The sequence below is a fragment of the Vitis vinifera genome, chromosome 10 (assembly GCF_030704535.1).
Source record: "Vitis vinifera cultivar Pinot Noir 40024 chromosome 10, ASM3070453v1".
Lineage (NCBI taxonomy): Eukaryota > Viridiplantae > Streptophyta > Magnoliopsida > Vitales > Vitaceae > Vitis > Vitis vinifera.
The window spans coordinates 9,481,568-9,553,656 of NC_081814.1; the positions used below are offsets into that span (position 1 = coordinate 9,481,568).

The window sequence follows — 72,089 nt, forward strand, 5'->3', positions numbered from 1 at the left end:
TTTAGCACATGTCTTTAAAATTCGTTTTCAGTGCTTCAAAATAGTTCCTTGGTGGCCCATTACTACTCGTATAACTTACCTTTTTCTGAATCACCTCGGAGACTTTGGTTGAGGGATTATCTGACCCCTTATTGTGACCCCTTGGCAGCCCTAATTTAGACTTAGGCTTTTCATGTTTTTTTGGGATAGCCCTTAGATACACTTGGCCCATTAGGCACCACCCTAGGCCCGCTTAGTCTCATCATAGGCCCGTTTAGGCACACTTGGCCCATTTGGACATTTTTAGCGTGACTTGTATGACTTGCATGGTTACATGGCTTTTGGGCTCGGCTTTTGTTTATTGGTTTATTTTTATTTTATTTTTTTATTTTTTTTATTTTTTAGGTGCGTGATTTAAATTTCTCTTGATTTTCAATTTCATGATATTTATTAATATTAATCTTTATTTTATTTTTATTTTATTTTATCTTTTTTTTTTTTTTTTTTTGAATGAGGAAACGGTTGCCATCTATTTGGAGGGAAGATCACCAAAATTTTAGAGAAAGGAAAGTGACAGCTGCATTATTTTATAAAGTTACCTCCACCATGCATATATGGAAGACACAGCCATAAGGAAAAGGAAGGTTGCTGCCCATAGAAGAATATATGGAAACTTCCATACAAAAAGGATTTTTTTTAGAGAGATGCAATCTTCATGGAAGGAGATACATGGAAAGCAAGGGAGATTTTGAAGATTTTTTTTTCGAATTGGAGGCACGGATAGCAAGGGGGGATTCTTTGGATGGTCAGAGAAAAAGGTGCACAGGAGGGAGAAAAGGGGGACTGGCAGACGCACTGGAGGAGGGGGAGAAAGGAAAGATTTTTCATGGCTTTCGATGAGAAGAAAAAGAATTGGTGTCCACCGGTCTTTGGGGGGTTTTGGAGAAAGGGAACCGATCTCACTTGAAGCCGAGCAATACTTCTCAAAAGCAGGTTCTTCCAGGTATAGTTACATGAAACTCACATCTTCTCATCTCTATTTGATTCTACATTGTTTTTCTCTTTTTTTTGCAAATCCCGGTATTATCTTGTTGATTGGTGTGGACGGAAAGGGCCACAGATTGTTTTATTGATATTGGTTGCTTACTTGTTTGCCCAGAATCTGTTTGTGATATTTTCCACTAGCCTGAGCCCATTGAAAGATCATGAGATGTGGCTCTATTTGATTTCTATTATGCCTGTTTGTTATCTTCTTGTCTTCTCTGTTCTCCACTATACGTTTTTTTCATCCTTCCTCCTAGTTTTCTGGTGACTGTTTACAAACGTTTCATAAGAGTTATAATTTTTGGGAGGATAAAGATAGAGAGGCCCTGTGTCAGAAGAAGTTCAAAGAAGCCATCAATGAGAAGGAAGTTGATGTCCATCCAGTCATAGTATGGAGCTCTCCGTTTCCCCTGTTGTTCATGCTACAGTGGCAGGGTTGCACTTGACCTTCCTAAACCTATTGAAGATTTGAAGCATTCAGCTAAGTCAGATTCTGTGGTGCTCTATATTATTGAAGAATCTGGCGGTGACATCTGCTGCTCTTTTGGTTGAGTTGTTGAGACAATTATTCCTGGAATGAGATGGTTCTCTTAAGCCATTCGTTTGATCCAACCTCATGTTCATTCAATCATTCTGGACATTAAAGCTTCTGATGTTGAATTCTGAACCTTACTTTCTGAACTGAGAAACGATGTTGTGGAATATCTACTTTTAGTTCATGCGTGCACCATGCAAGGCGATCATTTTGGTCTCAGTTTCGAGAGTAGATGGACGTAGTAGTCTCAGTACCTCCAATGGTGATTCGGGCTCTTCATCAAGTGATTCAGATCCAGGCACTTCTTCAGATGGTGAATCAGAAGGTGTTTCCTCAATTTTGGCAATGGCCCTGCTGAAGATAGTTAATATGGTCTTATAACGAGGACTCCCTGCTCCATATAGGAGGAAGGTCTCGATTTGAAGTAGAAGAAGGCATGGTTTAATTAGTGACCAAGAGGTATCTGGTTTTCGAAACGGCTTGGTCCAGACTTTGCAGCTGTTAGTGGAGATGTCTGGCCAAAATTGCGTATTCTAAATTATTTGACTGAATTGTGGGCAAGACAATTTATTCCTCTTATGACAGATAGATTGCATTAGAAGATGGGTGATCCTTTAAAAGTCGTGAATTCTGCCATTGACCTCCACAAGAAGATGATTGAGATGTGCTACTGATGTTAAAACAGAACGGATATCAGAAGTCCTGTCACCAAGACTTTTGGCTTATCACTTGTTGGTGAACTTGTCGGGACTTTCTGCCACCTCTCCCATCTCCACGTCTGCATGGCATTCATTATTGCCAACAATTCCATGTACTCAAATTCTGGAAGAAGACAGACCAACAATTTGTGGAAAGAAAAAGATCACTTCGAGTAACATTAATCGTTTATGTCGTTAATGATCTGTGGTGTTCGAATGATGGAAATGATGGAATTCCACGGGTTTATAGTCTTAGCTGGCTATGGAAAATTAATGGGTCACCCAGATGTTGGGATATTTGAAGAGGCTTTCCAATCCCTAGTGCTGGAGGAATTACTGATACAAGGCCCGGGTCAAAGAATAGATGGACTCGAGAAAATCGATAGCAGATCAATTCTCCAAGCTACGTCTATCCCTACCTGCGAGTGAATAGTTCATTGAGTAGCCTCAATATAATCTAGGACTTTATGAAGGTTGTTTTCCAGTAACAGTCTTCTGAACCATCATGGCACAGAGTCGATTTGGTCATCAAAGACGAAGTGTTGCACTCACTAGCTTGGTCGATTGGCACCAATGCTGGCAAGTTTTGGAGCATTCGTATAAGCTTTAAAGAGCTTATGAAATGATCTCTTCCTTGTTAGAAGAAACACCGAGAAAATAGCAGACCGAAGTTTCATCAATGCCAAAAGCTTTGTTATGTTATGTGAGGAGATCTTTGTCCAGAAATGCAGTTTTTGCAGGAGCAAATAAAATTGCTTCCTATATGGGGCCCATCTTAATAACACACTTTGTGAATTTCTTATCCGGAAAGGGTGATGATTCAAGCTACTATTATGGGCTGGTTCTTACATTGATCTTGTTCTGGGCTGGTTCTTGCATTGATCTTGTTCATGGTGAAGACTATGGAATCTCTATTACAAAGACAATGGTACTTAGGTAGGCAGCAGATTGGCATCAAAGTGCGGGCAACTCTCATGGTATTGGTTTACAAGAAGTCTCTACCGATCCAGTATGTTGGTTCCAATAGTAGGAACCAATTGAAAGTGAGGTTCCAACTAGTCATTTGAATGCTTCTCTATTATCCGAGGAAATCAACGAACTATCTGACGGCAATTGTGATAGAAGTGGAAGCCATCACGAGGGAGATATTTCTAGTAAGCTTGGGGTATCTTCTTTAGCTGAATTACATGGGGAATCACATACAACTGAAAATATAAAATGTGCAATTGGAGTTCATGGGAAAGATATAAATGCTGGAGTCCCTGTTCCAATTTCCACTCCATCTAAGTCCACTCAAATTTGCATTGGAAACGTCGTCTCCAGGCAGAGTGACATTCATAACTTTGATTCAGATGTTCTTGTCGTTGAGGTGTGGAATGTGAAGTTGAGTACTGATTTGAATAATATGGAACATGAGATTGATGGGTCCTTGCCTATTGGTGAATGAAGCAGAGAAAATGAAGATGATAGTGCTAGCTTTGGATTAATTGCTGTGGCAGCGGATTTTTCTTCTGGACATGATACAGTGGCTATTGTATTAAATGAAGACAAGGTGGAACAATGCTCAGCGGGCAAGAGAAATGAATGATTCTGGTGATGAAACCATGATTTTCAACAGTGATTCTGCTCCACCAGCCTCTCAAGTGCATACTTTGAGTGATGACACGAAGATTGAACATGGGGTGTTTGCTTTGATGGATGAAGTATGTGAAGACGCATTTAACTATGATGGACATGCTGCCTCCCAATTGGGTTCTTGTGACTCACAAATTCACATATCACTTGATGGAAGTTTTATTGGAGAGGCATGTAACCTTAATATTAGAATTCCTGAATTTTTCTCTCGTAATCTATCCTTCAATGGGACAATTCCAATCAAGGGACTGGATGGTCATCAATCGTCAGCTTCACCAAAAAGTTGCTCTTCAGAATTCATGGAAAGTTATTGCATGTTGGAGTCAAGCCATCTGGTTACTTGATGAAGAAGGAACCTGACTCCACTCTTGAGAAAATATTAGACAAATCTACTGGTTACTTAATGATTGAAGAGTCGTAGGGTACTATTAGTTACCTATGAATTGTTAAAACAGCAAGTTACCGTAGTGGTCATGCAGGCTGGTCTACAACTGTGTGCCCACCTAATAAAAGCACATCCTCTAGCCTTGGAGTTCCTTGAAAACGGGTATACGGTAGGGGTCTCTCGGATGTTCATCAGCGGCCTCATCGACACCATGTTCAGGCTAATAATGCAGTCTAAGGGTATAGTTCTCAGATGCTGGTTGTTCAAGTCAATAGCAGTAAAGACTGCTTTGTAAAAATCTGGAAAGAAAGAATTTATGTTCAAAGAATAGAACATTTTGGTCGTGTTTGGGATGCAAAACTGGGGATTAAAGAGGGCTGCAGAAATGGTAAACAGCTTGACTTTCTGGTGAAGTTAATGGTCATCTCGCTGTCGATAACAAATCCTTCATGCTAGAACAAATCCAAATATTTGCTCACGAGGACAAAAGCCCTAGGAAACTACTTCATCACTAATCCAATGTATGTGTATGATTCAAATTGGGACGGGTCAGATTGGGCCACTGATGGAGAATGACTTCAACATGGTGATAGCTCTGTCCAGCTTCTTGTTGCTGCACCTGCTGTTAACGATGCTCAAGCCATCATTATAGCTCTTATGGAGGAGTATGAGAACGTTCTTAATGGTGACAATCTGCACAGATACTTTATTTCGACAGATTCATGGATTGAAAATAGCGGGAATGAAGATTCAGCAGATGATGAAAACATAGATATGCATGAGCAGAAGTGACCTATTGAGATTGCTTGTTTCGGTATCAAGAACCGACTTCCATCAGGAACAATGCATGCTATCCTACAGCTGCATTTTATTCTTACCAGAACTCATTCCATCCTTTTTAATTTTCTTGATGAAGGAGGACTGCCCACGCTTCCACCTTTGCCAACAAGTAGTCCATTTTCTGCATTTGACAATGTCGCTGCTACTATAATCCGCTATATCCCAGAAGTTCCTCACTTGGTACAAAGATCACCAAAGAAGCTGATCTTGGTCTGAAGATTGGTCACAGCAAAGCGCTCTTGAAGTCAGAGGATGTAGGTCAGACTCTTGATTTGCCAATGCGTGGGCTATGGAGAGAACTTTATAAAGAGTTGGCCAACGTATTTGATATGGAGAGAGAGTTAAGATGCTGAACAATGCATTCTATAAAGATGACAAGTTGGCATTATTCAGAAGGTAGTGGACTTTGTATGTGCTCACACACAGCGTGTCCCATTTTTGCATTCCAGTTTGTCCCACATCAGCATGCTCGCCCAACCACTCTTCACATCCTCATTTTGAACACACCCTTTACTAAAATCATCATCAACTCATCCACCAAATTCAGCATCTAGCATACTTCTCTCGGTTATCAATGTGGGTTGCTATCAAAGTACCCGAAATTGTTTACATTTGCTAGTCGCCAATCATTCCGCAATAGCTGATTTGCCATCCAGATCACGAAGGTCCAGAATTCCAGTTCTTCTGGCTGAAGCTAAGCGACAGTTCAGTTTGCGTTACGGCAAAGGCATAGAAACCGAAGTTGAAAGGATATATGTTTTGCATGGTATCTTCAGGGAAGACCCGTCTAGAAACACTGATACTTCTGTGGTTTCTAATGGCTGTTAGATGTGAATTGATGTATTCGGATGACGGGAATGCAACATTGATGGGCATGTCAATTTCAAACCTTCTGAGGAGATAGTTGGAAGTCAGGGATTTCTAGTTCCAACTTTAGAGACTATTGAATGCAAATCGCCTCTAACTGAACTTAGAGAAGAGAAGGATGAGGGGCAAAATAATATAGAATCAATACCATAAGTCAGAGAAAACCAGATTCAGGTGACTGTTTGCTTCTAGATCCAATTTCATATTGCTGATTTGTAACTGATGAGTTCTAAGCCCGCAAAGAAAGTAAAATCTACAGTCAAAGAATGAATTTGAAACTGAAGATGAGATGATTGGTGATAGAGCAGTAGGAGATCAAAACCATGAGCTTGGAGTCACTAAAGAGTTGAAATAATCAGTTTTTGTCCATTATACTTATGCTTTTGATGATCTTCTTCAAATCCTGCAGAACCATTGGAATGGTTCCGTTAACTTTCACAGAGGATGGAGATCAGCTTCCAGATAGCAATTCAAATCTGGATGAGGGGAGCTACTCAGGTGTAGATAACTCAGTCAGCTTGTCTATTTCAAGAGAGCTTCAAGATGGAATAGGCCAAATTGTCACTCAACCATTAACTACTCAAGAAAATCTTGACAGCTCCAAAAGACATCAGTAATGAGCAGATCATCCAACTTTGCGCCTTTCATGTAATGGTTCTGGTTCATAGAACAGAGAAGAAGCCTTCAGGAGGAACAAGAGGATGATGAAGCTAGGTATCTTCTTGGCAGCCACACTCGAAAGTCCCGAATACAGGATCCATCAGAAAGTCTCTAGCTCCCTGCCCATTTGCCTTCACACACGTACTAAGTTGCTGAATCCTTTTGACCGAGGGTTAATTTCTGATTATGGGCAATTTGATATACCTGAAGGATGAGGATTTATCCAAGAACTGGACATCTGAAAATCAATTAAGACGCGAGTATGCAGTTGAAGAAAATTGTTTGTGAGCAAGCTGACAATAGAAACAGAATTCAGATGTTAATATAAGGGAATTTAATTCTACACATTCTCAAACCAGATGTGGACCCAGAATTCATAGAAGGTTATTACATGTTAGAGTCAAGCCATCTGTCAGAAATATTTACAGTCCATGAATCTTCGCATGAGATTCTAGAATTTAAATTCAGAAATATCGGGAAGGAAGATCTTAAAAGAGGAAACAGTGGCTGGTACAAAGATGTCTCCTTAAGAATTGTTGAAAGCCATATTCCAGAAATGAGTAGGCAGGTTGGCTTGAGACAGTCTGTAAAAAGGCAAGCATCCTTCTTCTGACCAAAAAGCTCCAGCTTCAACTCTCCTATGTTAAAATCAGTTTGCGAAATGGTGGTCACCTTGGCAGCGTCAACCATTCTAAAAATGCTTCAATGCTCCTGCCCTTTTATTTCGACCCTGAACTAAGGAAAATGATGCAAAACCCAGAATTTCATTGCTTGCTAACTCCACCAATGAAGACAGGGACTTAACTACAATGAGCAACGAGAAGCTTAAATGTTCAGGAAAATGGCCCTGAGAAATCAGATATGGAGATTCCAGAAGTGAAGAGAATTCATAAGGGTGCAGTAGGCTGAAAATATTAAAGAGGCAGGCAATGTGTCAATCATTTTTCGAAAAAAGTAATGGAAGTTTGCTTCAGCAAAAGAAATTCAAGAGTTGGGATATCAGACTACAGTTAAATTAAATATTGTGAAACCAGATTGGTTCATGGCAACAACGAGGGTATGTATTCCAACGGAGCTATTGATTCAAGCCTTGATGGTGAGTAAATAACACCGGATGCAGAAATACAACAGTGCAGAAAAGTAGGAATTTTGAGCTTTATGTTCGGTGTTTGACCAATGTTGGGGAGAATCCATTTGAGCTTACGGATCAAGTTACCTTATACATGGAAATGTTTCTGACCACTGAATATCCTGACGACGAATTGGGTCCTTCTATACCGAATTCTGAGACTCCATTCCATCATGGCAACCTTGCTATACACACCTTCTCCTCTATTTGCTTCTTTGATTGAGAACTTACTGTTTTAAATTGAATTTTTGAACCATTGTTCAATTAAACACTCCTAGCTTTGAAAATTTCATCTTAGATCCTTTCTAGGTATAAAATCCATATTCTAACACACTTTTGCTGCCATTTTCCTCTAGGCATGCACTTTCATTGTTTTATCCGATTTTTAACTATTTTCATGATTTTCACGATTTTCAACAAGCATGAATAAACTTCATAATTCCAAATCATGGAATTTATGGAATCAACTCATGCGAAATTAATTAGGGCTTTGGTGGGGGCCCGACATTCATGATATTCTCATCAATATTGTTTGCTTGATATGTTGATTCTTTTTCTTCTTGATGATATTCATGAATTCGTTTTATATCTATTATTGAGATATCCTTGCTTCCCATAGAGATGTGGATGCTTGCTAATCAGGTACGCCATTTCTACCCCACAACCCTAAAATTCTATGAATATGTACGATATCATGAGCCATGACCATGTTCGATACCATATTTGATTGTCTTGATGTTTGTTTGATCATCTTTGATAAAATACATGTAATGTGTCATATTTCCAAACTAATCTCTTATGTTTTATGATAGCGCTTGAGAAGCTGTTCAGGTACGCACTTCGACTCTCTCTTATGGTTTGTTTTCTTGTTAGGCATGCAATATTTGAAATCACCTAGCCTACTTAGGTATCCATAATTAACTGACTAATGGCCACACTTCCCTTAATTTTGTCAGTAGAGACCTTTATAGGGCTTAGAGGGGTGCTACCTCCTAGAGGTACCTTCCCAATAAGTAACCTGATCCCCGAACCAAGACTTGGGTTTTCAAAGACACGTTTTTCCAAAAATTATGGAGTCATTTTTTTTAGGGTTTTATTTCTTGTTTTATTTTCCCTTCAAAAATAAAAATAAAATAAGTGGCGACTCCAACTTTTTTTAAAATCAATTTTTCACAATAAAAAGCGAGTCTCGCCGATCGAGTGGGGACGCACGTGAAAGATGCGGATCCACACAATGCATAAATCAAATATAAAATAAATGAGAACTTCCGTAACCAAACCCTCTTTTAATAATCTAGTCACGTTTTTCACATTATGAAACAAAGTAACATATGAGTTTCATTAAACCAATGATTACATGCACGCCATCTACTACATTTCTTTGCATGTCATAATCCCTTCCTCAATTGCGTCATATATTTCCAAAAAAAGCTGTCATTGCAGCTTTTTTTTTTTATCTAATTTTCCTACCTCTTTTGTTTTTATTACACCAATTCAATTTGTGTATGATGAAAATATCAAAAGAAAACTATGTTTCCATACACTGTGTATGAAAAAAAAACCATAAAATAGGAACTCAAGTTTATAAAATACAAATTTCAAGTCGTTATCTAAAAATACTTAGCATTTATGTATTTTTTTTTATCAAATATATTATCTTTGACCATTCAGGTACTCCTTTTAGTGATATAAGTACTACCTTCAACCATTCTAAATACACTACATTTGATCGGTGAACATATGAAACTTGAATTATTTTTACAGAGTTTCTATTTTGTAATTATTTTTATATGAGTGTATGGAACTCACTTTTTCCAAATATCAATCTTGAAAAAAAATAGTAGTAGTTAGCTAGCTTCACAAAAATTATGGATGAAAATTTTGCTAAAAATAAAAAATCACAAAAATTGATCAAATAATATAAAAATTTTAATAAAAAACTTTGAAAATGAAAGAGGAATTATTAATACTTATATTAAGGTTGTTTTTTTTTAAAATAATATAAGTATAATAAAATTATTCATGTGGGTCTATGAGAAGTATGGTAATTGATCAAAATATATGTATAAACCTCAAAATTTGTCCAAATTTTTTATTTTTACATTAATTTTGAACTCAATTTTATCCTTAAATTTTAAATCTTGATTATAAATGATATTTTTTACCCACTCACCATTTAATTCTTAATTTTTATTATTTTATATATTGTTTTATTTTATTATTATTATTATTATTATTATTATATTATATTTTTATTTTATTTTATTTTTTTCTTCTTTTTATTTTCTTTTTTTTCTCTCTCTCCTCTCTTCTCTCCCTTCCTACCTTCCCCAACCACCCCAAACCATACCCCTTCCCCACTTTCTCTCATCTCTTCCCTCTTCTCTCTTTTCTCCTCTCTTTTCTCATTTCTCTTTTTTTCTTTTAGCTTTTTTTTCCACCTCTGACCATACCCCTTCCCCACTTTCTCTCATCCCTTCCATCTTCTCTCTTTTCTCCTCTCTCTTCTCATTTTTTTTTTTCTTTTAGTTTTTTTTTCTTCCATTTTTTTATTCTCTTTGCAGCCCTTCCCAAACATTGCCACACCACACCTCGTCACCCACATGTCCTCTTCTCCTCTCTTCATTTTTCTACCCTATTATTTCTCCCATTCTTCTCTATCTTCTTCCTCCCCCCAACACCTACATCTCCACCCGAACAACCACTTCCCATCTTCAGTGGTCTCCATCGCCATTGTCGGTGGCATGACGCCGGCGTCATTTCAAATCCCTTCCATCCCTCATTTTCTCCCATTTTCTTAATATCTTCATTTTTTTTTTTACTTTATTATTATTATTATTATTTTGTTTCCTAAAAATCTATCACCCCTCATCGTCGTCGGTAAGACCACCAACCAGTTGCCGCCAACGAGCCATTACCGACCGGCGACCCCTTCCTCTTTTCTCTCATTCTCTCATTCCCTCACTTTTCCATCACACCCATTCTCTCATTCCCTCACTTTTCCATCACACCCATTTTTCATTATTATTATTATTATTATTCATTTTTCTTGATTTGATTTTAATAGTAATGGTTGTTTGTGAGATTTGAATTATTAAATAAATATGAAATTTGAGTTTTGTTTATTATTATGGAATTTGGTTTAATGTGTTATTGGATAATTAATATGAAATTTGGACTAATTTATTGTTGGTGAATTAATTTGGAATTTGTTAATTTGGGCTAGATTACTTGATAATTTATGTGGTTTTGTTCATTTGAATTATTTAATTTAAATATGATATAATATTATGGTATATTTTGGAAGTGGGTTTGCATATTAAATTGGGTTGATTTTGGTTGTGGATTTAGCTTTGCATATTAAATTAGGCTTGGATTATGGGATATTAAATTTAGGCCTAATGAGATTTATTTTAATTTATCATGTTTTGGATTTAATTAATCGAGCTTATATTTTTGTTATTAATTTGAAAATTTTATATTAGAGCCTATGAGATGTGAGATATTTTTGTTGGGTTATATTTACTAATTTAGGCCTATTTGATTGACAAAATTTATCGGACTAATTTGAAGTTTGGATTTGGGCTCGAATATTTGTTTTGAACTTTGTACATTTCTAGATATTTACATTTTGACTATTTTTGTTTTTGTATGGACCCATTTTGCAATTTTGTTGGCTAAGTATGTATTTATGACATGTGGAACATAGAATTTCATGGAAGAAAGTGAGAATTAAAAAAAATGTAGGAAGACATTAAGCTTGTTATCAGCTTATTTGGGTATATGTTTTATTTCTCACTTCTATTTGATTTTATTTCTATTGGTTTTTGCAAATATTTGTTTGTATATATTTATTTATTATATACAGAATTAGATATTAAACAAATAAGAAATTTTGTTTAAATAAAAGGAATAATTTAGTAAATATGTTTTAATAAAATAATAATTTTAAAATATTCTTCTTAATAAAAGAAAGTTTTTTTATTAATAAAAATTTAGAAAAATGTTTTTAGAAAAATCCAAAAAAAAATTGTTTTTAATAGAATTTGAAAAATTATTTTTATAATAATTGTCCAAAAAATTCTTTGTTTAATAAAAAAAATGTCCAAAAATTGTTTTATAAATAAAGTTGTCCCAAAAATTAATTTTTAATTAAATTATTTTTGAAAATAAAGTTATATTTTTTTTTAATAATTTGTATAAGTCACTTTTCTTAAATGAAAACAAATTGAAATATTCATGTAAATAAAATTGTAAAAATTCATTCATTTTTTTGTAAAAACAAGTAAAAATAATTTTTGTTATCAAATTGAAATTTTGTAATAAATTATTTTGATACAATATGTGTAAATAACTTCTTTTTTTAAAAAAAAAAATTAAATACAAATGAAATTGAATCAAATCACTTAAAGAAAATATTTTGTAAATCAATAAATTGAAATCACTCATTCAAAATTGTTTTTAATAAAATCATTTCACATTTTCAGAAAACTAATTTTTTCAAATATTTTTTTAAATTAGTTCAATAAATCAATTTGCATAATTATATTGTCATTTATTTTGTACATTCTTATAATTTTATTTTGTCATCATCTTTGTATATATTGTTTCATTCATTTAATTTTGGTATTCATAATTAATTAATTAATTATCACAATTTCCTTAATTCTTTTAGTAGAGATCGTATGTATATGAGTTTAGAGAAGTGCTACGATTCACCACCGTATCTTCCCAATAGGTAACTTGACCCCTGAAACCAGATTCGGTTTTTACAAACATGTCTTTTTCAAATAAGGAGTCACACAGGGTTTTCTTTCTTATTTTGTTTTCCCTTTAAAAAAATAAAACAAAAATAAGTGGCGACTCCAAATATTTTTCAAAAAAATCAAATTTTCACCAAATAAATGAAAAGTGAATCTCGTTGTCGAGTGGGGACGCACGTTAAAAACACAGGTCCACAATATGCTTTGAACGTAAATACCCCATTTAAATATTAAGATAAAATTGTGATGTTTTTTTAATTTTAATATTTAAAAACATATTTATTATATTTAATACAAAAATCCTAGAAAAATCATAATTTTTCTTTTTTTTTAATATTTATAATTTTCTTTGGAAGTTTGTATTTAATTTGACCTTAACTACAAAGACAAAAAAAAAATTGTATGTCATCTTGGTGAATTTTATATCTACAACATATAATTGGATGAAATCTAATAGAAGTAGTTGATATTTACTTCTTTATTATTTTTGGTAAAAAATCATTTATTATCTATTTAAATGTTTTTTTTATTTTTTTATTTTTTAAAAATAAAAAATTTTAATAAATTATTTATAAAAAGTAGAACATCTTGTGTAAAAAGAAAAAAAATTACCTTATATATATATTTAAAAATCACTTTCAAAGTTTTTAAATATTGAAATAATAACCTCAATTTTTTGGAACAATTTTTAAAACTATTACCTTTTTATTATAAATCTTTAAAAATTCTTATACTTTAACTTTATATAAAAAGCAATTCTTACACTTTATATATATATATATATATATATTGTGAGGGAAAAATAATGCATAAATGAAAGTTTAGGTCATGAAAAAAGTTATTTCATTTCTTGATATGATAAGTTTATGATAAAGATAAATAAATTTTTAATGAGTTAAAAAAAAATTATGTAAACTGAGTCAAGTTCTTGTGAGTATTTTTGTTAGTACATTATATTGAGTAGTTTAAGTTTAAAATTTTGCTTCATTGGAACTTATTTTGTTTATTGTATCTTACTTTCCTTTGAAGTCTCAAAGGTTGTATGATCAATGGATCAAAATTGTATAGATAAATATAGAAAGGTTTTCGAAAAAAAGACTAATTTGATTAAAATGTTGCATAAAGTGGAATTTAGGATTTCTAATTGAGCAGAAATGCTTTTAATTATTTAAAATTAAAAACTAATCAAACTTTTAAGCACTTAAACAATTGGAGCCCGAGTGCTAAGGGTGCTCAAGCTGTAGGGCGTTCAAGCGCTTCTTCAAATAACTCAAGAGTTGCGCTCATGCACTATTAAGAGTTGTTCAATTGCTAGAAGCACTTAATCACTTCCTCCAAGCACTTGAAGGTTTGAAGAGAATTTTTTTTTGTATCCTGATTTGTTTTAGTTCTTTCTAATTTTTAAAAAGTCATTTTTGGAAACTTTAAAATTTTGTCCACTAAACTTTCATCCTATGTATGAAAATCTTTTTGTTTTGAGGCAAATTTTACGAAAAGTTATTGGCTTGTGGACGTCTGACCCTTCTCTCATCTCTTCCAAATTCTCTCCTCTCACTTTCCTTTTTCTTTTTCATTTTTTTGCTTTCCATTGAAGATGGCCGAGTAAATTTTTTTTTTCTGCCTCCCTTTCTCTGGTGGCCCTGCCCCCATTTTTTTCTTCCATCTTTTTTCTCCGCCCCAACACCTATTCCCAACGGCCACACGCCCTCCTACCCTTATCACTTCTTCCCCCATTTTTTATTTATTTTTACTTTTTTCTTCTTCTCCCACCCATTTTTTTTCCAATCTTTTTTCATTTCTCTTCCTCCATCATACCCAACTTCCAGAGAGATCTGAACCTGACTTCCTTTCCTTATTCCCTTTTATCTCATCTTCTTCCTCTCATTCTCCTTTTTTTTTTTCACATTATTTTATTATTATTATTATTTTTCAAAAAATCCATCAACTCTCATTGTCATCGATAAGATCATCGGCCAGTTGTCACCAACGAGCCACTGCTGGTCAGCAACCCTTTCTTCTTTTCTCTCATTCCCTCACTGTCTCATCACTCCTGTTTCCCATTATTATTATTATTATTATTATTATTATTATTATTATTATTATTTATTTTTCTTGATTTAATTTTAATAGCAATTGTTATTTGTAATATTTGAATTATTAAATTAATATGATATTTGAGTTTTGTTAATTAATATGGAATTTGGGTTAATTTGTTATTGGAGAATTAATATGAAATTTGGGCTAAATTATTGTTGGTGAATTAATTTGAAATTTGTTAATTTGAGTTAGATTAGTTGATAATTTATATGGTTGTATTCATTTGATTTATTTAATTTAGATATGATATAATATTGTGGTATGTTTTGGATGTGAGTTTGCACATTAAATTGGGTTAATTTTTGTTGTGAATTTAGGTTTGCATATTGAATTAGACTTGGATTATGAGATATTAATTAAATTTAGCCTAATAAGATTTATTTTGATTTATCATGTTTTGGGTTTGATTAATTGAGCTTGTATTTTGACTATTAATTTGAAAATTTTATATTAAGAGGTCTATGACATGTGAGATATTTTTGTTGGGTTATATTTGCTAATTTGGGCCAATTTTGATTGATTTGAAGTTTGAATTTGAGTCTGAATATTTATTTTGAGATTTTGTATATTTTTGTATATTTACAGTTAGACATTTTTTGTTTTTGCATGAGCTTATTCTACAATTCTATTGGCTGAGTAAGGATTTATGACACGTGGAACACGGAATTTCATGGAAGAAAGTAAAAATCAAAAAGCTGTAGGAAGACATTAAACTTGTTGTAAACTTATTTGGGTACAAGTTTTATTACCTACTTTTATTTAGTTTTAATTTTATTGGTTTTTATAAATATTTATTTATATATATTTATTAAGTGTGTATAGAATTAAATATCGAACAAATCAGAAATTTTGTTTAAATAAGAGGGATAATTCAGTAAATATATTTTAATAAAATAATAATTTTAAAATATTCTTCTTAATAAAAGAAAGTTTTTTATTAATAAAAATTCAGAAAAAATGCTTTTAAAAAAATCCAAAAAAAAATTATTTTTAATAAAATTTGAAAAATTGTATTTAATAATAATTGTCCAAAAATTTCTTTGTTTAATAAAAATTGTCCAAAAATTGTTTTGTAAATAAAGTTGCCCCAAAAACTAATTTTTAATTAAATATTCTTTTGCAAATAAAGTTATATTTTTTTAATAATTTGTATAAGTCACTTTTTCTTAAATGAAAACAAATTGAAATACTTTTGTAAATAAAATTGTAAAAAATCTTTTTTTTTCTAGTAAAAGCAAATAAAAATAATTTTTGTGTCCAAATTAAAATTTTGTAATAAATTCTTTTGATACAATAAGTGTCAATAACTTTTTTGAAAATTAAATACAAATGAAATTGAGAAAATAAATTGACTATTTTTTGTAAATAAATAAACTGAAATCATTAATTCAAAATCATTTTTAATAAAATCCTTTAAGATTTCTTGAAAACTTTTTTTTAATATATTTTTTATTTAGTTCAATAAATCATTTTTCATAATTCTCTTGTTTTTTATTCTGTGTATTTTTATAATTAGATTTCATCATTATTTTTGTGTATATTGATTTTCACCATGACTTGTACATACTCATTTGTATGATTATTTTTCTAGGTAATTAATTGTTACAATTTTCTTAATTCGTTTAGTAAAGGTTATACGTATACGGGTTTAGATGGGTATTACGGTTCATCATCTTACCTTCCCAATAGGTAACTTGACTCTCGAATTTAGATTATGTTTTTATAAACATGTCTTTTTCAAATAAAGAGTCACATAGAATTTTCTTTCTTATTTTGTTTTATCTTTAAAAGAAAATTAAAATAAGTGACGACTCCATGTCTTTTTCTAAAAATCAATTTTTTACAAATAAATGAAAAATAAGTTGCCATGCGAGTGGAACACATGTAAAAAATGCGAGTCCACGGTGGTTTTCACATAAATAATTATAAAAATATGTTTTAATTTAAATTTTCACATTCCTCGTTTCTAACGGATCCAAAAAAATTATTTTTCATAAAAATGATTGTGATATTTATTTATGAAATATATTTATTTTTAATATTCTTTCAAAAATTAAAATAAATAAATAAATAATGGGGCAAGGGCAGTGGGCACGTTCATCTAATTGTCTTTTACGATTTAAATAATGGGGACGAGATTGGTGGCCTGTCATAGTCATCACCTGCCCTGCCTGTCCTCCAAATCCCTTCCCCATTTACAAGCTAACCACAACTAGTGTTTCAATTTGCTCCCTTTTTTTATCATCCGCTTCAATATTCAATTATGTGTCCACCGCAGATGCGTTGTCAGTCTTCCGCCAAATCCGTGTCATAGCCCCGGATTTCCATATACATATTTATCACACCAAGGTCATGGTCCTCGTGGATCTGAGCTTCAAGCGGAAGGTGAAAAACATTTGAGGCCAGACCTATCAGTCTAAGGTTCTCTCTTCACAGGTCTCACTCTCAGCTATACATGGAGGAACCAGGGGAAGCAGCAAGCCTTGGTAGCTCTCTGTTGGTCCCTTCTGTTCAGGAGCTGGCAAAGGACTCACTCACCACTGTCCCACCACGATACCTGCGTCCTGAACAAGACCCTCCATTCTCATCCCAGAGTACTTCTCAAACTCCTTTACCTCATATCCCCATCATCGACTTCCACTGCTTTGCTTTCCGGAGATGGCATGGAGTCAGAACTGGAGAAGTTGCACCATGCCTGCAAGGAATGGGGTTTCTTCCAGGTACGGATGCATAGTACTTACTTGCATAAAGGATTATTAGCAAACTGGACTCTTCAAATCAAAACTCATACCAAGAAAACCGAAGTTTCAAGATCCAAAAAAATTCATGAAACACCCTGCAAAGATTTGTTTTGTTTTGTTTTTCGATTTAGCATTCACCCAATAATTGAATTCTCAAGATTATGGGTGATTTTAGATAAGCCCAGATGACCTGTTTCTCCCTTTGATTATCACAAGAAAGATTTCAAATCAAATAAATCAAAAAAAAATATTTGAAGACAAATAGGGTCTTGGACCATGTCAAGAGGGAAATTAAAGAACAAATAAATAAGTTGATTTAAAAGAAACATTTTTAAATAACAAGATATCACCTGGATTATATCCGCATATATCTCTTCCTTGTCTGTCGTCTTCAAATAATAATAACCATTAACTTCTTTCCATTAAAAAAGAATTAATAGTAATACTATAGGTGACGAATCATATAAATTGCAGTTGAAAAATCATAGAGTCAGCAGTAGTTTGATGGAGAAAGTAAAGGCAGAAATACAAGAATTCTTCAATCTCCCAATGGAAGAGAAGAGAAAGTTCTGGCAACAACCGGGACAAATAGAGGGATTTGGACAGGCATTTGTTGTCTATATCTGAGGAGCAGAAACTTGACTGGGCAGACCTCTTCTTCATGGTCACTCTTCCACCCCATTTGAGGAAACCACACTTATTCCCTAAGTTACCTCTCCCATTCAGGTACTGGAGAAGGATCTCTCTCTCTCTCTCTCTCTCTCTCTCTCTCAAATATATTTCTAGTAATAAAATTTTGGAAGCATCTTCAATAGATTACACCGCTTGGGCATATATAACTCAATTAGTTCAATGTATAGCTTTGTTAAAGGCTTGTTCGAGAACATATTTGACTTTTATATTACCATCTTTGTACCAATTATGTTTTAAAAATGGTTTTATAAAGGGAATGATAATTTTGATATATTTAAATTTTTAATTAAATAAAAATTTACTTTCTATATCACGTTTGGAGAAAAACATGGATGTGCCTACTTATCCGAACAAGAATAAATTATGTTAAAAGATAAAAACTCCATTGACCTTCATATGTACGTTTAAGCATCTTTCCTTTTCATGTAGGGATACCTTGGAAGTTTACGCAGTTGAACTGAGAAATCTTGCCATGGCAATACTTGGCTTCATGGCAAAAGCTCTAAAAATGGAAGCTAAGGCTATGAAAGCACTTTTTGAAGAAGGGCTTCAGTCCATGAGGATGAATTATTATCCCCCATGTCCACAACCTGACCAAGTCATTGGCCTAACCCCTCATTCGGATTCGGTGGGTTTCACCCTACTTCTACAAGTCAATGAAATGCAAGGCCTCCAGGTAAGGAAGAATGGGATCTGGATTCCTATTAAGGCCCTTCCTGATGCTTTTGTTGTCAACATCGGAGACATTTTGGAGGTAACAACAGCTTCTCATTCTTTAACCATTAGTATATTTTGATTGGCCAGGCTGCGGATTCTGTAATAGCTTCACCAAGTTCCAGCTCAATTGAAGAACCAATCCTAGGCTATAGCCTGACATGGGTCTAGGCCCATTTTGATCCCAATAACGACAAGTACCCTAAATTCTAAACTCTAAACCCTTGTGCCATGGAACAATTTTTTCAGAATTTGTTTCGAAAACACTTATATTATAAAGAATAGGTCACGAAAACTGTTTCTCATATATGAGTACTAAACATAATTTCATTTTGTTTTCGAAAACGTTTCCAAACAAGTTTGGAAACTTCTCCAAAAAGTCTCTGATTTGTTTCCCCCCATGGTTTGATAGATTGTGACCATCGAGCATCGTGCGGTTGTCAACTCCGTCAAGGAGAGGCTCTCGATCGCCACATTTTACAGCCCAAAACTCGAAGGGGATATTGGTCCGGCGCCTAGCCTTGTCACTCCACATTCTCCGGCTCTCTTCAAAAATGTGAGTGTTGCAGATTACATAAAGGGACTATTTTCACGCGAACTCCATGGAAGATCATACCTTGACGTCCTGAAGATTGACAGTGAAGCAGAAAGCAATTGAGATCATACCTCGAAGGTATTTGTATGCTATGTAAAAGAAAATAAACTTGGACGTAGAATTAAGACCTTTAATTCATATATAAAGTTTGAGAATGAAATAAGAGTATTAGTAAAGGATAACGGCAAGATTTCGATCAAATTGAAGGATGGATAACAAAGTTTTATCTCTAATGTATCATATGTTCCAAGTCTTTACCAAAATCAATTGAGTGTAAGCCAATTTTGAGACAAAGGGTATGATATGCAAATTTATAAAGGTGTCTATACTATTAATGTAAGGTAAAAATGACACGAGATTGTTTAATTCTATTAATTATTAATTATGAAAATTATCTTACTTTAGTTTTATAATTGACAATAAGAATGAGTTATGATACTTATGTTTTGAGCATTTAAATTTTGAAAGTCTAAAATTACTTATTGCTAAGAATATCTATTGTGAAATATGCATTTTAGGACGGAAGCATAAAAATCCTTTTTCAAGCCATAGCCACCTTATATGCCTTTTTAGCTAATAATTGTATAAGTATAAATGTTTCAAATCTAATGGTTTCACCATGTAGGAGTAGGACCCATTGGGATATAATGTTAAGGAAAATTGAGCACAGAGGTGCTTTTCCACATATACTTTTTTTTCTCTCATAAAATACGATGCCGTTTATTTTCAACAATCTTAAGTTTGAACCCTGTATGTCTATATATATATATATATATATATATAAGAAAAATATTGCAAATACTTGTGAAATCAACCAATTCAGAATCCTAACAAACCGCCATTGACAAGTGCAAAATGCGTATGAGTGGCGCTTTGGGAAGAAGAGTGAAATGAATACTAGTAAAGTAAGTGTTAAAAGGGTATGACACAAAATCGAATGCTACCTTCCACTTTTGCGAGGGAGTGCCGACTGAAATGAATAGGAGAAAGCATCTTTAATTATCTTAAATTCTTAATTGATATGATTCATTTTGATAAAACAACATTGCATTTGATATTTATATTTATTAATTCCACGAGAAGAGGTTTTCTTACAAAATAATGAGAATTGTCAAGTATATTTTATATTCTAAATTACTGGAAGAAAATGCTATGAAATGGGATGGATTTATAAAATTTATGCTTAATTAGAAATCACAATGAAATAGGCTAACCCTATTTATTAATTCCAGGAGCCCATTATTTGTCCTCAACCCTATTTGATAAAACTATATATCTCCGTGTATGTTGATGACATTATTATCACAAGTGAGGATGCTTCCATAGGCTAACGCTTTGTGAACCTTCTTGCCTAATGGCTTTTACTCAAGGACTTTGCCTCTCTTGCTTACTTCTTGGGTGTTGAAGTAATTTTAAACCAAAATGGGCTACTTTTATCTCAATGACCATACATTATGGATTTTCTTGTCTGCATTAAGATGACTAACACAAAACTTGTCTCCACACAACTTCTTAGAAGTCTGTCACTCTCCCTTCACATTGACTCCACTCTTTCTGATCCAACTGAATATCATGTTGTTGTTAGAAGTTTGTAGTACTTGTGTCTTACACGACTTAACATAGCATTTACGGTAAACGAACTATCTCAATGCATGCATCAACCCACTATCGAACATTGGACTCATGCCAAGCACCTATTGTGCTATCTATGTGGTACTTCTGATCATGGCATGTTACTTTACTAGGACTCTCCATGTGCTCTACATGCTTTCTCCAATGTTGATTGGGTAAGCAATAAAGATGATTTCTTATCCACTAATGCTTACATCATGTATCTTGGACACAATCTAATCTCTTGGAGCCTCAAGAAACAATGCATAGTTGCCCATTTTTTCATAGAAGTCGAATATCTATTTTTTGTCGCTACTGCTCCCCAACTTAATTAAGTATGCTCTCCATTAATTAAACTACATGTTTGGATTCCTCACACACCTATGATTTTTTGCCACAATGTTTGTACAATGCAACTATGTTCTAGCCTTGTGTTTCACTCTCATATGAGGCATCTGGCCATTGATTTTCATTTCATTCATTATCATATTTAAAATGGTGTTCTTTGTGTTGCTTGTGTGTTGTTAGAAAATCAACCACCAGATGCTGTAACAAAACTACTACATCATAGTTGCTTTCTTTCTTTTAAGACCAAGACTGGAATCTTCGATCAAAACTCCATCTAGTAAGGGCATGTTAGTAAAAAATAATATTTATTTTTAATCTAAATATTAATATTTATTTATTATTAGTTTAAATTAGAGCAAAAGATAGACATGTGCTTGAATTAGAATACAAGATAGAGCTTGAATTAGAGTAGGATATAGACTTGCATAAAATTTAGAATACAAAATAGAGTTTGAATTAGAGTAGAAAATAGACTTGTTCTTTATTTAAATATTCATCAATCACCATTAAAAAAAGTTATGTTTTCTCTATTATCTTCTTTTTCTGTATTACTACCAAGTCATGTCATTTAGTAAGAAACATGCATATGTTGGAGCAACTTTCCAAATTCTAATGACCAAGATATTTGAGTGGTAGATCGGGAGACAAGTCATAGTGTACGTGGACAATCTATTGGTAAAAAGGCAAAGAAGTAGAATCACAAGTCAAAGACTTAATTGGAGGAGGTATTCTAGACATCAAGCTCAGCTCAACCCAATCAAGTGCACCAAGCGGCTAAATTTTGGGGCTTCGATCTATTTAGTAGCTAGAAGAGGAATCAAACTATACCTTTAACAAATTAAGGCATTTTTTCATGTGAAACCACTAGCCAATCAAAGGGGAGTATAGGAATTCACAAGGAAAATTGCTACATTGTCTAAATTTGTATCTGGACCAGCGTATCATCGTGAAGCAATTTTGTATCTTTGTACTTCTGAAGAAAAAGAGGAATATAAAGTGATCAAGAATTAAACAACTAAAAGAGCACCTATCAAGGTTGCCAATTCCCTCTACACCTTATTCGGAAAAGGTACTCTATTTATCTAATTGTTTTCTTAATAAATTAGTACTATTCTTTTTGGAATAGAGGATAGAGTGGAAAAGTATGTCTTATCATATTAGCAAAGGTATGGTGGCAGATAAAGTGCGATATACCGCTCTCATTACCTTTGTTTTAGCACTCTTGATTGTTAAGTGAAAGCTTCGACCTTATTTTCAGGCCCACTACCGCACTCACTACCTCTTCAATGAAATGCGTACTCAAAAGCTAGATTTGTTGGGTTGAATGCTATATGCTGGTCGATCGAACTAAATGAATTTGATATCATTTGCAGATCACGAACCACCCTTAAAGGGGCATGCAGGTACTACCTGACTTTGTAGCATAATTCACCGGGTGGGTGTGCGGGGTGGGAGAAGTGGGAGGGATGGGAAGAGCACAAGCAAGATACGAAACAAAAAGAGGAAGAACAGTTCATGAGGGTGCTATGTGTAGACGAAGCATCTAATTTGAAAGGTGCCCGTACGTGCAGGAATATACATGGACCATATTTGTCATAATTGAGAAAGGTGTTACTCTAGGATTTGAAGCCTCGAACGATGAGGCCAAATATGAAGCACCCATTCATGGAATTAAAATGGCCCTGACATTGAGGGCCACAAAGCTCCAAGTCTATGCATCCAATGCCACAAAATTAGGATTAATCCAGAGAAGTGAAGGTAATTAATGAGGTTTATTAACTAGGATATTTCAGTTTCATCAGTTATAGTACATAATTTTACGCAGTCGCACGCTAATTTTTTTTTATTTATTTGCATTGTCTTGGCTATGCTATCTTCCAAACTCCGCACCAACAATCAGGTTAAAAACTTTCTAGGCAACCTACTTTTGTAGTGTAGGCAGCTTTTTCGTCATAGTCACCCAACTAGGATGTCGAAAATCATTATGATTAGAATGGTTCACAAAGAACACAACCAAGACTTATCCAACCTCTCTTGCTCTTCCTTTTCCCTGTGTTGTTGCTCATGTCCTAATCTGTCCTGTTTTTCTCTGAGTATTCTCTCCTGAGCATCTTCCATAGATTTCTCATCTTTCTCCAGTCTCACACCTTCTCTACCTCTAGCAGCGTTTTTATTTCACTCTTCCTTGCTATTTTCTGCATGTCTGAATTTAGCCTCAGCTCTACCCATAGCCTCCTTCATAACAGCAACAGCTGAGTTTGTCTCCATTTCTCCACAAGAAAGAACATCCTCATGTTCAGTATTATTTTGAGTCCTATCCATGATAAAACGCTCAAACTCATCAATTTGAGACATGTCTGAGCTTCTCACTACAGCGGGGACTGACTTGCAACTCTGGAAATGCTGAGAGGAATAATGGAAGGAACAAAACTCGCTAGCCTTTTTTCTATGATTTGTAGAACTAACAGAACCTGTTTCTGGCTTTGAAACCAAAGTTGGTCTTAGAGGACGGGGTCTTGAAGGTGGTGGAGCACATGTTGGTTGTGTAAAGAGATGAATTTATGATACAATTAACCATATATTATCCGATAAATCCAAGTTTTTTTTTCAGATCTTACAGAGACATCTACTTGGGAATTTTTCTCCTTAGGGCCAACATTTGGATATGAAAGAGTAGAAGCAATTTTGACAAACAAATTTATGAGAATTGGTTGAATCCATTGGCATGTCAAAAAGATTTTCTCTAGATTCCCTATAATTGTTAACCATCTTCCTTTGTGTGTGGTTCTCAGAAATTGTAGGGACCACCCTTAAGCGTACACGTGGCAGACCACCCTGGCCTCACAAGGCACTCCTTTGATGGACACGTGACACGTCCCACCCTTTGTCTGGACGTCCAATCCGGACCTAGTAGTTGTTGTCCCAAACAGGATCCCTGACCATATTTCAAGGGCAATCATTACTCATTTCGCTAAAAGCATACTCGACAGGACATTCCCAGGTCTTTTCAGGCGACCTACTACGACCTGCCCTGCACCGCCTGTAGAGTGAAAAGACAAGTGGGACGACAAATCATTCCTCCAACAATCTCTGTCAGTTGCCTGCAGTATAATGATGGCTCAGCCACCTTCTGAGCACCATCATGATTGCGAAAGTCAAAGAGCCTTCCCACCTTCAAAGTGACGGGGCTCTAGACACTATAAAAGGCCCTCGACGACCCAGTCAAAGGGAGAGGAAAGTATTCCTTAGAAAGCCCTTAGAATACCACGATGTTGGATTGCCAAACTGACAAAAGCTTCGAAGGGTGTGTCGGAACCACCTGTCCAAACATTTTTTGTAGGAAAATAGAAGGATGCATCGTTCTCAGTTGAGGGGGCGAATACTTCAGGGAGCTACAGTGCCTCTGGGACATCCCCACATCAACAATAATCACTACCTCTTCAATGAAATGGGTACTCAGCAATAGGCTAGATTTGTTAGGTTGAATGCTATATGCTGGTCAATCGAACTCAATGAATTTGATATCATTTGCAGATCACGAACTACCCTTAAAGGGGCAGGTACTACCTGACTTTGTAGCATAATTCACCGGGCAGGCGTGCAAGGTGGGAGAAGGGGGGAGAGATGGGAAGAGCACAAGCAAGATACGAAACAAAAAGAGGAAGACCAGTTCATGAGGGTGCTGTGTAGACGAAACATCTAATTTGAAAGGTGACCGTACGTGAAGAAATATACATGGACGATATTTGTCATAATTGAGAAAGGTATTACTCTAGGATTTGAAGCCTAACAATGAGGCCAAATATGAAGCACTCATTCATGGAATTGAAATGGCCCCGACATTGAGGGTCACCAAGCTGAAAGTCTATGTGTCTAATGCCACATAATTAGGACTGTAGCAATTTGAGTAATTTTGAGCTGCATGCACTTAATCTAGAGAAGTGAAGAATAAAAGAAAAAACACCTTACAACACTTAAGCAGAGGTACTAATGAGGTTATTAGCTAGGATATTTCAGTTTCATCAGTTAAGACTACATAATTTTATATAGCCGCACGTTAATTTTTTTTATTTGCATCATCTTGGCTATGCTATCTTCCCAAGTGCTCCGCAGGGTCAATCAGGTTATAAACCCTCTAGGCAACCTACTTTTGTAGTGTAGGCAGTTTTTTTTTGTCATAATCACTCAACTAAGATGTCGAAAATCATTGTGATGATTAGAATGATTCACAAAGAACACAGCCAAGACTTATTCAACCTCTCATACTAAAGGTACATGGATAAAGTAATTTGGGTAGAATCAATGGAACATGAAATATATGATTCCTAAATTATAGATCCATCCATCCTACAGATCTATCTGTTGGCGTATTTTCACATATATGAATTGTCAGGTGCATCTACAATGATAAATGCCCACCAGTGGGCTGCCAGCATGGTAAAAGTCAAGCACAGACAAGCAAAAAGATTATAATCATCCACTCCATAGTAGTATATTAATTAAACATACACGCACTCAGCCAATAATGCCAACTCTACTTTCCTGTAGACATTGAGAATGACGATACCTCAAGTGGATAAATTAATGGAAATCAAAATGATTAAATCAATACGATATTTATAGGCGGAATCAAATTAATAATTGTTCGGTCAATATATAAAACTAGTGTACATATGATATGCAGAAAGCAGTATATGCCAACAAAATATTATCTTGAGTAGTGCATGCTAGCACGTAGCACAAGGTTTCTCACAAACACCATGAAGGTTGATTGGAAGAATTTGATTTATTTTAATGAGTTACGAAACCTCCTAATAGAATTATTACAACGAAGGAGCCCACTAACGAGCCTTCCACCATTAATAGATTCTTACAAAGTACGAAAGGAAGCAACATATTCTTTCTAAAGAGAACCTGAATTAATGTCGACATTCCAGTGGGAGACCCCCAGGGAAGCGCTTCATATCACTACAATAGTTGTATATCATGTAATTCTTCTGCACCCATTGAAGTTTTCTTCGGCTTTTTGCATCCAATCCTTGGTTCTGCCATGCAATATTTGAGACTGGACTCGTAAACTTGGAAGCACAGGATGATGAACCATGAGACCACAGGCAGGCTGCAGCATTGAAGTTTCTATAGGAGGCTGTGAAGGGAGCCTTAGACCAATCGATTTTCACGAGGCCGCCTCTTGTTGCCCAGTCATCAGCATTCCACAGGCTTGAGTAAATCCTCATGGGTTGGGACTTTGGGAAGGGAACTCCAATGGATTCTTGATTCTTGAATTCTCTGATTGGGATGTTGTCTACTAGGAAGCTGAAAAGAGAAGATGTTAGTGAAGAATACAAACCCTTTCACCTGCTGAAAGGACGTGAAAATAGTAGTGTAGCAGCTAGCCTTTTGACTTAAGTGCTAATTACCATCTCATGAAATATTAAAGAAAAATGAATTTAGGAAGTGACAATTTTACATGATGTTTTGGAGGTTCCATATAATAGAGTAGGTGTGAAAATTTTCTGTTGGGTCAAACCAGAGGTAGAACTGCTGCTCTCTATTCCCTTTCCCTTGCGTAAACACATTAGTATGGAGAATATACGGGTCTCCGCTAAGGTTCCCCAAGAACTCAAAATCAATCTCGTCGTGTGTTGGGCCTTGAGAAGATAACTGCCACACGATGTGATATTAGCTTTGATAACACAAGCTTAATCAAGAAGGGAGAAAGTGGTACTGAGGTGCCTTACATAGTATGCAGTGACGGTGCCTGCAGAATTTCCAGAAACAAGCTTGAGTTGCATGTCAATCTTTCCAAACAGATACTCCTTTTTGGATTGGAAGCCCGAGCCGGAGGCCTTATCAAGAGAAAGAGTGAGAAGCTTTTCTCCATCCAGTATTTTTGCACGATGATCACCCCAGGTTAAGTCGAAGTCTTGGTAGAAACTACCTGCAGAAGCAGCCATAATTGAACTAACAAAGACAGAAAATAAAAGCATTGATGAAATGTTAAGAGAGAAGCAAGGTGCCATCTTTTGATAGACAGGCTAGAGATGATAGCACTGATGTGTGGACATTAATGAGAAGGCTTTATATAGGCAGGCATTGGGAGAAGCGTGAAGTACATAAACACTAACAACTACGGAGGGAATAGAGCTGGCATGGTTTAGCTTTTGCTTTCGAAGTGCACCATGGGGAGAGAAACCTTCACTAACTTTTGATGCCAAGTTGGTTGGTTTTGTATCAAAATACTTGTGATGGGTCCGACTTTGATTATGGTTTGGCCTTTTGTTTCACTCACCAAACCAATGAAATCATGTATATCCAAATATATTATATACAAACCCAGCCTACCTATATACACCCTAGCTTGACTGGTGTTTCTTAACCACTTTTTTAAGGCCCGGCCTGAGGTCATTGAACTGGAACCACTAAATTAATTAAACCCAACCTGTGACCCACCTCCTGTTAGTGATGCAATTAATTAGGGAAAAAGTTGAAAGGAAGAGAATCAAGCAAGTAAATGATTTGAATGACTTATCTGTTTAGGTGGTGGAGTAATAGTTTATATCATTAGTTATGATCATGTTAATTAATATGGTCCACAAACCTCAAGCAGAGAAAAAGACAGCAACATTTAGAAGGGGGTAACACATTTCATTAGCTCTTGTGTATAAGGCAACTTTACATTATTCTTAATAGAGTGAACAATACCAATACATTTTGGGTTATTATGAGAAAGGGTTGTTTGATGCATGAGCTGGTTAAGGTACATATGATTTAACTCTAGCTATCTAGCAATAAAGCTACATATCGAATAAGAAAAATTATATTCAAGACATTATATATGTATGAACTGAAAAAAAAAAATTATAACGTGTGTATATATATATATATATAAAAGCTTCTTTTAAACATATATACTTACATAGTTAATAACAAACCGTTACACGTATAGCTCAAATTATGTAGCTAGACACCGTTACCATCATTTAAAAAAAAATTATCAAAGAAACCTTAATGGAACCGGCCTTTACTTGATTGTAATCTGGGAACTGGTAGTGGACCTCCTGTTGTTCCAGTGGCATGCACCAGATGGGAAAAAGCAATGTAGTTACAACTAAAGAATTTGATTTATTAAACCCCAACAGTCTCAAACATATAATTAACAATAAATAAAGTTGGCACTTTATGATTGTTGAAACGGCGCCACTTTTATGCGTTGAATTAAATAGAATGGCTAGCTCTTGTCCTTTCGAAAAATGGTCTGCCTTTAATGGCTTAAAGGTTTCATTTTAAAAACCTTAAAAGCCACGTTTGCTTCATGGAACAGGGCTTTGGGAATGAGAGTGATATTTTCATTCCATTAATTGTTTTATTTAGTTCAATATTTTGAACTCTGAAAATTTATACCTGCAAAGTCACCGTCCATAAAATATGGTTGTTGAAAAATGAAAACCGATCATACTTCTTAGGAGTTCTAATGTCACCCATGTTCTTTTCTTCAATGATAAGTGATTTAACTCCTATATTCGATAATTTGTGTTAAAATATCTTTCATAATCTAATAAATTATTTATTTCTTTTTAATGTAGAAATATAATATATCTAAAAAAATAAATAAACAAAAAAAATATTATTTATCTTCTTTTCACAATATAATAAATTTATGTATAGTATATAATCTAATAATTTTTTGTATTCTAGTCATGATTTATATTTTTTAATATAGTGTTCTATACTATTATAATATAATGAATTGTGTGGATTTATTCCAACCATTATTGATCTTTTGCTAAAAATAATATAATAATTTACATGATAAATTATTTTGCATGTAGAGCCAATTTTTGGCTACAATATAATAAAAAAATTTTAATTAATAATTAAAAAAAATCTTATACGTTAATCAATACTATTTTAATAATTTAGAGTTCCCAAAGTATTTACATTTCATGTAAGAAAAACAGTCAACATACCCCATTTTTTACCAACAAGAGTTTTTATATTTATAAAAAATCATTTACTAAGAACGCTTTTCAAAAATGTTTGGATGGTTTAATAGAAAAAAAGTCCATAAGAAATTTTTTTTGAAAAGACACTATAAGATTCATTAAAGTGATTGTTGTTAGCCATCCAACCATGCTGCTTCCTAAGAAGAATGATCTTTAAAAAATGACCTTGAGATCAGTGTGTAAGGTTGGAGATGGTTAAGCACTAATATAAACCTTGGGATAAGTCAAGGCTCTCAGACGGGTGTCTTGTGTGGGATAAGTCAAACCTCACTCTATGTCTCTAGATGGTTAAGTTCTAAGATGAGTGTGGCATCAAACCACATAAAGAGGATTAGTATGACCTCACTAACAACCAATTGGTTTTCAAGTGAGATAACTAGCTAAATCCTTTATCTTAATAAGTGGTATCAAAGTTAGTTAGATTATGGGTCAAGTTACAAAAGTTTTATGTTAAGAAAGGGATTGATAGGCATGCAACGATGTTGCTCTCTAAGGAAAATGACTATTGAAAAACGATCTTGGGATGAGTGTGTAATACGGAGATAGTTAGATAACATTAATAGCTTTCGAGATGATTCAATCCCCTAAGATGGGTATATTGCGTAGGATGGGTCAATGGACAGTTTGAAATGGTCAAGGCCTCACAATGTTCCTTCAAATGGTTAAGCCTTACAATAAGTGTGAATGAGTGTAGCATGAAACCATACAAAGAGTATTAGCTTGATCTCACTGATAGCAAATGGTTTTCAAATGAAATGATTAAGTGTGTAATCGTCATAAGTAATATCAAAGTATCAATGGAAGATTTTTGGAAAAGTCAAATATATATATATATATATATATATATATATATATATATATATATAATATGTTCCCTTAAACAACAATGTTACCTCCTAGAGACTTAGGTAATCCAAAAGCAGAGTCCATTGTAATATGTCCCCACTTCCATTAAGAGATTGGAAGTGGTTGCAATAGTCTTATTGGGCATTAGTGCTCAACTTTGACTTGCTGACAACTAAAGTACTTTGCTAAGAAATGAGCAATATCTCGCTTTGAACTAGACAACTAGTAAAGTTCTCTCATATACTTCTATACATCTTAGTCTAATCAGGATGAACTAAAAATTTAGAGCTATGACTCCCTTTTAAAATATCTCTTCTCAAATCTCTAACATGAGGCACACACATAGTCTAGAACTTCAAAATCCTATCATCCAAAAGTATAAACTCGAATTTAGTACCTTTTCTAAATCCATCCATGATTTGCACCAACTTTGGGTCTTCACCCTATGATGACTTGATCCACCCAACCTGCAGATTCAATTGAACACTAAGACTAGCCAATAGTATTTCATAATCTAGAACTATGAACCAAACCCTCAATCTCTCCAAAACACAAAAAATAAGGTTGTCTTCATTGTAGGGTTTCGAAAGAACCACCAAATTTTTTACTATCAATGCATCACCGACTACATTTGCCTTGCTAAGATGATAAATAATAGAGCAATCATAGTCCTTTAGAAGCTCAATCCCCCTTCTTTGTCATATATTCAATTCTTTCTATAAATAAATAAATAAATACTTTAAGTTTTTGTGGTTTCTCACATGTTTCGTAGCACAAATAAAGTCTTCAAAACTTAAGTGCAAAAGCTATAACTGCTAGCTCTAAGTCATAAGTAGGGTGGTTCTGCTTATAAGGTTTCTATTGTATAAAAACATAAGCAATAACCTTCCCATGTTGCATTAATACACAACCAAGTCCTTGGTTTGATGCATCGTGACTAAAGACAACATGTCCCCCTGAGCCCAAAGGAATAGTCAACATATCCTCGTTGAGTTTTGGGCTGTAAAATGTTGCAACAGAGAGCCTCTCCTTGATTGAGTTCACAGTTGCGCGATGCTCGATGCTCCGATAAGCTCCATTTGTCACAATCTGCCAAGCCATGGAAGAAAACAGATCAGAGAGAGACAATTACAGTCGACTGTTTGTTGACATGATGATGATGAAATATATTCATTCTAAAGAGATTTCAAAGGAAGAGAAGCTATGGCTCTAGGCTTCATTACGGTTGATTTCCCAACTGAGCCTGAATTACACAAAAAGATTTTGAGTATGGCCATTGCCCAACTGGTTAAGAAAATGAGACGCTATTACCTCCAAAATGTCTCCTATGTTGACAATGAAAGCACCTGGAAGGGGTTTAATAGGAACCCACATCCCATCTTTCCTTATCTGGAGACCTTCCATTTCATTGACTTGAAGGAGTATAGTGAGGCCCACTGCATCCGAATGAGGGGTTAGGCCAATGACTTGATCGGGTTGTGGACATGGAGGATAATAATTCATCCTCATTGCCTGATGCCCTTCTTCAAACAATTCTTTCATATCATTGGCTTCCATTTTTAGAGCTTTTGCTATGAACCCAAGGATTGTCATGGCAAGATTTCTCAGTTCAACTGCATAAATTTCCAAGGAATCCCTGTACGAAAAATAAAGTTAATTGGACCCTTCATTAATGCTAATAGCTCAAGGTATTGTAAGGCCGCACATTGAACAGGTTGAGCTAGGCCCAAGTAGCTTCACCTGAATACATGTACTGACTTGTGGACCCCGCATTTCGATCGCTCGAATGCGTTTTCCACTCGATGGCGAGCTCGAATTTTTATTTGAAAAATGATTTTATTTATTCAAAGAGAAAATGACTTGGAGTCGCCACTTATTTTTGTTTTATTTTTAAAAGGGTAAACAAAATAAGAAAGAAAAACCCTAAGTGTGACTCCTTGTTTGGAAAAGGTGGTCTACGAAAACCGGATCGGGTTCAGGGATCAGGTTACTTACTGGGAAGGTACGGTAAAGACCGTAGCACCCCTCTAAGTCCGTAAGGTTGGGTCTCTACTAATAAGATGAAGCTAACATGGCAATCACTAGGAAAGTCAATGGATACTCAAGTCAATCATGCACATATGAGAATCAGAATACGTATAAGGAATAACCAATGTCGAAGTGGATACGTACCTGATCAGCAAACGGCAACGCACTATCACAAAATGGGGTTAGTGCATAGTAATGAACATAAAGCATGTCACTCATATCACTAAACAGGATGAGGAACCACCAATAGCACGCATGATATTTCTTTCAAATTCACTTTTATTTTGATGAAAATTTATTTGATGTTGGGCCCCACCAAAGCCCATTTATTTTGCATAAACCAAATCTGTAAATTCCATAACTAGGAATTACAAAATTTGATTCTTGCGTATTTTAAAACATTTTAAAAAAAACAAAGAAAATTCAAAAGTGGCTTGCCGGAAAGAAAATGGCAACCAAATTTTATTGAAAATGGGATTTTGGTATCTAAAAAAAACGAAAGGTGAAAAAGTAGAGGAGTCGGGATTATTTGAAAAGATGAATTGTAGAAAGTATTTACAAAACAAGACATGGGGGCAATTATTTTAAAATCAAATGTGATGAAGAATAAGAGAAAGGAGGACACGTGCCTAAGGCTGCATGCAAAAATACTTGAGTGGGGGAGTTGGTGAGGAATGGCCATGCAGGGATGAAATCCTGATCATAACCGTGCTTACTTGATCAACTTGTGGATTAGGATCATCAAATTCTGAAAACCCTGCATCAAACGCAAACCATTGAATGTACCGCCATCAATCACAGCACTGCTGACCTTCTTAAACAGCTCGTATAGTACCTCTATTTCACTCACACTAAACACTGTTTCCCTTGCCAGAGCTTCAAGATCATGAAGACCTTTTGCTGGATTCTGTAGAGAAAGCCTGAAGAGGAAGAGTGAAGATGCTCGCCCACCATGTCTCACTGTCTATTCACTCTGCTAGGGTTTTTTATACCTCGATTTGCACTTCGAATAACCCCGCTTTGAATTGAATGAACCATCTTTATCTTCATCCTCCAACGAAGAAACCACAATGGTGCTCCTCTTGCTCGTTACTATCACCACTGAAACCTTACTCTGGTTGTAGAAGTTGGCCTTAACAGCCTCAACAATCAGATGTCGCATATTCCCAGAACAGTTCATTGGCAAGTCATTCATGCTCGCGCAATCCAAGTATCCACTCCTAGACGTGACGCCTGAAGCAAACATCATTGCTTTGGCAACAGCCTGATTGGCTACCAAACTAAGAGATTGAGGTACAGTCAACAAACCCTCATAATCGTCCAATGGCTGTAAACTGGAAATCAAGTCTTCATGATGCTTTACTGAAATTTGTTTCTCTTTCCTTCGATACTGAGATGCATCACCATGCAGTGCCTAAAGGTTTGATGGGTCTCCTCTGATGCCTGAAAATTCTCATTATCAAGAACATGAGTGACAGCCTTCGCAGGCCCTTCTTAAACTTCTTGCCCCATAAGTACTGCCACAAGATCAACACTGAACAAGAGAAGATTTCTGGTTTGATGAGCAAATATTGATTTCATGTTCATTCTCAGTAGAAGCCTTGGAGTCTTTCTTCTTGAAAGGTTTTCAGTAATGAAAGAGCAACAATATCTTTTATGGCAAGTACAAGCATACACGATTATGGGGCACCATTATCGTCCAAACTACCAAGAAGCTTCGCACCATTCTTAACTCTGGGTGAAACAAAACAGCTTCCTTATCCCAATCAGCTTAAAATTCATAGAGAAAACCCATTTTCCAGAGGACATTGTGAGAAAAACAAACATGATAGGTATCAGGAAATATGGTTATGAAAGGTGGTGAGAAAAGGATAATGGATATGAGAAGGTCTTAGAGTGAGAAAATGGGTTTGACCGATGGTTTGTGGGTAATGAAGGCTGCCATGCATATGGGAGAGTATGAGACTTGGGCATGAAACAATGGATTTGATGGATATGGGATGCATGCATGAGATGGATGACAGAGGATGGGATGGACGGATTTGATGGGTACGTAGAAAAAAAACAATGGGTATGAATGGCGTGGATTTAGAAGAAAACGGCTAAATGAAGGATATGAGTATGATAGTGGGAACAATGAAGAAGTAGAGATAGCGACACGTGGGACTTTCAGGCACTTGCAGCGCATAAAGCACTATAGAGAGTTTCACGCTCTGATAATTGTGGCACCATGTTGTTGGGCAGTGATGATAAATTTTCTATTCAACCACGCGTCATCGCCCACAAGCCCCCGCACAGGTTTCTCACCAGCTGGGGTTTTGACAGTAGCATGGGTGACATCCGGATACTGAATTGAAGAGTGATTTCCCCCATATGATAGCATTCTTAACATCGGATATTTGAACATTCAGCCTTGCAGAGACCTGACATGCTGCCCCGTTATGGTCCAGTCTTGTCAAACGACTAATGTTTTCTCAGGATATTGATGGTGCAAATCCCTTCAGGATAAAGGCGTTTGCATTTGCTGGGTTAGCAACAACCTTAATTGCAAACTCCAATAGTGACCTTGACACAGCAGAGGAAAGAGCAACTGCACGCAGTGCATTTGTAGAGAAATATGAACCCTCTGGAGGAATGGAAAATAGTATACTAACAGCAGCTTCTAAGTTCCCAACTGACACAAATTCATGTACACGGTTCTGAATAGTCTCTGCTTCCCCCAGTTTCTCATGTCTTTAGCTCCTCACTTCCATCGCTCAGTGTAAAGCCATTGAAATGTTGAAGACGCCGAGATGAGGAATAAGCTTGCATGCGGGCTTAGCAACAACCTGATTTCCTCTTCAGTAAATGAAACTAACAGCAGTAACCTTTAAGGGATTGGCAATGAGCATCAAATCCCAATATAACAAGTTACAAGGAAGTCGCAACTTTGCATCTTTCACACCTGCAGGGGCATTATTGAGAGCAATACTAATGCCAGAGAGCGTCGACTTCTAGCAAAGAAGCATGGGGCACGTTCAGAACAACATCAGGGCCTCTGCAGTTCATGCTTAGAAAAGCACACACAATATCGATAGCAACTTGCTTAACAATGGAAGAGGATTTCTTCGCCTTCGCATGAGAATGCCCAAGAATGTATGCAAGCCCAGATCCCCTAGCTTTCAGTATCGGCAGAGACTCTTCTTTGGGAAGAGAGTTTCCCAACTGCTCATCGCCAGATTTCATAACTTGGATATCATGTGAAGACTGCAATATTCAACCCCATTTCCCACTTCTGATCCTCAATATATGGGTTCATGCCATGTGTCTGAACATAATCGTAACGAAAGAGAGCAGCCTGTTCAATTCATCTCATGGGTTTGGCACGGGTAATAGTAGATTAGATAACAAGAGCGGGACATTAACGAGGGCTGCTAAGCACATCGACAGACACCCGATTTCAATGAAGGAAGTCACATCTGCTGGTCCTAGGCTCTGCTCTTTTTGGAAAGAGGCTGGGAAGACGATGAAATTGATGTCGCCACAGCCTATGAATCACCGGAGCTGTCATAGCTGAGGGGTGCATCAAAGATGCCACTTGGACTGCTGGGCAGGGACAGATACTTGCATTTGCGGATCTGGTTTTGGGTACGCCCATGGCTACCCAAAAATTCCAGGATAAGTTTATAGCAGTTATCCACATCGTCCTTCAGTTTTATTGGAGCTGGACTTTCTCTTCTCACGGGCATTTTCCTCATGGGGACTCCCTATCTGATCTGTTGATGCAGCTGCACTTTCTCTTCCTCTCATCCTCAGATGACATCTCTTCTTTCAAAGGTATCTCTTCTCTCAAAACCCGTATAATGAACAAGATCCAGGAACAGAGGTGGCCTCAACCATGAAAAGAAATGCATGAAAACAGAGCACAAAGGGAAACAAATAAAAAGGTCCTCAAAGGAAGATTCACATCATGAGTCATCAGTGAACCTTCCTATTAGGTGGGGAAAAACAGCATCAAATGCAAATATTGGTGGGGTTCCCGGGCATTTCATAGTCACAAATAGAAGCATAACATGTTAAGATTGACAATGGCAGGTATGATTTCAGGATTATATCTCAACAAGCAACAAGTGGCCTTCATTATCCACCCCAAGCAAAACAACAAATATCCAAATATCAACAAGCAATGCAGAGAGATAGCAAGGATCCAAAATAAAACAATGTACCTGCTGCATTCATACCTGAGAGTGCCCTTCTCCGGTCAGGTTCTGTTCAGCTTCAAAACGACTCAAAATCTCTGTTAAAAAGCCATGAAAAACCTCCTCCTCTGCAGCCTCAAACCTCTCTGCTCCCTCTCTCTCTTGACCTCTAAGCCAAAGGAAAATCCCCTCCAAAATATCTCTCCATTTTCCTTCGCAAAAAGCACCACCCCTCCCGAGCTAAACTATCCTCCTCTCTCTAAAAAAAAATATCTCTAACGGCAGCACTCCGGACCACCTCTCCCTGCTCTCTCCCAAAAAAACCAAACAAAAGCTCTCCCCCCTGCCAAAAATCACCTGCAGCTGCCTAAAATCTCCTCTCCACTACCATGCAGCTGGCAACAAAAAAGCATCCTCTTTTCATACGCTTCTCCCAGCTTGCACTAATGGCCAACAGATTTTTTTCAGAATCACCTTTATAGGTGTCAACCCCTGATTGCTCCTCCAACTCCACTATTGTGATTCTCTAGCAGCTAGTCAAAATGTGACACGTGGCTTCCCCCAGATGGTGACACCTGGCTAAAAGCAAGCTGCAGAAAATGAGCCCCAAATGGGGGTCTACATGACTCTATGTTTTTTACCTACTCAATCTAATCAGATTCCACTATATTTGTGTTCAATTGGGGAATGGACTAATGCTTTCACAACTTCTATTATTCAACTTGAAAAGACGATATTTCAACCTATCAATCATAGATCGAGAGAAAGAGAGAGAGAAAGAACCTAAGCGAGATAGGTAGCTTGGGGAATAAGTGGGGTTTCCTCAAATAAGTTGGAAGAGTGATCATGTAGAACATGTCTGCCCAGTCAAGTTTCTGCTCTTCAGAAACAACAAAGGCCTGTCCAAATCCCTGTAGATCTTCTGGCTGTTGCCAAAACTTCTTCTTCTCTTCCATTGGGAGGTTGAAGAATTCTTGTACCTCTACCTTTACTTTCTCCACCAAAGTAGAGATCACTCCATGATTTGTCAACTGCAATGAATACATTTATGTTATTATTTACTTAAAGTTATTATGATCTTTTGAATTAATTATATACTTAAAGCAAATGAGAATAAACAATTATAAATTCATAGAATTATCTAATGTCTTATTATTTAATTATGTAAAATTTGTTCCTTCATGCAGTACTCTAAAGTGCATACCACCATCCCCCCTTCTCCAGTTTTTTTTCTTTTGTTGGAAACAGGGGAGGTTAACACACCAAGCAACAGAGAACAGAGATATGCTGCTACTGATCTGATCTTTTTATTTGATCATAAGGCTGAATTTATACAGATTGTGTAACAGATATGACCTCAAAAAAAGCATCAAATTAAGCTACTTGTTGAACAAACAACTACCTCCTACAAAATAGCATCAGAATTTAACTTAAAAGCAAAAAACATAAAAATAGCAACAGCAAAAACAAAAACATAAAAATAGCTTCAGCATTCTAGTAATCTTGTTGACTTCAACTGCATGTGGTTGACGATTTCAGCCTTTCCCTCAGCAGCTACTAAGGCATAACTCTCAACACTCCTCCTTGACTTAGGAGCTGCAAACTCCAAGTCTTTCTCGTAGAAACTCAAATCTTATTTTCGGAAGAGCTTTAGTCAGAATATCTGCATTCTGACTTTCTGTATTGCAGTAGACTAGCTGTATATCTCCTTCTTTCTGTACTTCCCTCAGAAAATACAATTTAATCTTGAAGTGCTTTGTTTTACCATGAAAAACTGGATCATTTGCAATAGATATAGTGGCCTGGTTGTCTACAAACACCTTTGTACTTACTTCTTGCTTCATATCTAAATCTGTCAACAACTTTCTAAGCCATAAGGCTTGATTTACAGCTGCAACAGCAACAATATACTCTGCCTCAGCTGTGGAATGAGCCACGACTTCTTGCTTCCTTGAACTCCATGAAAAAACACCAGAACCAAAGCTAAAACAATAGCCTAAAGTACTTCTCATATCGTCAACACAACCAGCCCAATCACTATCAGAAAATCCATGAAAATTGAAACTTTGAACTTGACTGAACTTAATGCCATAATCCACAATGCCTTTAACATATCTTATCACACGCTTTGCTGCTTGGAAATGAATTTCACTAGCACAATGCATGTATCTCGAAAGTAGACTTACAACATGCATTATATCGGGTCTTGTTGCAGTCAAGTACATTAAGCATCCAATCATGCTTCGATAAAGTCCTTCATCTACCTTTTCAGCACCATCCTCCTTACAGAACTTCTCTTTCTGGTTCATAGGGGTAGATGTAGATTTGCATTCCTCCATTTTGAATTTCTTCAGAATTTCTTTGGCATATTTTTGTTGGCAGATGAAAATCTCATTCTGCTTCTGGTGTACTTCCATTCCCAAGAAGTAAGACATCTCACCTAGGTCTGTCATCTCAAAGACCTGCTTCATTTCAGCCTTGAATTTGTTCACAAACCCTGCATTACTTCCTGTTACAAGCAAATCATCAACATATAGAGAAACAATTAATATATCTTCTTCAATCTTCTTAATGTAGAGTGTAAATTCACTTAAGCTCTTGTGAAAGCCTAAAGTTAGCAGGTGAGTGTCAATCCTGCTGTACCAGGCTCTAGGGGCTTGTCTTAACCCATACAAGGCCTTCTTAAGAAGGTATACTTTTTCTTCTTTTCCTTTGATAGCAAAACCTTCTAGTTGTTCGACAAAAATCTCTTCCTCCAGGTAGCCATTCAAAAATGCTGACTTCACATCTAGTTGATAAATCTTCCATTTTCTTTGAGCTGCAAGAGCCAACAACATCCTGATTGTATCCAAACGAGCTACTGGTGCAAAGGTTTCCGAAAAGTCAACACCAAACATTTGTGCATACCCTTTGACAACCAGCCTTGCTTTATGCTTGTTTATAGAACCATCAGAGTTGAGTTTGGTTCTGTAAACCCACTTAACCCCAATAGGTTTTTTGTGTGAAGGTCTATCTACTAGCTCCCAAGTGTTGTTCTTGTCAATCATATTTAGCTCCTCCTACATTGCAACCCTCCATCTTTTATTTTCAGCAGTTTCAAAAAACCCTGCAGGTTCAAGAACAGCTATATTACACCTTTGATAAATATCAAAAAGTGTCCTGAAACCTCTAACTGGAAGTTCATCAACATCTTCATCAATATATAGCTGATTCTGCTCATCCCAGCTCCATTTCTCCGTTTCCAAAAACTTAACATCTCTACTTACCACAATTTTATTATTTTGTGGCAAGTAGATTCTGTAAGCTTTTGAGGTGCTGCTGTATCCAATGAAAATTCCTGGTTCTGACTTTTTATCTAACTTGTCTCTTTTCACCTAAGGAACATAAGATAAACACTAGCAACCAAAGGTCTTTAAATTCATTAGCATAGGCTTATAACCAAACCAGGCCTCAAAAGGTGTCTGTTTTTGCAATGCTTTTGTTGGTAGTCTATTTAGCAAAAATACTGTTGTATTTGCAGCTTCAGCCCAGAAACTTTTTGGCAGCTCTTTCTCATGCAAAAGACATCTTGTCATCTCCATTATTGTTCTATTTTTTCTTTCCACCACCCCATTTTGTTGTGGGGTGTATGGTGTAGTGAGCTGGTGATCTATGCCTGCATCTTCACAAAATTTGTTGAATTTTTCTGAAGTATATTCTGTACCATTATCCGACCTTATAACCTTGATTCTGTATTCACTTTGATTTTCAACCATGGCTTTATATCTCAAAAACACATCAGCAACCTCAGATTTGTAAGTGAGAAAATAAATCCAACAAAATCTTGTGAAGTCATTAATAAATGCAATATAGTACTTACTCACTTTCAAATATGGTGTCTTTTGAGGTCCACTAACATCTGTGTGAACCAATTGTAGTTTCTGTGTTGATTTCCATGCTGCTTTTTGAGGAAAAGGAAGTCTTGTTTGCTTCCCATATTGACAGGCTGCACATATAGGAAGTTCTTCTTCCAAATCAGGGAGTCCTTCTACAATCTGATTCTTCTTCATGTAGAGCACGGCATTGTGGTGGAAATGCCCTAATCTTTTATGCCAAAGCATTGTATTGTTCTCATGTTGTGCAGCAGCAATTTGCTCATCTTCTAACATATTCAAGGCAAAACTTTTGCCTTTCATTTTTATGTTGAACACCTCTCTGCCTTCAGCATCCTTGATTATGCAATTTTTGTCTTCAAAACAAACTTTAAACCCTTCTCAACAAGCTGTCCAACACTTAGCAGATTTTGGTCAATGTCAGGCACAAACAAAACATCAGAAATGAGCTTTAAACCTGTTAGGCTTTCAATAGCTACTGTTCCTTTACCTTTTACTGGAATATACTCACCATTTCCAATTCTGACTTTGGAAATAGCTGTCCTATCAATCTCCCTAAAGAGATCTTGATCATATGTCATGTGGTTTGTGCAACCACTATCCACGAGCCAGCTTTCAGAGGTGCTTCTGTTTGCAAAACATGTTGCTGAAAATAGTTGCTCCTCCTGGTATTGTTCAGCTGCTACATTGGTTTCTCCCTGCTGCTGTTGAATTCTACAGATCCTTTATATGTGTCCCTGTCTACCACATTTGTTGCATTTCACATCTGGTCTCCACCAACATTTTTGTTGAGGATGATTTGTTTTCTTGCAATAAGGACGGGGTGGATAGGTTCCAGTTTTTTTATTGTTGTTGTTGCTTAGCTTATTGTTGTTCTTTTTGTTCTTCATCCTTCTTGTGTTGCCTTCATTGGTCTGTGTCTTTGCTTGAAAAGCTCCTTCTACAGAACTTCCTTACCTCATGAGTCTTCTTTGTTCCAAAGCTTGTAAAGCATTTAGTAGTTCTGCCAAGGTGATACTTGACAAATCTTTTGTGTTTTCCAAAAAAGAAATTGTAGCTTCATATTTTTCAGGAAGTGTGACAAAAAATTTTTGAACAACTCTTTCATCAGAAAACTCTTTACCTAGCAACCTCACCTTGTTTGCTATGGTAAGAAGTTGTTCTGCATAATCTTTTATGGTTTGAGACTCCTTCATCCTCACCATTTCAAATTCTCGAATTAGATTCATCACCTGCATATTTCTGACTCTTTCATTGCCTTGATATTCTTCCCGTAGATGCTTCTAGATTTCTGCAGCAGATTCAAGTTGCATGATTCTGGTGAGAATTAATGGTGAGACTGCAGAAAATAAGCAAGCCTTGGCCTTGGCCTTCCTCGTCTTTTTCTCCTTATGGTTTTTCATCTGTGCCACAGTTGGATTGGCTCCAAGTGGAGAAATTTCATAATCTTCCTCTATTGCTTCCCAGACATCAAGAGCCTGTAGATGAACAGTCATCCTGATAGCCCAAGTTTGGTAATTTTCTCTATTGAAGACTGGTGGTGCTGCTATGAAGCTTGCTTCTTCCATTTCTGCAAGGTTTTCAGAAGGTTTTCAGATACAGGTTTGATATACAGTGTTTAGGCTCACACACCTCACTGGTCCCTCAAGACAAAAATGCTCTGATACCAAACTGTTGGAAACAGGGGAGGTTAACACACCAAGCAACAGAGAACAGAGATATGCTGCTACTGATCTGATCTTTTTATTTGATCATAAGGCTGAATTTATACAGATTGTGTAACAGATATGACCTCAAAAAAAGCATCAAATTAAGCTACTTGTTGAACAAACAACTACCTCCTACAAAATAGCATCAGAATTTAACTTAAAAGCAAAAAACATAAAAATAGCAACAGCAAAAACAAAAACATAAAAATAGCTTCAGCATTCTAGTAATCTTGTTGACTTCAATTGCATGTGGTTGACGATTTCAGCCTTTCCCTCAGCAGCTACTAAGGCATAACTCTCAACATCTTTGCTTTTAAGTGTGCAGTTTGGTCGTGATTTTATACAAGTAAATTGGTTCCATACCTGGAAGAAACCCCACTCTTTGCAAGCGTAGTGCAACTTGTCCAGCTCTGAATCCATGGAATCTCCGGAAACCAAGCGGTTAAAGTCGATGACTGGGGCATGGATTGAAGAACAAGTAGTGCTAGAATCGGATAAGAATGGAGGGTCTTGCTCAGGACGCAGGTACCGTGGTGGAACTGTGGTGAGCGTCTTCTTTGCTAGCTCCTGAACACAAGGCACCGGCAGAGAGCCTCCGAGGCTTGTTAGTTTTTGCGCATCCATCAGTAAAGACTTGTGAGACCACAAACTTGGCAGATACTGATAGGACTTCTCTGGCCACCTTATATGCCTTGACAGCTAATAATTATGTGTAGAAATGTGTTGTGGCTGAGCCTGCATGCAGGCACGTGGACGTCAATCCTTGGGAAAATGTTTAAAACGGGGAAAATCCAAATCTTATGGCTTCGCCATGCATGTACGACCCATCGAGATAAAATGTTAAGAAAATTGAACACGTAGGTGCTTCTTAACATTCAGTTTTTTTCTCTCTGATATAAAAGACGGTGCCGTTTACTTTCAGCAATTTTAAGTATGACCAAGGTTTGAACCGTGTATATGTATATAAAAGAAAGATATTGCAGATATATGTTTTTGCAGAAAAGTAAGCCAGATTTTCTAAAATTCAACCGATTCAGAAGCGTAGCCTTCTGGACAACCCGGCATGGATAAGTGAAAAATGCACATGGGTGGCGCCTTGGGAAAAAGCTGAGTTAAATTATTACTAATGAAGTGTTGGAAGGGCTTGACACAAAACCGAATGCGGCCCTCCACTTTTACGAGGGAGCATTGACCGGCATGAATTGGAGAAAGCATGGTTTGATTTTCTTAAATTCCAAATTGATATGATTAGTGTTTTGGTAAAACAACACTGTATTTCATATTTATTTTTAATTCCATGAAAAGTGGTTTTCTTATCAAATGATGAGAATTGTTAGGTATATATATTTTATATTCTAAATTATAGGACGGATATGTTATGAAAAGGAATAGATATATAAAATTTATGTTTAATTAAGGATGACAATGAGATGGATTTTTTTCGAATACCTATTATAGAAAAAGAAAATATGGCATACGTGTTAGAAAATATGAGAATTTATCGGATTATGGAAACTTGTGGATGATCATCCATATTGATGTATATCTCTTTGTGACTCCCTATAAAAAGGAGATCCCTCTAATGAAAAATGTATTATATTCTCTTCCTACATTCTAATTTCTCTTTCTTGTTTTCTTCTTCTTTCACTTTATAATTTTACAATACATTATCAACACGACTAGTCTCTATAAAAGAAATAGAAAAAATTTTCTCTAAAAATAGAAAGACGTTCTCCTTTTCAGAGAAATAGAAAGACTTTTCTCTCTTCTTTTTCACAAAAAAGTACGTGATAAACTTATATCATGATTTTCTATTTTATTATCCTTTGATCTCTATTTTCATTTATTTTATTTGAATACATAAATATATATAATCTTTATAACCAGAAGTTATGGGGTAAATTCATAACCAGAAGTTATGAAAAATATGTGCAATTCCTATAACCAGAAGTTATGGGGAAAAATTACAGAATTACAGATACATTAGCAGAAGTTATGTATATGATCGCTAATTATTTATTTTTAATTATATGGTACAAGTCAATGTTATACCAAACAATATTATATAGCCAGAAGCTATAAAATAAATAAATGTTCATAGCTTGAAGCTATGTACAAATTTACATAATGAAAGTTCACAACCCGAAGTTATGCACAAAGTTACATAAAATAATTCATAACTTGAAGCTATATATTACTTTGAACATTTTTGTTATGATAAAATAATCATATCCCAAAGCTATGAAAAAGAAATATATATATATATACATACATATATATATATATATATATATATATATATATATATATATATATATATATATATATATATATATATATATATATATATATATAATTTTAATTCTTATTTCATATTTATACATTTTTTCCATATTTATAATTGATAAATTTTAGGTCATTATATTTTTAGATATTGTTTACTTGAAATATTGTTAAAGCATTTTATTAATAGTTTATTATAATAATTGAAATATTTATCTTATTAATATTATATATAGCTTTCAGATAATGTCAAACCTTGCAAAGCTTGAATTTGTTGTCCTCGATATTTCAGGCAAGAACTACTTATCTTGGGTTCTGAATGCTGAAATTCATCTATATGCGATGAATCTTAGAAATACCATTAAAGAGTGAAATGACACATCCCTACAAGATCGGGCCAAGGCTTTGATATTCCTTCGCCATCACATTGATGAAAGATTAAAAGATGAATACCTTATAGTTAAAGATCCTTTCATTCTTTGGAAGAATCTAAGAGAATGATATGACCACCAAAATACCTTAATCCTTCCAAAGGCATACTATGATTGGATGCACTTGAGATTACAAGATTTCAAGTCTGTTAGTGACTACAACTTAGCCCAATTCAAAATTAGCTCACAATTAAAATTGTGTGGAGAAAAAGTCACTGAAAAATATATGCTTGAAAAAACATTCACGACTTTTCATGCCTCGAATGTGCTCCTGTAGCAGCAATATCGAGAGCGTCGTTTCACTAAATATTCAAAATTGATCTCATGTCTTTTTGTGGCTAAACAAAATAATGAGCTATTATTGAAAAACCATCAATCTCGTCCTATTGAGTCCATGTCATTGCCTGAAGCCAATGCCACATCTGTTCAAACCCTTGGACATGGACAAGGACGTGGCTATGGACGAGGTCAAGGACGTGGTTGCGGTCGCGGTCAAGGTCATGGTAAACACAATTCTTCTCATCGTAATGGTTCTCAAAGTAAAAAAGAACAACTCAAACCACCAGAAGTGGAATAATTCAGAGGCACAACCTGAAAAGGGGATAGAACCACAAAGTAAACATGCTCGTGGGAATAAGTGTCATAGATGTAGCATGAAAGGACATTGGTCACGTACTTGTCATACAAAACATTTTGTTGACCTTTATCAAGCCTCAATAAAAGCAAAAAGGAAATGAAGTTGAAATGAACTTCATTGATAGTGATGACCTAGTAGATCTAACCCATTTAGATGTTTTAAATTTCTTTGAGAATCCTAATAGGAAAATTGACCATCTAATTGGTGATGGAAATGTTTCTTATGATTAAATGTTATGTTCTTATTTAGTTCTTTGCAAATAGGTTTATTTTGTTATCATCTTTAAACACATTGTTTATTATTCATCTTTTATAGTTTATTTCACATTTTATTATTTCTTATTTAAATTATTCTCTTTATTTATACTTGAAAATACATGGATCTTTCTCATACCTTGATACATCATACGATATCCGATGTAGATGCATGTCTTGCAAATTGCGCCACAACACACACAATCCTTCGTGATAAAAAATATTTTTCCAACATATCGTTGGTTAAGTCTAATATTAATACAATATCAGGTCCTGTAAACTTGATTCAAGGCTCCGGAAGAGCAACTATTATTTTACTTAGAGGAACTAAAATCCACATTAATGATACCCTTTATTCTGCTAAATCTAAGCGAGATCTTCTTAGTTTCAAGGATATTCACAGAAATGGATATCACATTGAAACTATGAATGATGATAGTAATGAATGTCTTCTCATTACTTCAATTATTTTTGGGGAAAAACACATCTTGGAAAAGCTTCCTTGTTATTCTTGTGGGTTATATCAAACAATCATTAAACCCATTGAGTCATATGTTGTCATTAACTAAAAGTTTTGTGACTTAAAAACTTTTATGATATGGCATGAACATCTTGGTCATCCAAGATTATCCATGATGCGTCGTATCATCAACAATTCTTTAGGGCATCCCTTGAACAACCAAAAGATTCTAATGCCCAATGATTACAATTGTGTTGCTTGCTCACAAGGCAAATTAATTATTAAACCATCATTTACCAAGGTTGAATATGAATCACCAGCCTTTCTAGAACGTATTCAATGTGATATTTGTGGACCTATTAATTATTAAACCATCATTTACCAAGGTTGAATATGAATCACCAGCCTTTCTAAAATGTATTCAATGTGATATTTATGGACTTATTCATCCACCTAGTGGACCTTTTCGTTATTTTATGGTTTTAATTGATGCATCAACTCATTGGTCTCTTGTTTGTCTTATTCAACTAGAAATACTGCCTTCACTAGGTTACTTGCTCAAATAATTCGACTCAAGGCACAATTCCCTAATCATCCTATTAAGACAATTCATTTTGATAATGTTGGTGAATTTTCCTCTCAAACATTTCTTGATTATTGTATATCGGTTGGTATTGATGTTGAATATCTTGTTGCTCATATCCATACTCATAATGGATTAGCTGAATCTCTAATTAAACGTTTGCAAATGATTGCAAAACCATTACTCTTGAGAACAAAATTGTCCTTGTCTGCTTAGGGGCATGCTATTCTTCATGCTACCACTTTAATTCAAATTCGCCCTACAGCTAATCATGATTGCTCACCTTTACAACTCGTTTTAGGCTCCCAACCAAATGTTTCACATTTTCGTATTTTTAGTTGTGCTATCTATGTTCCCATAGCTCCACCTCAACGTTCCAAGTTAGAACGTCAATGTCGACTTGGTATATATGTTGGTTTTAATTCTTCCTCCATTATCTGTTATCTTGAACCAGTCACAGGTGATGTTTTTACTGCCCGCTTTGCAGATTATCATTTTGATGAAAATGTTTTCCCACCATTAGGGGGAGACAAGTCAAAAGAATAGCAAGACATTACATGGTATGTACCCTCCTTGTCTCATATTGATCCTTGCACAAGACAATGTGAGTTAGAAGTTCAAAGGATTGTTCATTTGCAAGGACTTGCAAATCAATTACCTGATGTTTTAACATATATAAAGAAAGTAACAAAGTCACACATGCCAATTGTGAATGCCCCAGCACATATTGATGTCCCTGAAGGACAATTGGAGAATGTCATAGCAAATGAATCTAAGACACGCCTGAAGCATGGTAGACCTATTGGCTTAAAGGATTTAATTCCTAGAAAAACAAATGAACAACATATGAAAAACTTAGTACTCTTGAAGAGTTCACAAATATGAAAGGGTCAAATGATGAAACCCAACTTGACAAACTGTTAGCTCCTAAAAATGCACAAATTGATCAAATACTGGTATCTAGAACTAAAGATATCTCAATAAGTCACACGGGAAAAACAAAGGACCGTAGCAATATTATCATACATAATATATTCGCATTCCAAGTGACTATGGACATCATGAGAAATTATGAATATCAAGAACCACAAACTGTGAATGAATGTCGAAAAATGAATGATTGGCCAAAATGGAAAAAAACAATCCAAACAAAGCTAAACTCGTTAATAAAACGAGAAGTATTTGGACCTATAGTTCAAACACTTGGAAACATAAAGCCTGTTGGATATAAATAGGTCTTTGTGAAAAAAACAAAATGAGAATGATGAAATCATAAAATATAAAGCACGACTTGTTACTCAAGGTTTCTCTCAAAGACCTGGTATAGACTATGAGGAAACTTATTCCCCTGTAATTGATGCAATCATACTTCAATACTTGATAAGTTTAACAGTCTCTGAATGACTAGATATGCGTCTTATGGATATTGTTACAACCTATTTATATAGGTCTATAGTTACTGACATATATATGAAAATCCTTGAAATATTCAAATTGCTTGAAACAACTAATCCAAAACCTCGAAACATGTATTCAATCAAACTACAAAAATCTTTGTACGGATTAAAGCAATCCGGACGTATGTTATATAATCGTTTGAGTGAGTATTTGTTAAAAAAAAATATATGTGAATTATTCAATTTGCCCATGTGTTTTTATCAAGAAATCAAATTTTGGGCTTACAATAATTGCAGTGTATGTGGATGATTTAAACCTTATAGGAACTCCTGAAGATATCATAAAAGCAGCCAATTATTTAAAGAAGGAATTTGAAATGAAAGACTTGGGGAAAATAAGATATTGCCTCGGCCTGCAAATCAAGCATTGTTCAAATGGCATATTAGTCCATCAATAAACATATATAGAGAAAGTATTAAAATGATTTTATATGGACAAACCACATTCAGTCAATTTCCTTATGATTGTTCGTTCACTTGAAGTGAACAAAGACTCATTTCGTCCTAAAGAAGAAAATGAAGAATTGTTTGGTTCAAAAGTATCATATCTCAGTGCAATTAGTGCACTAATGTATCTTGCAAATTGTACTAGACCAGACATAGCATTCTCTGTCAACTTACTAGTAAGATACAATTCTGCCCCAACTAAAAGGCATTGGAATGGGATTAAACATATATTGTGATACCTTCATGGAACAAGTGACATGGGTTTATATTATTCAAAGGAATCAAAATCACAATTGATTGGGTATGCAGAAGCAGAATATCTTTCAGATCCTCATAAAGCTCGATCTCAAAAGGGATATGTCTTTACTTATGGTGAAACGACAATATCTTAGAGATCAGTCAAGCAAACAATGGTAGCCACATCTTCAAATCATTCAGAAATTCTTGCAATTCATGAAGCAAGTCTGTAGACCCTCAATTTTGTCCCTTTAGCACATGTCTTTAAAATTCGTTTTCAATGCTCCACAATAGTTCCTTGGTGGCCCATGGCTACTCATACCACTTACCTTTTTCTGAGTCACCTCGGAGACTTTGGTTGAGGGATTATTTGATCCCTTATTGTGACCCTTGGCAGCCCTAATTTAGACTTAGGCTTTTCATTCATTTTTAGGATAGCTTTTAGGGTAGCTCATTTAGGCACCCTAGGCCCATTTAGACACCCTAAGCCCACTTAGGCACCCTAGGTCACCTTTAGATGTTTTTGTATGACTTGCATGTTTGCATGGCTCGTAGGGCCCATTTTTTGTTAATTTGTTTATTTTTATTTTATTTTATTTTATTTTCCTCTTTATATTATTTTCCTTAACTTATTTATTTATTTATTATTTTTACCATTTTCTAATTTATTTACTTATTTATCTATTAATGCAATTATTTAACTTCTAAAAAATTTCATGTTTTTGTAAGGAAACTTACCATTGGAGTTTAAGGAAGGTGGAACTCTCCTTGGAAGGTTTTGGAGAGGAATTTGAAATTGGGAAGATTGCTTTTGAAGGAGAAGGCTAAAAAAAAAAAGAAGGAAACAAAATATTCTGCAAGAAGGGGCTGCCATATAAAAAAAGGAGAGAGGAGATTCCTTTGGTGGGGGAAGCACGCATTGGAGGAAACGGTTGAAGAGGAGAAGAAGAAGGAAGCACAAAAAAAAGACCAGTGGAGATTTTCTGAGGATAGAAACCAGTGCAGATTTTTTATTTATCAGAAGTAAGCATTCCCAGGTATGTCTACTGTAGATTCCTTCTTCATTCCCATTATCCTTTTGTTATGTATTAATCTTTGCCATATTTTGAGTCTTGCTTGGATGCTAGGGGGGGAATGACAGAATTCACATGTTTGTCTACATTGATACTTGCTTCTATAGATGTTGTTGATTCATCCCTTAGGAGTTCTCTAATTTTGAATTAGGGCTGCAAGGTTCCATTTTTTTATTATTATTTCCCGTGCATTACATGAGAACTGTGGTTGTATTCGTTTGTTGGAATCTGCTCGTACTTATCCCATCATTCCACACCCATCGAACCTAACATGAAATGGGTTTTCCTTTAATGGATCACTTATTTGTTCATCCCTTTTTTTATCAAACTCTATTTTGGCGGGGCTGTTTTTCTATAGTTGAGCATGCTTCAAATTGCTCTGTTTTGCTTCCCGGGCGTGTCATCCTATATTTATGAATGAATAAGGTATAGATTTGTGGGCTTATGAGCCGTAAAGGTGATCTCAGTGGGGTTGAGATTCTGGGTCCACAAAAATAAAATAGAATAGCAGAAGAGAAAAATCCGTAAGAGAGTTGGGAAGTTCAGAGTAGTGCAAATCCTCGTGGGCATATTTGGTTCAGAAATATCAGAAAAGTTAGAAGGATGAGAAAAACAAGAAAGATTGGTTGCCTTTGAACTTTTGATTGCTTAAAGATGTTTGACAATGACCACTGCAAACAACCTGTTACTTTAATGATTATGATATTTGAATGTCAGTGTGAAGATGTGATTGGGGTGAAAGTATTGAAATAAGAGCTCAGGAGAAGATCATTGACTGTTGAGTCTGATATGGAATACAATTGGAATGCCAACATTGAGATATTTGGAAGAAGAGGTCCTGCTCCAGTTGATGTTATTCCCCAGGGTTCACATGGTTTGAGTTCCTCTGTTTACCGATCGAATCTTTCTGGTGTAGATGAAACTAGAAAGAGATCAGGTGTTTATTGTTCAGCCAAGAACATCTAAACAGGAGTGTCCTATTGAGCCCCAGTATACTGAAGATCAAGAGTGGTTCCAGTGATATTTGGAAATCCCATGAGGCTGCAAACTTCCTTGATGAAATGGTCCTTAGGGGGGTCTCCCCAAACCGACCAACTTGGGGCCTTCAGGTTAAAATTCATAATACAGTGGTCCAAGGGCTTTGTACTGAGCATCCAAATCGAGCTTTTCAGTTATATCTAAACATGAGGACGAGGGGCATTTCAATTGATGCCGAAACTTTTGATTCTCTTATGAATTATTTCTGTAACAAAGGTAATCTGCCCAAAACTGATCATCTTGTTGATGTGATGGTGCTTGTGATCGTGGATTTCACCAGTTTTGTCTGGAACCGCCATTGTTAAAAGAAGAAATTCCTCCTAATGACGAGGGTTGGCTGTACCCTGCATGTGATTGCGAAGTTGACTGCATGGACCTGCTTAGATGACTCTCAAAGAACAAAACTTTCTGTAGTTGATAGCTGAGAGGAGGTTTTATTTTTTGAGGCAGCTGCAGTTGGGAATAACTAGAATTCAACTCTAGATTTTCATTAGATGATCCTGAGGATAATGATTACGACCCGATTGTCCAGCGATTGATGAGAAGGATCAGGGATATGAGTCAATCTGACGAATTTGATGAATCTGAGGAATCTGATTTCACTTCTGCATCTAATGATATGGTGGCTTCACCGAATAATGAGCAGTGTATGGGGCCTCCTCCTGATGATTCAGAGGATAGTGATCATAATCCTAATGCTCCAGAAATTGATGAACAGGTTGATCGGGAGAGTTCAAGTTCTGATTTTACATCTCACTCCGGGGATTTTACTGCCACTTTAGATCGTAGAAACTTCTCTGACAACGAGGATGGTCTTGATGGGCAAAGAAGATTCAGTAGGAAGAAGAAAGATACTTTAAAGGATGCATTTATTGAGGTTATGAAGTCTGGGGATTTGGTTTCCACCTGGTCATTTTGACCATTCCACCAATTTAACTATCCAGTCAACCTTGTTGTCCAAAAAAAAATAAAATTGCTCCTGCACTGATTGCTAGAAACTCAACCATGCTCAAGCCTTCGACCCAGGGTGTTGTATCTGCTCTTCATATGGCTCCACTGGTGAAGGTGCTGGTATTGCAATTCCAAAGAATTCAGGCGTGTTCTCAATCAGAATCGTCATACCTGGGAACATCTAGAATCATGCTTGCTGATGAAGATAGTGACTCTTGTCAAAAAACCTCATGATCATGTCTGTCACAGTGGGCCACCCCACAGGTTTCCTCTGAGCAATATGATCAGAAGACAAGAAAATTTAGAATTAATGAGTAAAGTTGAAAGCATAGGACCTGTAAATTATGGGTCGCACATGTTTGACTGGAAGGATATTTTGTCTCCTATTTATCTGGATGGAAATATTCTTAAGGGAAGGAATCTACGCTTGGGGATTTCAGCTGAGTGATAAATATACCATGCTGAAAATAAGTGTGGTCCTTTCACTTTGCTATCTATGCTAAATACATGACAAGCTGATAGGCATGAAACTAACTCCTTATCTGATAGCAAGAACAATGAGACCGAAAAGCTCAGAGACTGTATAAACTAGAAGCCGCTAATCAGACTTTCAACATGTGCTCAGATAGACTTTTGACATATGCACTGATGGGATAATGTCTGAAATCATAGGCTGTGGGAAGAACTTTGCTGCCCTTGGAGATGGAACACCACTCTCAAACCAGACATGTCTTATAAATGAAACTTCTAAAGAGTCTTCAGCAAGAATCGAATCTGTAGGAGATGTAGAAAACTTTCAGTGCGCGTAATACTGCTCTACCTGGAGAAAGAGAAAACGTTAGTCTGGTTATCCTAAGATCATGCATCAAGGTTTTGCCGAAATCTGGAGAAGTCATTATCACCATGATTTAGGGATGCAGCATACAGAGATCTTGACCTCAACTTATCACTCAATCGGCAAGAGATTGTAAGCTCCTTTGATAACTGATCAATGGCTGTTTCAGGCGCCAAGTATGTAACTAATGATTATGCATCAGCGACAGAATCGACTTCATAGGCTATCTGAGGATATTATTCTCTGATTTGTCTCCTTTCACAGAGTGCCCACCTGCTCATCCCCTGATCACGTGTTCAAGTGTCGGAGTAGTTCTAATATGTTCTGGCCTTTAGATGATGTTGAATCTACAAATATGTCTACTGCAGAAAAGGAGTCTGAACCTACAGACTCTTCTGGTGAAGTGATTCTTGATCTTGGCCCTCCTTGGAAGCCTATTGTGTGGTCAGATCTTCTTGATACTGTACGTACCATGTTGCCATCAAAAGCCTGGAATAGCCTTTCTCCTGATCTCTATGCTAGTTTCTGGGGTCTCACACTCTATGATCTTTATGTTCCTAGACATCTTTATGAGTCTGAAATTGCCAAGCAGCATTCTGCTCTTAAAGCTCTAGAAGAGCTTTCTGATAATTCAAATTCTGCAATTACCAAAAGAAAGAAAGACAAGGAAAGAATTCAAGAATCTCTAGATCGTTTAACTAGTGAACTCCAGAAGCATGAGGAGAATGTAGCATCTGTCCATAGACGGCTTGCCCGTAAAAAGGACAAGTGGTTGAGTTCCTGTCTTGATACTTTGAAGATTAACATGGAGTTCCTTCAGCGCTGTATCTTTCCTCGCTGTACTTTCAGTATGCCCGATGCTGTGTATTGTGCTATGTTCGTACACACTCTTCATTCCCTTGGAACACCATTCTTTAACACAGTCAACCCCATCGATGTTCTGATATGTAAAACCTTGCAACCTATGATATGCTGCTGTACTGAATATGAAGCTGGTAGACTTGGGAAGGTTTCTGTATGAGGCTATGAAGATTGCTTACTATTGGAAGAGTGATGAATCAATATATGAACGGGAGTGTGGGAACATGCCAGGCTTTGCTGTCTATTATAGATATCCTAACAGTCAGTGTGTCACATATGGCCAGTTTATTAAGGTACACTGGAAATGGAGTCAAAGAATCACACGGTTATTGATTCAGTGCTTGGAATCAACCGAGTACATGGAAATTCGAAATGCTCTTATAATGTTAACTAAAATTTCTAGTGTCTTCCCTGTTACACGAAAGAGTGGAATTAACCTTGAAAAACAGGTAGCTAAAATTAAAAGTGATGAAAGAGAGGATCTCAAGGTGTTGGCTACAGGTGTTGCTGCAGCTTTAACTGCGAGGAAGCCTTCATGGGTTACAGACAAAGAATTTGGCATGGGCTATCTTGAACTGAAGCCTACACCATCGCTTGCTTCAAAGTCTTTAGCTGGTAGTTTGGTAGCTGTCCCAAATGGCTCTGGCCTGAACATTTTTCAGAATGAATCATCTGGAGGAAGAACAGTTGCATCTGGAACCCAACATTTAGATGCTGGGAATTCAGTCAAGGAGCAGGTGTAAAGAAGGCTTGAGATGACTGCCTAGAATCTACAGAATTTGCACTCTCAGTTGCAAGAGGAATAGAAAGTTCTACCTTTAGATCTGGAATTGGTCTCCAAAAATCGAAACAGGTGGTGATGTCCAAACACGGTTCAGAAAATAAAGCGGGGTAATTAAAGAATTCTAATATAAAATTACAGCTGGAGAATTCTGATTTGCAAGTTTTGTTCTGAGGTAGAAGAAATAAAGAAACTGAACCATAGTTTGAGACACGGAAAATGGAGTTTTGTCAAAGAAAGTGGGCAACTTCAAGCAGATCAATGTGTTGATGTGAATAGACAACTCCCTGCACCATAAACTTGAGGAGGAAGTCAGGCTGCCAATAGATGAATATGAAGGTACAGAAAGGCTTGAGGAAAAGGAAATCGTCTTCATTTTCGACCAGGACCTATGATCACCCTCCAAAGCTGAAACCAATTGGGGAATTGATGCCAAAACTCTTGGAAGTAAATCTGAATGTAGGGGGATTTCAAGGAATCAGAAAAGGCCTGAGAATGCAGTGATGTAAGGTACTTAAAAGCATGCAAGAGAGTAAAAAAAGGGAATTTAAAGAGAATAACAGCAGCACCTGCAATCACCAGCAATGCAAACTTAGTTGAACTCCCAAGCTCCAGTTCATCATGGCTACTTTGCTACACACGCCCTCTCCTCTATTCACTTCTGTGATTGGGAACTTACTGTTTTAAATTGAATTTTTGAACCATTGTTCATCTAAACATTCCCAGCTTTGAAAAATCCATCTTAGGAGCATCTAGGTGTAAAATCCCAATTTTAACATGCTATTTGCTGCCATTTTCCTCCGGGCATGCACTTTCACTATTTTCTTTTATTTTCAACTATTTTCGTGATTTTCTCGATTTTCTCAAGCATGAATAAACTTCATAATTCCAAATCATGGAATTTATGGAATCAACTCATGCGAAATTAATTAGGGCTTTGGTGGGGGCCCGACATTCATGACACTCACTTTAATACTGTTTGCTTGATATGATGATTTTTTATTCTTCTTGATGAAATACTTGAATTCACTTTATATCTATTGTTGAGATACCCCTGTTCCCATAGACGTGTGGATGCCCGCTAATCAGGTACGCTCTCTTTACCTCCCAACTCTAAAATTCTATGAATATGTATGTTATCATGAACCATGACCATGTTTGATGTCATAATTGATTGTCTTGATGCTTATTTGATCATCTTTGATAAAATACATATAATGTGTCACATTTCCAAACTAAACATTGATGTTTTATAATAGCACCTAGGAAGCGGTTCAGGTACGCACCCTAACTCTCCTTTATTGTGATTTGATCTTGTTTAGCATGCAAATTTTTTTGAAATCACGTAGCCTACTTAGGTATCCATAATTAACCGATTAATTGCCATATTCCCCTTAACTTAATTAGTAGAGACCTTTTTAGGGCTTAGAAGGGTGCTACCTCTTAGAGGTACCTTCCCAATAAGTAACCTGATCCCCGGACCAAGACTTGGGTTTTCAAATACACGCTTTTCCAAAAATTATGGAGTCATTTTTTTAGGGTTTTATTTCTTGTTTTATTTTCCCTTCAAAAATAAAAATAAAATAAGTGGCGACTCCAACTTTTTTTCAAAAAATCAATTTTTCACAAATAAATAAAAAGCGAGTCTCGCCGATCGAGTGGGGACGCACGTGAAAAATGCGGGTCCACAAAGTCGTGAATGTGTATGGCTAAGGTCGATGATCTAACATATACAAGAAACATGTGGACTACCTTCCATCAGAGGCAGTGCAATCATGTTACATGAAGATAATGTTGGTTATATTGCACAAATTAAAGGAGGATTCATAAAAGGTGACAAAACTAAGCATATCTCCCCTAAATTCTTCTATACTCATGAGCTCCAAAAGAAATGTGAGATTGATGTTCAACAAATTCGATCATGCAATAATCTAGTAGATCTATTCACAAAGGCGTTACTTTTTACCACATTGAAAAAGTTAAGGTATGACATTGGAATGCGAAGATTGAGATATCTACCATTTGAAATGTTGAAGAAATTATAATCATGTTTACATGAGGGAGAGAACGCTAATATAGATATATTGCACTCTTTTTTCCTTCGTCCAGGTTTTGTCCCACTGGGTTTTACTGGCAAGGTTTTTAATGAGGCGGTTACCATATTCTTATGATCATCCAAGGGGGAGTGTTAGAAAATATGAGAATTTATCGAATTATGGGAACTTGTGGATGATCATCCATATTGATGTATATGTATTTGTGACTCCTTATAAAAGGAAGATACCTCTAATGAAAATCTATTATATTCTCTTTCTACATTTTAATTTATCTTTCTTGTTTTCTTCTCCTTTCACTTTATAATTTTACAACAATATGATTTTTATCAATGATGATGAATATTTATATACAAATATAATTGAGTTATATTATAATTCAAGCTCTATCTCCTACTCTAATTCAAACTAATAGTAGACTTTTACTCTAATTCAAACTTTATATTCTAGTTTAATTCAAACTAATAATAAATAGATAAATACTAATAGTTAAATTTAGGATAAAAATCTAAATTATTTATTTTCTCTATTATGCCTCGCAAGATGGAGCTCTAAAATGAGAGTCCAATCTTGGTCTTTGGAGAAAGAAAATGGACTATGTACTATTGAGTATTCGGTTAAGAATAAACATCTAAATAAATGTATTCAATTAAGAATAAACATCTAAATCATTTCTCTATTATGCCCCGCAAGATGGAGCTCCAGAATGAGAGTACAATCTTAGTCTTTAGAGAAAGAAAATAGACTATGTAGTATTCAGTATTCAGTATTCAGTATTCAGTTTCCGTGGAGGACGGTCTCCCTAATTCTATAGAGTGCAATCTCCTTGATTCGATGAAAAATGGTCTCCCTGAGTTTTTGTGGAGGGTGATCTCCCTAATTCTATGCAGGGCAGTCTCCTTGATTCTATTATAAGAGTGATCTCCCTGGGTTTGTGAAGAATGGTCTCCTTAGGTCCAAGAGTCGAGTGGATTTGACTTGGTCGCTGAAAGATTTGGTAAGAGTAGTGGGATCTTCCTAAGTTGGATTTCCAAAAACTTTGAGGAATTTGTAAAAAGAAAGTTTGTTGAAGGAAGAGTAGGATTATGAGCCTTATTTGGCATCAAACTAGATAATGTTTTAGAAGCTAATGTAGTAGACGACATAGGAAATAAAGGAGAAGGCAGAGTATAAGGTAGGTCTTAAGTAGAGGTAGAGGAACATGAGCATGTTTGTTTTCTCAAGACATGTACAAAAAAACAATCAAATATTTTAAAGAAAGAGATATAGGTAGAGTTGAAGGTAATAAAGAAGTATATGTTAAATTAAGGGAACCAATACTGGTAGGAAGCAAAGGAGAAGAAAATTCTCATAGGTTTGAACTATGAAAATTTGGAAATTTTGGGTTGTATAGAGGTATTGAAACCAAGATATTGACACTATATAGGCATAGAAAGGTCACTACCATTTGCAGTAATTTGCGGTAAGAGTAGGGGAAGGTTGTACGCCTTCCACCCTACATTTTCTCCAAATCTTGCTCCAAGAGACTAGATTTAGGATTTCTTATACCATATAGAGAAAGAAAATATGGCATATGATTTTCATCAATGATGATGAATATTTATATACAAATACAATTGAGTTCTATTATTATTCAAACTCTATCTCTTACTCTAATTCAAACTAATAGTAGATTTTTACTCTAATTCAAACTTTATATTCTACTCTAGTTCAAACTAATAATAAATAGATAAATATTAATAGTTAAATTAAAGATAAATATCTAAATTATTTATTTTCTCTATTATCTGTTTTGTCTTGTACCTAGTGGAATGGGTTTGGAATTAAAATAAATGGGCTACATATGGGTTTGGAACATTTTTTAAACCTAGCGCAAGCTTGGGCATGATCTTGTCCCGTCCCAACTCACCATGATTATATATAAATTAGCTTTTAAAAATAATTTAATTTAAATTTTTTATTTTCTTATTTTTAATATTTATAAAATAATAATAAAAATACTTTTCAAAAAACAAGGTATAAAAAATTATAATATTTTAATTATTTATAAATTATATTTATTTTTAATGTAATTTAAAAAGTTAAAAATTAATTTTTTTTAAAAAAAAAAGTTTTAGAAAACTTAATTAAATAAATAAATTAGGTAAGGTGGGGCAAGTATGGGAAATTCACATTTCTATCTTGCCCCATTTAATTTTTTATTATGTCACGATGGGAATTATTTTGAATAAATAAGATGAGATTGGGATGTGGTGACCTATCCCAAATCTGTCTCATTTTCATCTCTATCCTTAAATAATATGCATACTAGGAAAAGTTAAACACCTTTGTTGGAACAAGTCTGGTGATTCAAATTGCCTAATAATGAGTGGAGAAATATCAAATGCTCCATGAATCAATAACTCAAGCAAAAATATGGCTACAAGTTACAAAAGAATTACAAAAGAATTTTGGTTAATGTTAAAGTTAGTTGTTTTCTCGTTCAGATATGAAATATGGAAAGGTGAACCATGATCATTAACTTTGATTTTCACATGAAAATTTAGAAATTTGAAAAATATGAATAATAAAATAATATGATAATGGAATAACATTTATAAAATAAATCAATATTTTATTTAGTAAGAATATAAAAAAACTTATGTCCTAAATCTCTAAATTTATTCATTATGTAAATTTGATCTTATTGAGTATTTATTATATATTAATATTATTTTGTGTTTAAAACATCTATAAATAATTAAAATCAATAAATATGAAGGGATGAAGTAATGAAAAAAAAAAAGTTGAAATTAAAATGATTTTATGAAATTAACACATTAGGGAAAAAAAAATGGAGGTAGTGGGGAGGAGAGAAAAAGAAAAAGAAAAATTATATGGTATGGTTGATTGTAAAAAATGAATAAATAAACAAAAAAAAAAAACATGACAGAGGTATTCTACTTGTCATATCAAAATAAAATTAAAAACAAAAAAAAAAAATTGTGGTAGTTGGACCCACCATGAGTGAAGGGTTATAGGGTAGTTCTGAAATTTTGATTATTTTTACTATTGGAATACATGTTCTCATAATTATTTTCCTCCAAATGTATATATTTTGAAACTTAAAAGTCAAACTTCTTCTTAAAAATGCTCCTCAAAATGTATATATTTTGAAACTCAAAAGTCAAATACGTGATTACATGATTCTCCCATTGATTCAATATTTTGCATCATTGTCATGGACTTTGTAAACCAATTAATCTTATCAACTTAAATGGTAATGATTAGAAATGTTAATAGGCATAAGAAAATAAAATCAAAGTGCAAAGTATTAAAATCAAAGTACAAAGCAATATAATTACTTACAATGCATAAATCAAATATAAAATAAACCAAAGTAACCAAACCCTCTTTTAATAAGATAGTCACGTTTTTCACATTATAAACCAAAGTAACACACGAGTTTCATTAAACCAATGATTACATGCACGCCATCTACTACATTTCTTTGATTATTTTTAAGAATGGAATATTGTCCAATTTTGAACACTTGCGTGCGTGTCATAATCTCTTCCTCAATAGCGTCATATATTTCCAAAAAAGCTGCCATTGCATGCTTTTTTTTTTTCTAATTTTCCTACCTCTTTTGTTTTTATTACACCAATTCAATTGCACGTTTTTTTTAAACTTTCTTGGATTTTTCATTTTTATTACACCAATTCAATTTGTGTATGATGAAAATATCAAAAGAAAACTATGTTTCCATACGTGTATGAAAAAAAACTCAAGTTTATGAAATACAAATTTCAAGTAGTTATCTAAAAATACTTAGCATTTATGTTTTTTTTTATCAAAGATATTATCTTTGACCATTCAGGTGCTACCTTTTAGTGATATAAGTACTACCTTCAACCATTCTAACTACACTACATTTGATCGGTGAGTATATAAAACTTGAATTATTTTTATAGAATTTCTATTTTGTAATTATTTTTACATGAGTGCATGAAACTCACTTTTTCCAAATATCAATCTTTAAAAAAATAGTAGTAGTTAGCTAGATTCATGGAAATTATGGATGAAAATTTTGCTAAAAATAAAAAATCACAAAAATTGATCAAATAATATAAAAATTTTAATAAAAAACTTTGAAAATGAAAGAGGGATTATTAATACTTATATTAAGGTTTTTTTTTTAGAAAATAATATAAGTATAATAAAATTATTCATGTGGGCCCATGAGAAGTATGGTAATTGATCAAAATATATGTATAGACCTCAAAATTTGTCCAAATTTTATTTTTACATTAATTTTGAACTCAATTTTATCCTTAAATTTTAAATCTTGATTACATATGATATTTTTTACCTACTCACCATTAAATTCTTAATTTTTATTACTTTGTATAATGTTTTATTTTATTATTATTATTATTATTATTATTATTATTATTATTATTATATATTTTTTTTCTTCTTTTTCTTTTATTCCTTTTCTCTCTCTTCTCTTCTCTCCTTTCCTACCTTCCCCAACCACCCCAAACCATACCCTTTTCCCCCCATTTCTCTCATCTCTTCCTTCTTCTCTCTTTTCTCCTCTCTCTTCTCATTTCTCTTTTTTTCTTTTAGTTTTTTTTTTCTTCCATTTTTTTCTTCTCTCTGCAACCCTTCCCAAACATTGCCACACCACACCTCGCCGCCCACATGCCCTCCTCTCCAAGGAAGAAAATATCATGTATCGAAGGGTTTCGACATGATATTTCATGGAAAAATATCGGTCCGGCGATATTTCGGGATTTATCGCGAGAAATCGGCGATTTCTCGCGATATATCAATGATTTGGTGATAAATCGGCGATTTTTCTCGATATATCGCATAGTTAACGCGGGGTCAACAAAAGTCAGACTCGCTATAGTGCCCGTCAACGCGCTACAGTGCCCTCCCATTTGCTTGCTGCCGAGAGGATTTGAACCCCAAACCTTCACCTGGGCTAACTTACCCTTTGATACATAATAAGCAATAAATATATATATACTTAAACTCATTATATAAAGAAAATATAAGAATATTTTAAAGAGCAAATTAATTATAATTATTTTATAATTAAATGCAAAGTCTTTTAATTAATTACCAAAAATATAAAAATTATATAATTTTCTTCATAATGTTTTTAATATCATTAATAATTAATTAAATATTAAAAATTATATATATATATATATATATATCATTATTTATTTTATATTGTTTAATACAATTGAATTAAATGGATCATATTTTAATACTAATATATATTTTAAAATTAGACATATTATAATCAAATATCATAATATTAGGTGTAATTTAATAATAAATGTACACTTATAAAATTCATATTTTTATTGATGCATACAATATTATTATCAAATATGATAAATCATGTTATACATATATCAAAATTTTCAATAAAATAACTTTAAAATGTCTATTATACTTCTAATTATATTATTATGAGGTTTTCCTTACATTTTCATGAGTTTTTAATAATTTTAAGCTTACTGATATTTTTTTCCAAAATATCCGTCGATATATCTCCGATATATCCGATATATCCCCGATATATCCGATATATCCGTAAAATCAAAGTATCGATATATCCGTGATTACCGATATTTTCATCCTTGCTCCTCTCCTCTCTTCATTTTTCTGCCCCATTATTTCTCCCATTCTTCTCCGTCTTCTTCCTCTCCCAGCACCTATATCTCCACTCGAACAACCACTTCCCATCTTCGGCGGTCTCCATCGCCACTGTCGGTGGCATGACATCAACACCATTTCAATGCCCTTCCATCCCTCATTTTCTCCCATTTTCTTATTATCTTCATTTGTTTTAATTTTTTTACTTCATTATTATTATTATTATTATTATTATTATTATTATTATTATTATTATTATTATTATTATTATTATTATTATTATTGTTTCCTAAAAATCTATCACCCCTCACCGTCGTTGGTAAAACCATCTACTAGCTGCCACCGACGAGCCACTATCGATCGACGACCCCTTCCTCTTTTCTCTCATTCTCTCATTCCCTCACTTTTCCATCACACCCATTTTCCATTATAATTATTATTATTATTATTATTATTATTATTATTATTATTATTATTCATTTTTCTTTATTTGATTTTAATAGTAATGGTTGTTTGTGAGATTTAAATTATTGAATAAATATGAAATTTGAGTTTTGTTAATTAATATGGAATTTGGTTTAATGTGTTATTGGATAATTAATATGAAATTTGGACTAATTTATTATTGATAAATTAATTTGGAATTTTTTAATTTGGGCTAGATTGGTTGATAATTTATATGGTTGTGTTCATTTGAATTATTTAATTTGGATATGATATAATATTGTGGTATATTTTGCATGTGGGTTTGCATATTAAATTGGGTTGATTTTGGTTGTGGATTTAGGTTTGCATATTAAATTGGGCTTGAATTATGGGATATTAAATTTAGGCCTAATGGGATTTATTTTAATTTATCATGTTTTGAATTTAATTAATTGAGCTTATATTTTAGTTATTAATTTGAAAATTTTAGATTAGGACCTATGACATGTGAGATATTTTTGTTCGGTTATATTTACTAATTTAGGCCCATTTTGATTGACGAAATTTATCAGACTAATTTGAAGTTTAGATTTGGGCTCGAATATTTGTTTTGGATTTTGTACATTTCTGGATATTTACATTGTGACTATTTTTGTTTTTGTATGGACCCATTTTGCAATTTTGTTGGCTAAGTATGGATTTATGACACGTGGAACATGGAATTTCATGGAAGAAAGTGAGAATTAAAAAACTATAGAAAGACATTAAGTTTGTTGTTAGCTTATTTGAGTACATGTTTTATTTCTCACTTCTATTTGGTTTTATTTTTATTGGTTTTTGTAAATATTTGTTTGTATATATTTATTTATTATATATAGAATTAAATATTGAACAAATCAGAAATTTTGTTTAAATAAAAGGAATAATTTAGTAAATATGTTTTAATAAAATAATAATTTTAAAATATTCTTCTTAATAAAAGAAAGTTTTTTTATTAATAAAAATTTAGAAAAATCCAAAAAAAAAATTGTTTTAATAGAATTTGAAAAATTGTTTTTAATAATAATTGTCCAAAAAATTCTTTGTTTAATAAAAAATGTCCAAAAATTGTTTTATAAATAAAGTTCTCCCAAAAATTAAATTTTAATTATTATTTTTTTTTTTTAAATAACGATTTTTTTTTAAATAATTTGTTTAAGTCACTTTTCTTAAACGAAAACAAATTGAAATATTCTTGTAAATAAAATTGTAAAAATTCATTCATTTTTTGCAAAAACAAGTAAAAATAATTTTTGTTATCAAATTGAAATTTTGTAATAAATTCTTTTGATACAATATGTGTAAATAACTTCTTCTTTTTTTAAAAAAAAATTAAATACAAATGAAATTGAATCAAATCACTTAAAGAAAATATTTTGTAAATAAATAAATTGAAATCACTCGTTCAAAATTGTTTTTAATAAAATCCTTTCACATTTTTAGAAAACTAATTTTTTCAAATATTTTCTTTAATTAGTTCAATAAAACAATTTGCATAATTATATTGTTATTTATTTTGTACATTCTTGTAATTTTATTTTTTCATCATCTTTGTATATATTGTTTCATTCCTTTAATTTTAGTATTCATCATTAATTAATTAATTGCCACAATTTTCTTAATTCGTTTAGTAGAAACCGTATGTATATGGGTTTAGAGGAGTGTTATAACTCACCACCGTATCTTCCCAATAGATAACTTGACCCTCGAATCCAGATTCGGTTTTTATAGACATGTTTTTTTCAAATAAGGAGTCACATAGGGTTTTCTTTTATATTTTATTTTCTCTTTAAAAAAATAAAACAAAAATAAGTGGCGACTCCAAACCTTTTTCAAAAAATCAAATTTTCACCTAATAAATGAAAAATGAATCTCGTCGTCGAGTGGGGACACAGGCGAAAAACACAGGTCCACAATATGCTTTGAACGTAAATACCCCATATAAATATTAAGATAAAATTGTGATGTTTTTTCAAGTTTAATATTTAAAAACATATTTATTATATGTAATACAAAAATCCTAGAAAAATCCTAATTTCTGCATTATTAGTTTCTTTTTTTTAATATTTATAATTTTCTTTGGAAGTTTGTATTTAATTTGACCTTAACTACAAAGACAAAAAAAAAAATTGTATGTCATCTTGGTGAATTTTACGTCTTTGGATCAAATCTAATAGAAGTAGTTGATATTTACTTATTTATTATTTTTGGTACAAAATCATTTAATATCTATCTAAATGTAATTTTTTCTTTTTTTTCTTTTTTAAAAATAAAAATTTGTAATAAATTATTTATAAAAATTAGAACATTTTGTGTAAAAAGAAAAAATTTACCTTATATATTTAAAAATCACTTTCAAAGTTTTTAAATATTGAAATAATAACCTCATTTTTTTGGAACAATTTTTAAAACTATTACCTTTTTATTATAAATCTTTAAAAAAATTTATACTTTAACTTTAATGAGTTAAAAAAAAATTATATAAACTGAGTCAAGTTATTGTGAGTATTTTTGTTAGTACATTATATTAGTTAGAATTTGAGAAGGCAAAACTCTGTTCTCTTTGTAGGAGAAACAAGAGTGAAAGAGAGTTTATATATTGTTCAAGAAACTCTATTACAAGAAGTAATTAAAGACAGTTGTAGAGATAGCTATCATAACAGAAAGTACACCTCACAAGAGCTTCTAGAAAGAAGTTGTTACAACATAACAACACAAATAAAGGAAACAGAAAGCAAGTAAAGACTATCACGTGGGATCTGTAACCACTTCCTCTATCTTTGGCTTATCATCCCCCCTCAAGTGAAAGGGTCTTGGAGCTATGCAAAGCTGTGACTTGAGAGACAAGAACCGAGAACTTGTAAGATGCTTAGTCAAAAGATCAGCTGGCTGATCTTCAGTAGGAACAAAATGCAGCTGTATCTTGCCTCGTATGACTTGATCTCGGATGAAGTGAAGATCTATTTCAATGTGCTTCGTTCTAGCATGAAACACAAGGTTCTTTGCCATATGATAAGCACTGATATTATCATACCAGAGTAGGGGAATCGCGGGTATAGGAACACATAACTCTTGCAACAAGGCTTGCATCCATATAATTTCTGCAGTAGCTAAGGCAAGGCCACGATATTCAGACTCGGCATTGCTGCGAGACACCACCTTTTGTTTGGTAGAGGACCAAGAGACTAAGTTACCTCCCAGATACACCAAATAGCCACTGGAACTTCGCCTATCATCAGGTTGAGCACCCCAATCTGCATCTGAGAAGCCTTCGATTGTCAAATTGGTTGAAGGACTCAGCAATAACCCATCTTGCATTGTTCCTTTAAGATAACGAAGGATTCTTTTTACTGAAAGCCAATGAGCTGAGGTAGGCTGTTACATGAATTGACATGCCTTATTAATTGCAAAAGCTATATCAGGCCTTGTTATTGTTAGATACTGAAGTGCCCCTACCACACTTCGATATTGAGTGACTTCGTCCATAGGATCACCATCAAACTTGGACAAATTCTTCCCAACAACTCCGGGTGTTTTTGCTGGTTTGGTATCAAACATTTCAGTTCGATGAAGCAGATCAAAAACGTATTTGGTTTGGCTTAAATTCATAGAGCCTTCATGGTAAGAGACTTCTATACCGAGGAAGTATGATAGTTATCCCAAATCTCTCAAAGTAAAAATAGAATCAAGCTTAGCAATGAGTGAGGAAATCTGTGTTGAGGAGCAGCCAATGATGATTATATCATCAACATAGACAAGAACAATCAAAGTAGTAGACTCACCAAAGTGTAGAAACATAGAACTATCAGTTTTAGAGTTGCTGAATCCCCACTATATAAGGGCAGAACTGAGTCGTTGAAACCAGGCTCGTGGTGCTTGTTTCAAACCATATAGAGCCTTCTTCAATCGACACACTTTGGTTGGGAATGTAGTATCCAAGTAGCCAGGAGGTTAAGACATGTAGACTTGCTCTTCTAACTCACCATTGAGAAAAGCATTGTGAACATCAAGCTGCCTAATTTCCCATTGAAAACTGAGAGCCACAGTTAGTATGATTCGAATGGTTGCAGCCTTAACCACCGGACTAAAGGTCTTAAAATAATCAAGACCATGAGTTTGGTTATACCCCTTAGCCACAAGTCGGGCTTTATATCTCTCTATGCTCCCATCTGGCTTGTGTTTCAACTTGTATACCCACTTACAGCCTATTAGATTAACTTTAGAAGGCTGTTCAACAAGATCCCAAGTTTGATTCTGATGAAGAGCAGCAATTTCTCAATCCATAGCTTGAATCCAATTTGGATCCTTGAGAGCTTGTTTGAGTGTATACGGTTCTGAGATCTTTACAGCAGAGAGATCAAGAATGGTCTTCTTCCACCTCGCATTAGCCTTGTTGTCATGCGTGGAGCAGGGGAAGGAGAAGGAGGTTGATCCTCATGTATAGCTTCGGGTAAGGTACTGGAGGCAGGAGTAACAGTAGGACTACTCACAGAATCAGAAGCTTCACTCGTGGAAGGAGAGGAAGAAAGTGAAGATGTGTGGCTGCCATTAGAACAGAAGGTTGGAGAAGGAAAGAAAGTTATAATGGCTGGAGTTAAAGTATCTGTTGAAGTGTCTTTGGTTGGGGAGAGAGAGTGAGTTTTAGCTAGAGGAAATTGTCCCTCATCAAAAACAACATGAAGAGTGATGTAAACTCGTCCAGTCAGAAAGTCAAGACACAAAAATCCTTTGTTATGAAGACTATAACCAAGAAATAGACTTTGAACAGAACGATATTGAAGTTTGTGACTGTTGTAAGGATGGATGAATGGGTAACACAAGCAGCCAAAGACTCTAAGGGACTTGTAATCCGGAACCTTTTGAAAAAGTGTGAAATAAGGGGAGTTATTCTGGAGTACCTTACTTGGCATTCTATTGATGAGAAATGTAGCTGTCTGGAAGGCATATTGCCATAATTCCATTGGTAAGGAGGCATGAGCCAACAAGGCCAACCCGGTTTCAACAACATGCCTATGCTTTCGTTCAACTCTCCAATTCTGAGCTGAGTTATACAGGCAAGAAAACCGATGAAAAATGCCTGTTTGCTGAAGAAACGTCTTGAAGGATCTGAACCCACCACCATTATCAGACTGTAGGCATTTGATTTTAGCATCAAATTGATTTTCTACTTGGAGTTTGAACTTCTTAAAAGCAGGAAGGGCTTGGTCTTTTGTTTGAAGAGGATAGAACCAGGTGTACCATGAGTAGTCATCTAGAAACAAGATGAAATATCTAGCACCAGAGGTAGACTTGACTGAGGCAGGTCCCCAAAGGTCAGTGTGAACAAGTTCCAAAGGTTTGGAAGCACAAGAAAGTGAAAGATGAGTAGGTAATCTGTGACTTTTAGCAAGCTGACAAGAAGAGCAAATAGTAGAACAAACAGTATTTTTATTCTTTTCAAAAGAAACATTACAACTCTACATAATTTGGGTTACAATGTCAGTAGAAGCATGGCCTAGTCTGTGATGCCATAACTTCACTTTATTATCAAAGATACTGGAATTATTAGTAGCACCAACAAAGGCTACTTTCTTGCTGTTCAAAACTGGGAATCGGTAAAGTCCATTCTCAAGCTTGCCTTGAGCAAGCACCTTCTTCATATGTAGATCCTTCACAAAGAAACTATTAGATCGAAACTCAATTAAGGCATTATTGTCTGAGCAAAATTTAGCAACACTTATCAAGTTTGCTGATATAAAGGGGACATGAAACACCTTTTTGAGATGAAAAGAACGTGAATCAGAAAGTAAACGATGAGAACCAGTGTTGGAAATGGATAGGTGCTTACCATTACCAATTGTCACCTTATCTGTGCCCGTGTATGGTGAAGAACTGGTCAGATTGCCCACACTCTGAGTCAGATGATGACTAGCTCCAGAGTCAAGATACCAAGTGTCATCTGCAAGATTATTAGAAGAGGCAACCATAGCAGGTATAGAGTTTGGATTACCAGCATTTGAGGGAGAAGTATTACTGCTTTGAGAGCTTTGATAGGAGATATCAAATCTGTGATAACAGATCTGAACGGTATGACCAAACTTGCCACACAACTGGCATTGTGGCTTCTCAGAACTGTTGGAATTGTGCCTCCCATTTTGGCCATATCGACCCCCTCGACCACGACCTCTGTAGGTATAGTTGCTGATGTTTGGGGTATGATTCTGTCCTCGACCGCCATTATACCTCCTTCCACCACCTCTGCTATTAGATGAAGAGGCATAATTGGCTGATATAGGAGAGAATTGTTCAATCGAGCTTTGTTGCTCAAGGCGATGTTCAAACGCAAGAAGCATACTGTGAACAACTTCAATAGAGATCTTGTCATCTCTAATATTAATAGCAGTTACAACTGCATTATAGTCGGATCCAAGTCCGCCGAGGAGATTCATAACCTGGTCTTGTTCTGAGACAGGTTCTCCAATTGCTGCTAGACTATCTGCAGCTCCTTTAACCTTCATGATATAATCGATCATAAACAGAGAACCTTTCTTGGTTGACTGTAACTCGAGCCTTAGCTGCATAATTCTGGCTCTAGAGGAAGATGAGAAGGTTTTCTCCAATGCATTCCAAGTAGAGTGAGAAGAGTTGTGACCAATGATTTGTGCCATGATCGCTGGTGTGAGAGACGAGTAGAGCCAGTTGAGGATCGTTCGATCTTGTCTTCTCCAAGTAACAAAGGCAAGATTGATCAATCCTGAACTGAGTTCTTTATCTGGACAGATGGAAGATCCGTCTATGAAATCTTCAAATCCATTGGCAAAAACAACATTATCAATCTGAGATTTCCACAGAATGTAATTAGTCTGATCAAGTTTCACAGGTAGAGTATGATTGAGCATATGATAAGAAGGATGGGACGCCATTGTAGTGCTTTGTCCAGATCCAATCGAGCCAGAGGATGAAGAGGATTGAGTGGAAGCGGAAGCCATGATTGGATTTTAAGGAAAGAGATGGAAAACTAAGAAAAAAGAGGAGAAAAAAAAATAGGAGAATACTCACACCTTTGATCATGAGGCTCTGATACCAAGTTAGAATTTGAGAAGGCAAAACTCTGTTCTCTGCGTAGGAGAAACAAGAGTGAAAGAGAGTTTATATATTGTTCAAGAAACTCTATTACAAGAAGTAAAGACAGCTGTAGAGATAGTTGTCATAATAGAAAGTACAGCTCACAAGAGCTTCTAGAAAGAAGTTGTTACAACAGAACAACACAAATAAAGGAAACAGAAAGCAAGTAAAGACTATCACGTGGGATCTGTAACCACTTCCTCTATCTTTGGCTTATCAGGTGTCAACTACCCACTTCCTCTCCCGTCAGCAAATAGTGCCTGACAAATCTCAACGTCTGCAAGTCGTGCAATCTCATAGTAGTGTTGAGGTCCATGAAGTAGTGCTCACTCTCCTTTGGGTGGTCAAGGACAATTTGAGGTAAAATCCAAGAACAAAAGAGGTCAGACAGGCAAGGGCATCTCTCTAATTCTTTTCTAACAAGAGTAGGTCGTACTTGCCTTGGTTGGCATCATTGTATAGAGAGGATTTACATTATCAAATCAGGCATTTTCAATCCACTCAACCAACTTGTCATGCCTCTTCTTATCCGTGAGGTGGTATCATCCAGGATAGTAAAGAAAGTTAAATATTATTAAAATTAATAAGAATTTAATATATTTTAGAATTATTTAATTTTTATATAAAAAAAGTTAAATAATTTAAATGAGTTTGAAATAAAAAATAATAATAATTTATTAATTTTAATTTTAATTTTTCACTTTTTCTTTTATTATATTTTTTCTTTTTCTTGTATTTTCTTTAAAAAAATTTGATACATAGCCTTGAGATCATTGGAGAACTACTGCTAATCAAACATGACGACACTGCCTCTAGCCCACCCTTTTACTAGAACCTAGTAGATTTCTGACAAATTAAAGTGAATGACTGGGAAGCTGATAGGAACCACCTACTCAACTTTATGGTGTAGACCAACAGGGCCTCAAGCAAAGTGAGATCTAACTTATGCAACCCGTCTAACATACTATATCCCATGAGAATCCAATGATGTTAAGATGAACGAACTAGAGAGGGATGTTCAAATAGAGTAGGAACCGATTAACAAGAGATAGGAGCGGAAATCTCAACAATTGCTCTTGGGTGAAATATATATGATCAGCTAGAGGAGATAGGATTATGGACCTTGCCTTATTAGGGTCATCCAAAAACCAAGTGCCCACCCTTTTCGGGATAGAATACTTGGTTCTAAATTTGTCTACTATCAAGTTATTCACTAATCAGCTTCCTTGACACATTAGTGCTTGAACTTCTTTAGTCTGTGAGAGCTACCGCCCACTTATTAATTCCCCTCCACTACTCTCCATCTAATATAAGCAAGTGACACCTTAGATCATTGCAAACACAATCTGCTCGACCTAAGATAAGCCTAAGGACTTGCTTGGCACCATGCCGAGGACTAGAAGGGGACTTCTAGTGGTGCTCTAGGCGGACTCAACGAATTGGCCATCCTTGAATCTAGCGAACACACCAAACCACCATGGGTTGCCACATATCCCATAAACCCATCAAGGTACTATGAATGAAATGCTCTCTAAAACATTATATAAGGGGCATAATGTTCAAGACAAGATAGGAAGGTTAAAATGGTATCTTTTTACAAGTTTAAACTATATGATTGCAAGAGGTAATTATGTACAGATATACAATAAACATAATAAAAAGTAATTGCATATAAATTAAGAAAGAAAGCAAACACAAGATTTATAGAGGTTCAACCTAGTCCCAACCTACGTCCGCTATCCTCTAATTGAATCTCAAGTTTGAGGTTTCATTTATCTAAGGCTTTTAAATCAAGTCTTCAAACTTTACAATTGGATTGACAAACTCCAATGGGCACTTACAAATACTTCAAGAGATAAGTCACTCTTAAACACCCAAGTAATACCTCACACTTGATACACACTAAGTGATATCTCACACTTAGATTTTTTTCCTTAAGTGATACATCACACTTGATCTCCCCTTGCAAAGGTTTACAAGAAATGATAAGTATTTCCTTAGGTGATACCAACACTTGATCTCCCCTTACAAAGGTTTACAAGAAATGATAGAAAACATCCTCACAAAATCCTAATACAAAATTTAGACTCAAATGATATAAGATAAACTATTGATATGCAAGTTTTGAAACAAGGTGCACAAAAAGAAACTCCCCCAAAGCTCAAATATATTCTAAAAAGATTATGGAATATTAAGCTTACAAAACAATGAAGTTTAGAGCATTTTCATAGGAGTTAGAAGATCAAACTAGATGTTAGGTACAATTTAGGGTCGTTTAATCAAGCATCGATTCAACCAGTTCACTAGTCATCAGCAATTAGTATTTTTGGCAAGTGATTGTTGGGGTTTAGGGCTTCATCCAAGTCTTGACCAAGAAAGGCAAAACTCTGCTAACAATACTTAGCTACTAGAAGAAAGAGAGAGTATAAACACTCCTTGACCAATTAAACCAACCAACTCAACTAGTTCCTCCTCGCTTCAACTTGTTACACTGTAAAGTGTGTAAA

At 34.9% G+C, this 72,089-nt stretch overlaps 2 protein-coding genes and 1 pseudogene across 2 annotated transcripts; 1 reads left to right on the forward strand and 2 right to left on the reverse strand.

Moving 5' to 3' along the window:
- Positions 1-16,838: 16,838 nt before the first annotated feature.
- Positions 16,839-19,665, forward strand: LOC100262345 (protein SRG1-like; annotated as a pseudogene).
- Positions 19,666-26,101: 6,436 nt separating this feature from the next.
- On the reverse strand, positions 26,102-27,402 carry LOC100257235 (xyloglucan endotransglucosylase protein 1). Its single transcript, XM_002270937.3, has 3 exons — positions 27,076-27,402; positions 26,805-26,998; positions 26,102-26,650 (listed from the first exon to the last, which is right to left on the reverse strand). The coding sequence occupies exons 1-3, from the start codon at positions 27,355-27,357 to the stop codon at positions 26,254-26,256; spliced, it is 873 nt and encodes a 290-aa protein (XP_002270973.2). The 5' UTR covers positions 27,358-27,402; the 3' UTR covers positions 26,102-26,253.
- Positions 27,403-30,861: 3,459 nt separating this feature from the next.
- LOC100264138 (protein SRG1) lies at positions 30,862-42,597 on the reverse strand. The gene is made up of 4 exons (XM_002271044.4): positions 42,337-42,597; positions 37,176-37,423; positions 31,498-31,822; positions 30,862-31,275 (listed from the first exon to the last, which is right to left on the reverse strand). Exons 1-4 carry the CDS (start codon positions 42,595-42,597, stop codon positions 31,045-31,047), a joined length of 1,065 nt encoding a protein of 354 aa, XP_002271080.1. The 3' UTR covers positions 30,862-31,044.
- Between the last annotated feature and the right edge of the window lie 29,492 nt (positions 42,598-72,089).

Coding starts and splice junctions, on each gene's coding strand:
- LOC100257235 (XM_002270937.3), bottom strand. CDS start 27,357: ATGGCACCTTGCTTCTCTCTTAACATTTCATCAATGCTTTTATTTTCT. Junction 26,999..27,075: donor GCACCGTCACTGCATACTAT/GTAAGGCACCTC, acceptor ATCGTGTGGCAG/TTATCTTCTCAAGGCCCAAC. Junction 26,651..26,804: donor TGGAACCTCCAAAACATCAT/GTAAAATTGTCA, acceptor TTCTCTTTTCAG/CTTCCTAGTAGACAACATCC.
- LOC100264138 (XM_002271044.4), bottom strand. CDS start 42,597: ATGGATGCGCAAAAACTAACAAGCCTCGGAGGCTCTCTGCCGGTGCCT. Junction 37,424..42,336: donor AAGAGTGGGGTTTCTTCCAG/GTATGGAACCAA, acceptor TATTCATTGCAG/TTGACAAATCATGGAGTGAT. Junction 31,276..31,497: donor ACATAGGAGACATTTTGGAG/GTAATAGCGTCT, acceptor ATGGCTTGGCAG/ATTGTGACAAATGGAGCTTA.